Source organism: Leptodactylus fuscus, chromosome 5 (assembly GCF_031893055.1).
Source record: "Leptodactylus fuscus isolate aLepFus1 chromosome 5, aLepFus1.hap2, whole genome shotgun sequence".
Classification (NCBI taxonomy): Eukaryota; Metazoa; Chordata; class Amphibia; order Anura; family Leptodactylidae; genus Leptodactylus; species Leptodactylus fuscus.
In genome coordinates this window covers 81,240,624-81,312,712 of record NC_134269.1, presented here as the reverse complement: position 1 = coordinate 81,312,712, position 72,089 = coordinate 81,240,624, and the positions used below count along the sequence as shown (strand labels likewise).

Genomic DNA, 72,089 nt, shown 5'->3' with positions numbered 1-72,089 from the left:
AGTTTAGTCACACCTATTTGTCATGCCATTATTTTTAATACTATTAGTCTAGTGAATGAGATTTGCCCTTAGTGGCCAAGGCTTCCAGTTCTCCTGCCAACCTAGACAGCCTTCATGTAACAATGACTGGCACGTTATACTTATGATAATGTATTGCTATATATAAAGAAATAATATGACTGAGATGTAGAACAGATATGGTTACCTTATTTGACCATACACCTTATTGCTGTATGCGCAATTTAACCTTTATGAATAATATTATAATTCATATGTACGCCAGTGCATCTGGTCATTATATCATTACATCATCTACTTATTACAAGGCTTTCCAGTACCTTCGTGTCTTAATAAACAACACATATTGATTATGAACTTCAGGGACTTTCCCTGTGGCGCAAGATAATTTTGGACTACTCATAGGAGTGTGCTTACTTGTACAAGAAATAATATCTCCAGATAAGTCTGCTTCAATAAGTACTTTAATTCCACATACTATAACAATTCTAGACATCTTTCCTTAGACCAAAGTCCAGTAAGTTTAACTTCCATTGTAGGTAAAGTTTTTGCAGGTTTTCTAAGGCCTTATTCACACAACGGTATTTCTTGGCCATTTGGTGCTAATGATCCATGAAAACATAGGACATGCTCTATTTTCTCATGGATGGGGCACTCACACTCAACATGCCCATTGATGTGAATGGTGCTATGAAAAAAAAAAAACCACTTATCCCACTTTTGATGTAAATTGGGCATGAAAAACATGCCCAGGTGTGTGAATATATACTATGACCAACAGGTCGTACAGTAGCCATGGTGGTTGCTAGTTTACAGCCAGAGGCGTAACATGAAGCTCCTTTACTCCAGTGAAAATCTGTACCAGGCCCCCCAACTATGTATATATCAATTATAGTACTGGTGTCTTCCAGTTACACCCCGGATTGCCGTTGGAAATCTTATCAGATGACATCCACCCCTGGATATTTTGTAGTAGGGCAGACTTTCTTCTGGGATCTGGTTTAAACCATAGCTGGGGACATCTACCATGCGGGATTCCTTCCTGTGAAGAGCGATACACTTTATTCTCACACAACCTGATATGCCAAGTCGCAATGGGACAATATCTGTGGGTCACAGTGAGAGCTACGGAACTCGGAAGTCTGCTCCACAACCCATGACTTGTGTCATGAAGTCATAATATGATACACTGACGTTCCTTGTCCACTACAGATGGCGGGCTGTCTAGGGCAGAACTCTTGTCATGGGAAACCACTCCATCAATGCAGCACACACAATGTGGTATATGGTGCAGATCTTGAGTCAGTGAGGAATACTTAGCTGATGCTGGAGTCTTCTGGTTGGCTGGAATACTACTTAGGCATTATTGAAAATAGTTGTCTTCGGGCCCTGATGACATATACAGCCTGCACTTAGTAAAGATAACAATTAAAAACAAACTTGATGCCTCTAGAAATGACTTACTAATTCAGTGCAGGATTATTATTATTTACTTTTAAAGCACCATTAAGTCCATGGTTCTGTACATTTGAGGGGTTACATACAAAATACACAAAATACATTGAACAAGTTGCAATACTAACAATGACCAACTGGAACAGTGGAATAGAGGGCCCGGCGAGCAAAGGCTTACAATCCATGAGGATACACTTAGTCAAAATTAATTCAGTTCAGAATAGCCAAGAATACATTATAATGTGGGGCATATAATGTTATGGTGACTGTAGCAACATACTATACTGTGTGGGGGCACAGAGAGAAATGGATGGGAATGGCTGGAGTCACCGCAGAGGTGTGTGAAGCTAAATTTGCCATGTCACATTAAGAGCGCCGCACATTCTATACCTCTTTCTGTCCTTCGAAAGGTACGTTATTGATGTACTTCTGTTATGTCTATATACACATATCCTTTATCTAGCTATAATTCTATAATTCTTTTATTAAATAATAAAAGAATTCCCCCTTCCTCTTTGCTTAACACACACTCAAGTCGGTTAGTTAGCATGTAGGCATTTTTTAATATCATTAATGTCTGTGTCTCTGTTAATTAATAGTTGGTTCTGTTTGTCATGGTTGGTACTGTAGAGGCAATCTAGCTGAATAGTAAGGGGCTGGGACGGCCGAGATTAATACCTCATAAGCTATGTATGGGTCCCTTGATTTATACTCTACCTCCACGGATAGTAGGGGAGGTACGTTCCCCACAGGCAGGGGGGAGGTGTTGTTATCTTTTCCCTACCCCTGTATATGGGGAACGATAGTTACCTGGCAACACAATGCTGGGGGACGGGCTGTTACCACCAACGCATGCGCATTACCGCGTTATAGCTCTATGACGGCTGGCCGGAATATGGTGCTAGTACGTATGTGCGAGACCAACGTGGGTCTCGCGGTAATAAAGCGAGTAGGAGATGCTTGCTGCAGTCGGACATATGACGTCATCCGGCGCCATACTGCAGGTGAGAAGCCAACCCTCCTGATGAAAAGGGAGGCGATAACAGGGCTATTTAATACCTGGGTCCACCAATGTCGAGTTGCCACTGCCATTATGTGAATGGAGATAGAAAGAGAATAGTGTCTATGTTTGATCCTTGCTTGTATGCACCACTGTGCTGAGCATATGGACCATTTCCTTTCCTGGAACAACTATGTCAGGGAGGCTTCATGTTCTAAATGTTAGTATTATTTAGGTCCCCTGAAGAGGGGTGTAGACACACCCTGAAATGCCGCGTAGGGACTGTAAGGATTACTTTCAGGTTCAGCTTGGGACTGCCCTTGTTAGGGCAGGAGCAATACGGGGTGAGGGACAGTGACCTAGGGACATCTAGGGTCTGTCGTGTTGCTGACATTAATGTTTACAGCACCTCACCTCCATCTACTGCGGTAAGACCGAACCTTTTTTACTTACCGACATACGGTGATACTTTGTGATGTCCTGTTGTCTATTTATTGGTATCATATTGACAACTCTGTACGACTATGAATCATTGTATATCATCTAATTACACATAGTTCTTTTCTTTGTGTCACATCCTTGTCCCCAACTGAACCATTGGGATCATTTGTTAGTTTTGCCTAGTGGCAGATTTGTCTTGGATATTTTTTATATAAGCTGACAGCATTTTTAGGGGTTCATAAATAAATGTTAAGTTTTATTGTTATTGCATCAGTGCTGATTTGATAATTCTATCTATCCATGCATCCATCTGTATATCCTTTGTTATCGTATATACTTATCCTGGTTATTCTTGTATGGTATGCCAGTCTATTTCTTTCTGATTCCTTTGAACTATATGTATTTTCCTGTTAAGGTGTATAAGTGTAACATCTCTGCCTGTTCGGGCCTCTGTGCCACCCTCTGCTCGTGTGCTGCGGCGCAGGAGGTGCGTGCAGTTTGATAATCTGCGTAAAGTTTTTAGTTGCACTGTGTGAACACGGCTCTAGTCCTTAATTGGATTTGCACCACACCCGTCTTCTGCCAAGGTTGCCTCTGTCCATTAAGTGGTTAATCTGGCCTTGCCCTTTGATTGACAGCCTGCCTTCCTGTGAACTCCATGGGCGGGTTCTTCCTCCCTATTTAGCCTTGGTTCCCATTCACACCAGTGCTTGTTATTGCCGTGCGCATACCTGCTCTTACTGTCCCTGTTTGCTTATACTATTATACTTGACCTTTGGCTCTTCTCATTGACTATTCTCTTGACTCCGATTCGGCACTGCATCGCTCTCCTGTTACCGAACCCTGGCTAGCTGACCTCCCTTTGTTGTTGTTCGTCTTGTCTGCGTTTTGTGTTTCACATATTCAGGGAGGGATTGTCCTCGTGGTTGTCGCCTATTACCTAGGATAGGGCCTGGCAATAGGAAGGGAAAGCGGGGGGCTTCAGCTTAGGGCTCACTGTCTCTTGTGCCCCTCCCAGGGTTTAACAGTTCTGGGAATTGCTGTCTTAGCAATTCCCTTACAATAAGTTTCTTGATTTGGTTCCCCATGTATTTATTATCTTTGTACCATATACTGTATGGGTACATACAGTCGCCCAAAAAGACATATTCAGGAAGACCCCTCCTAGTTTAAGTTGATATAAATATTCTTATGGTCTATTGTGTTAGTTGGCTTCATCTGGGACCATAAGGATGCCCAGCAACCTTTAGATGTCATCAAAAGAGATGGGTGTACGTTAGGGAATAAGTGGGCCCCCCTTTTTATCAAGTGAAACCACTATGCATCATTTATAACCTACAGATAAGAGTTATCTTTTTCATTTATTGAATACTTTTATTATATTCTTTGGCCATCTTAGAATTGACCTGTTATAAAACCTCCTTGCCTACAGATGGTATAGTAGGAGAGGTCAGGTCAAATCCAGGAAAGAACAGTATAAAGCAGAAGGGTGAGTAAATATTGGACTTGAGCTGTAAATTCTCCACAAAGAACATTCTGCTGTCCAGACATTCTGTGTTGAGCCAAGGCTGTGCGGAGACTGAGCCCTCTTTCATTCAGTCTTGTCCACCTTGCCACAGAGCTACTCTTCCCTAGATCTGACCCAACTATTTAGGTAGAGGACAGGCATATGTTCACATTGTAAGCTGTGGCACAGCTGCAATGGGTACTTTGTTTAAAGGATTCAGGGGCTGAGGTTGAGAGCACCAGATTTTAACAGGCACAACAGCCCACCAGTAATCTTCGTGATAGGCTACAACAGGGGAAACGATGGGTGGAGTTGTTCTAAGACAGTATCAATTATAGTCATAGTTCTAAAACATACTTCTCAGGCACATACCTGCCAGATCTCAGAATGTTCCAGACTAAACTTATCATTATAGTCAAGTTTGTGAGTAATAGCCTCAAGCATATGTTTACTAGGAATTAAATACAGTCATGAATTTCTATACAAGTCAATCGCACGACACTCAAGATAATGTTCAATATAAGGTTGGGAACACACACAGTGAAACCTCCATGGGTTACCTGTGTATTTCAGCCTTTGTAAGGTTGTAAGCCACAGCAGGACTGCAGAGAGAACAGCAGGTGAGTTAAAGGGGTTCTATCAGCAAAATTATGCTGATAGAGTCCCACATATGCGTGAATAGCCTTTAAAAAGGCTATTCAGGCACCGCTAAAGTTATATTAAACTACCCCCCCCCAGTTTTAAAATAAAACCCTAAAACAGAATATGATCAACTTACCCATCGTGCATGGTGGGCGGGCATTCAGGTCCGCCATCTTCTTCAGCCACGCCTCCTCTACCAGCAATGTCCTCGGATCCCGTCTAACTCGCGAACTGACATTGGTAAAAAAATGGCGTGGGCGCATGCACAGTAGCCGTAGTAGAAGCAGCATGCTACTGCGCATGCGCCCACGCCATTTTTTTTTATCAATGTCAGTTTGCGAGTTAGACAGGACCCGAGGACATCGCTGGTAGAGGAGGCGTGGCTGAAGACAGAGACAGTAGAGTCCTGTACAGGAAGAATATATGCCCTTTGTTATTCCATATCTTAGCTCAAAGAACCCCTCTTCTGTCTCTCTAACATTGTATTAGTAATTGTTACAAGAGGTGAAGAATCCAGCATCCACGTTAATAAAATTTGAAATTCTTTATTGTCTCAAAAATTTAAAAGGCATTCGTCCAACAGACCAGAGGTGATCCCCACCCCAACACACCGAGAGATAAGAAGTGACGTCGGCTGACGCGTTTCAGCACATGCGTGCTTTAGTCGGGCATATTTACTTGTATTTAAAATACAAGTAATTAAAATAGTATTTAAGATACTTGTCAGGTATTTGTATTTTGTAATTAAAATACTTTTTTTATTCAGTATTTTGTATTTGTAATTAAAATACTTTTAGGAAGTATTTTACGTATTTTAATTACTGTCTAAATTCAAAACAAATGTTGGAATTTAAATAACCCGCCTCACCGCACTTTAAAAAAAAAAAAAACAGCGCGAGTCATGTCATCACTCTCGTTTCTTGTGCAAGGTGCGACGAGAGGAGCAACGCAAGTCCGCCTTGTAGTGAAGCGTGATTTATTTTTAGTTTTTAGTCATCCCAATCGCGTAATCCATTCTGTAAAATTGCTTCAATAATGGAGGAAAATCATAATACCAGTGAAGGGGACGCAACTGACAATGATTCAGATCTCGAAGACCCACATCACCCTGCAATTTTGGACGGAACGTTTTTCAAAATTAACAAGACTAAATCCGAAGCGGCAGGGGCAGGACAAAAAGTGTCTGCTTACTACAAGGCCTGTCCAAACAAGTTAATTATAGGTCAAATAAACTCAACGTCCAATCTCCTTAAGCACTTAAAGGTAAGTTATTTAATTACATCATGGTTTGGTTTTTATTTTACAATCCCCAACCCCGAAGCAAATTTTTCCGACTACTACATATACTCGAGTATAAGCCGACCCCTAATTTTACCACAAAAAACTGGGAAAACTTATTGAATCGAGTATAAACCTAGGGGGGAAATGCAGCAGCTATTGGAAGATTTCAAAAATTAAAATGGCCGGAGTTTTTGGGTGCAGTAGACGCTGAGGAAGGGGAGGGGGTGTTTTGGTTGTTTGTCTCCCCCTTCCATGAGCTTGAGGACTGGGGGTTTTCCCCCACTTGGAACTCAGTTTGGCTGAATATAGAGTATCTGCAGTGCTCCTATTAACCCCTTTTCGACGGAATAGGAGCGCTGCAGACACCCTATATTCAGCCAGGCTGCAGTCAGGCTGAATTCCAAGTGGGGGGAAAAAACCCAGTTTCAGGGAAGGGGCAGTTAGACAACTTTTTTGTCCTGCTACGGTGTTTACCGTACAGGAAAAATATTTTATAGATTTGTAGAGCGGGCATTTTCAGAGACAGGGATACCTAATATGTATGTGTTTCACAGTATTAACAGTATTAGTTTTATATATGTTCTATAGAAAGGGGGTTATTTGAATTTTTAATACTTTATTTTTTTATTTATTTTTTACATTTATTAGACCCCCTAGGGGTCTTGAAACCCAGGGGGTCTGATCACTAATGCAATGAATTACAATGATAATGCATTGCAATAATCATCATTTCTTTTGTAGGCTGCATAGAGCAGCCTGCAAAAGAAAAGCACTGCCGGCCGGGGAGCCTTCACAGAAGCACTGAGGGGAATGCCAGGGATTCCCCCTCAGCGCTTCTGCCCTTGGCCAGCCGCAGTTCCCCTTCAGGTCCATCGGCCGAGGTCTTCCTTCGGGTCCGTTCTCAGCGCTCCTGCCGGCGGCAGGGGATCTCCCTTGGCGCTTCAGGTCCGCACTTGAGAGAACTGTCGCGCCCTCTCCCTCCTCTCTCCAGGGGCATGGCGGCGCCTGCTGCTTCTCCGCAAAGGTTCCCCTGGGAAGCTTCAAGTTCCACCCGTGGAGGGCACCTCCACTGTAACTCTTAGAGCGGAGATGCCGGAGCTCATGAGCTCTTTCCTCCGGCATTACCGCTGTAAGAGTTACAGGAGCAGAGCAGAGCAGCACCATTATAGCTACAGACCCGTCATCCAGACCCAGCATACAGACACCGGGGCGGGTGCCACGCCCACAGTATTACCACACTCCTGGTAGGAGCGTGGCAATGCTGTTCATTTCAAACTGCAGAAGTATTTTTATTATTATTATTGTTTATTTATATAGCACCATTAATTCCATGGTGCTTTACATTTGGGGGTTGCATACAGTACACAAAATATACAGGTAGATATAATACTAACAGTGACCAACTGGCATGGTGGGGTAGAGGGCCCTGCCCGCGAGGGCTTACAATCTATAGGCGAGGGCTTACAATCTATGGGACTTACGGTACTTCTGCTAGCAGGCCCGGAACGCTCTATCACACGCAGGGTGACGTGGCCACATAACCTCAGGCCCGCACCTGGCGTGTGTCTGTGTTTTGGGCCAGTGTTTACTTTTGCAGTTTGAAATGAACAGCATCGCCACTCTCCTGCTGGGTTCGGATGCTGGGTCTGTAACTATAATTTGCCGTAATGATTCGAGTATAAGCCAAAGCAGACTTTTTCAGCACAAAAACTGTGCTGAAAAACTCAGCTTATACTCGAGTATATATGGTAAATCAGTGCATTACCCTCATCAACTCCAGTCGAATGCTTATTTTCTCGAGCGGGCATAATTCTCTCACCGAGAAATTTTTCAAGTATTTTTACAATACTTTTGAAGTAGTATTTAGCATTTCTATTTAAAACACTTCAATCATAAGTATTTTGTATTTAAAATACTTTCCCAAAGTATTTTCCCGAACACTGATCGCGTCTCTAGTAAGATGGTTAGTATGAGACATGTAGTGCACACGGCAGCAACAGCAGGTGTTTGACTATATCCACCTCTCACACACAAAGCTGTGGATAGATCCTGATTGCAGGGAAAACAACAGGTAAAAATGAACATTGCTGCATACTCATCAGTCCCCTAAGCTATAGAGTCTGGGGGTAACCATCAAAAGATGTATTATCATAATGGTTAAACTTCCCCAGACCAATATTTAGTGTAGGGGTTTCTGACCTATATATGGCTGGTAATTAGAAGCCTAGTATAGAATCACACAAATTCGCTGATATACTCGTGGATGCCAGGTAGATAAGATAAGATAATCCTTTAATAGTCCCACATTGGGGAAATTTAAGCGTGTTACAGCAGCATAGTAATACAGATACAGGATAATACAGAGTAATATATTACAGACGTAGACACAGATAAGCTGAGAAGAGAAGATATACTAGGAGTCCATGGCAGCTAAGGAAAAACAGAAGAGAAAGAGGAAGACCTCATGGTCATCCTCATAATCATTAGTTCTCTGTGCGGAGTGCTCTTCGTTTGGTCTGATGTAGATTATACAGCCTGGTCGTGGTTGGAAGGAAGGACCTGCGATAGCGCTCCTTCTCACACTTGGGGTGAAGCAGACGGTTGCTTACAGTGCTGCCAAGTCCCATCAGGGTCCCATACATGGGGTGGGATTTGTTGTCCCGCATGGAGGTCACCACAGACAGTATCCTTCTGTCACCCACCACCTGTACTGGGTCCAAGGGGCTCCCAGGACAGAGCTGGCCCTCCTGATCAGCCTGTCAAGTCTATGTCTGTCCCCGGTTGATATACTGCTTCCCCAGCAGGCCACACCGAAAAAGATGGCTGAGGCAACCACAGAGTTGAAGAAGGCCCTAAGAAGTGTCCCCCGGACTCCGAAGGCCCTCAGCCTCCTGAGCAGGTAGAGTCTGCTGTGGCCCTTTCTGTGCAGCGCCTCCAGGTGATCAGCCCAGTCTAGTTTATTATTGAGGAGCACGCCCAGGTACTTATAGGTCCTGACTATCTCAATACATGTTCCTTGGATCTCCACCGGGGTCGGAGCACCTCTCCGTTTACTAAAGTCCACCACCATCTCCTTGGTCTTCCCAGCATTAATCCTGAGCTGGTTCTGCTGGCACCATTCAACAAAATCCCGGTTTAAGTCTCTGTATTCCCTATCGTCGCCATCAGTGATAAGGCCGACTATAGCAGAGTCATCGGAGTACTTCTGTAAGTAACAGCTGGATGAGTTGTGCCTGAAGTCAGCAGTGTACAGTGTGAAGAGGAATGGGGCAAGAACTGTACCTTGTGGTGCCCCCGTACTACAGATCACAGTGTCAGACACACAGTCCCGGGCTCTCACATACTGAGGGCGGTTTGTCAGGTAGTCTAGGATCCAGTTGGACAGGTGATGGTCCACACCACCAAGGTTCAGCTTCTCCCTCAGTAGCCCTGGCTGAATGGTGTTGAACGCACTGGAGAAATCAAAGAACATTATTCTCACAGTGTTCCCGGGTTTCTCCAGGTGAGACAGAGCTCTATGAAGAAGGTGGATGATGGCATCATCTACCCCAATGCCTGGCCGGTAGGCAAACTGGAGGGGGTCCAGAGCGGAGCTCACTAGGGGGCGTAGGTGTGTCAGGACCAGTCTCTCTAGGACCTTCATCAGGTGTGATGTCAGTGCTACAGGTCGGTAGTCATTGTAGCCCATCGGGTTGGGTTTCTTTGGGACTGGTACCACGCAAGATGTTTTCCACAGTTGAGGTACTACTCCCAGCTTCAGGCTCATATTGTACATGTGCGTTATAATACCACACAGCTGGTCACTGCACATTTTAAGAACTCTTGCGCTTATACCATCAGGTCCCCCCGCTTTGTTCGCTCTAATATTCTTCATTTCCTTACACACCTGAGACTCCTGCAGGATCAGATAGTCAGATTGCAGTTGACCGCAGTTTGGTGGGGGTTGGGTCTTGGTGTGTGAGGGGAGGGCGGTTGGCTGACATGCTGGTGGAGGGAGCATTTGCTTGGAGTCGAATCTATTGAAGAATAGATTAAGCTCGTTAAGCCACTTCCAGTCCCCTACTGTTCGGTGCCCTGTCTTTTCCTTGTGTCCTGAAATTGTCTTAAGGCTGTCCCACACCTAAGAGATTCTACCCTCCCCCATCTGTAGCTCCATCTTCTGCCTGTAGTTGGCTTTCCCTTCTCTAATGAATTGTCTTAGTTGTTTCTGCATCATCCCCAGGCCATCTTTGTCCCCAGACCTAAAAATTCTCTTTTTTTGCTTGAGGAGAGTTTTAATCTCAGAGTTAATCCATGGTTTGTTATTGGAGAAACACCTCACCTTCCTAGTTGGTACTGTGCTGTCCATGCAGAAATTAATGTAGTCCGTTATGCAATGTGTGAGTCCCTCAATGTCCTCTCTAAATGAGTCTTGAAACACTTCCCATAAAGTTATATCAAAGCAGTCCCTTAGAGACTCGACACTTCCCTCTGACCAAATCTTCACGGTACGGGTAACCGCCGGTTCTCTGCGCACCAGTGGAATGTATGTGGGTCGCAGATGTACCAGGTTGTGATCTGATCTGCCTAGGGGTGGTAGGGCAGATGAGTTATATGCATCCCTTACATTGGCAAAGAGCAAGTCCAGCGTCTTGTTGTCTCTTGTATGGCAGGTTACATACTGTGTGAAGCCTGGTAGAGTGGATGCTGAGACATGGTTGAAGTCTCCAGACACTAGGAGCAGGGCATGGGGGTGGGATGATTGCAGCTCACTCACAACAGCATGGAGGACTTCACAGGCAGTGTCAGCTTTAGCAGAGGGGGGGACATATGCAGCTAGTACGATAACATGTGATAGTTCCCTTGGCAGGTAAAAAGGTCTCATGCTCATGGCTAGCAGTTCAATATCCTTTCCACACAATTGTTTCTTAACCACAATATGTCCTGGATTACACCATCTCTCATTGACAAATATTGCAATCCCTCCGCCTATTCGCTTACCGCTCTCCAGTGTCCTGTCCGCCCGGAGAAGTTTGAAGCCCTCCACGGAGGCAAGTATGTCCGGAGTGATTTCAGTAAGCCAAGTCTCTGTAAACAGCATCATACTGCACTCACGAAACTCCTGTTGATGTCTGGTCAGTGCTGTCAGTTCATCCATCTTATTCACAATTGATCTCACATTCCCCATAATGATGGACGGGATCACATGCTTTTTGCATTTTTTTCCTTCGCGTCTCAGTATGCCGGCTCGTTTTCCACGTTTTCTAAGTTTCCTTATTAGTTCATGGGGGATGGTAAGAGCATGCTTGTCCTGTAGCTTGTCCTGCAGCATGCTTCTAAGGTGTAATAGTGTCTCCTTAGTGTAAACCAGTCTTCCTTGTCTGTGTGGAGGCATGCTTCAGACAAAAAGGCTCAAAAAGGATTTCTTTATAAGAGTTTCTGCAACAAATTCCAGCCCATGGTAAGTTCTTATACTAATACTCCTTATAGTAATAGAAAAAAGTGAAGAAAAAAGGACGGGATAGAGAAAGATCAGTTTAGTTTTCAACAGCTGTAAACACATGCAGCCACACACTAGGCAGGCGCATACCAAAACGCATGTAAGTGTAGCAGGTAAATATGGCAACTGTTCTCGTATAAGTATGACAAATATCCTCTACGCGTTACACGGTACCTGTACTGGTCCGCTCATCAGGAGGAAAAACTGTCTAGGCTAGAGTCGATAAACTAAAGCAGCTACAAGATTTTGTGGTCAGAACCGCAGTTCCCCTGCCCCTGATGGTGGAGCAGAGTACTTCGGATGTATACATTAACGCTATGATTTCAAAAATGCTTGCGTTGTTTTGTCAATTGTAAAATGTCAATTATACCTACAGAAACCGTTTTGAAGATGTGGGGTGCATGGGTGTACTGTGGGGGGGAGATGTGGGGTACATGGGTGTACCTAAAGAGAAATAGAGAAAAGTTGGGGTGGGCACTCACCAATCCAAAGTCGGAACAAGAACATAACGGTAACGCAGACAGTCTGACCTTTGCCGGACTAGAACATGTAAGAATGCCAGCTCGCGGGGGAGATAGATGCAGGTTACTGCTTCAGCGAGAAGCGAGATGGATTTTGAAAACAGGAGCGATGGGACCACTCGGTCTAAATGATAAGACAGACATGAGTGTGTTTCTATAATATGTATAAGTGTCACTCTTTCTGGTGTATGTATGTTTACAATAAGAGAGTTCTATCTTTGCCCTTGATTTTCCGTGCTTTGGTGAAATCACGTATGTCAGTCATTCACGTCATTCTTCCTGGTTTGAAGGGGAATATGGAGCTTAATGACCTTGGTCAGCACAGATTACAAACTTTGAAACAGAATGTGCGACATTTAAATCAGCACTTCTTAGTGTCCGTATAATTGACTAAAAAGAGCTAGTGGAATTCTATACCTTCACGTTTTGTAAATCTCTTATAACAGTCCCGTACTTATAATGGGACCTAAATCGCTGATTAGATAAGGTAAAGACATGTTTGTCAATTAAGACACATGATATATCAGAGCGAAGGTAATACTGGTAGGCGTTTTCTCCTATTAGCTTTCGCCACTAATGGGCGTGTCAAACGGACCTAGGATGTTTGCAGTTCGGATCATGGAGCCGGAGATAGACAAAATCATGTTTCCCAATGGCACACATAGGCGCTGTTTCTATTGGTTCCCGAGAGGAATGGGCGTGACTATAGAGTCCCCTCCTACTGGTCGGGATGTGAGGAATGGTTTCCATTCAGGTCCGACCATTCTTTGAAGCTTGAGCCTGGCTGCGGGTGATAGAATGATGTTAAATATGGGCATCAGTAGGCGTTTTTCCTATTGGCCCTTGAAAAGAATGGGCGTGACTACGAAGTCTCTTCCCATTGGTTATGCTTTGAAGAATGGTTTTCATTCAGGTCCGACCTGACATTAAGGCTTTAGCTTAGCCATAGATAACAGACAGGTCTATGTTTAATATGGGCACTAGTAGGCGTCCTTTCTATTGGCTCTTGAATAAATGGGCGTGACAAGTGAATGCCCTCCTATTGGCTACCTTGTGAACAGTGGTTTTCATTCAGGTCCGACCATAGCCCAGGAAGGGATTTACACCATATTTAACTATTAACGAGCTGGACATTAGAGAATGCTAAATTTAAATCTGATTGGTGTGTTGTGCTGACTGACATGTGTGTTTTTCATTTACACTAATTAATGAATTGTATTTAAGATCTGTTGAGTTAGATCTGTGGTATTGCATTCTTGGCTTGAGAAAGTGCCGGTACAGACGCGAAACAGCTGTTGCCATTTTTTGCCAATAATTTTTTTCTCCCTCCCTGTATAATTATTTTTATCTGCACTTAATAAAGGACTTTGTTTTTTACCAAAGAGAAGTATCATTTACCGACTTTGGATTGGTGAGTGCCCACCCCAACTTTTCTCTATTTCGTCTTTGAGAATCGTATGCTTGATAATAGGGGTTGTAGAGCACCACTTCTAGCGGCATGCAACTGGCAGACTTTACCAGTGAAGGGGAATAACGGAGGGAAAGAGGAATGACCCGAATTATAAGGACGATATATTTTATATAGCAGTGCCGTCCAAATTTTTTTCTTTGCACAAATTTTGTACCTAAAGAGAATTGGATGGAAATGGGTGGAGTCAATTTAGAAGTGGGTGGAGAAAAATTTGTGAACAGCACACCCGCATTTTGTCCTTCTTTCTGTCTTTTAAAAGTTGGAAGGTATGCATAGATACTGCTGAAGTGTGGCCTGGCAGTCCATAAACCTATCTAATCGAACTACAAGCCCATACTCAGGCCCAAGTAGCTTGGTGGTGAGGAGCGCACACGGTTACCCACTGCCATGGCACAGTGGTCTGTAGTTCTCTTACCGACCTGGCTCTGCTCTGTACAATCAACCAAGAAGTATGGACAGATGAGGGATTCCTTCAGATGAGCGTGCGGTACCACAAAGAGCTATCATTTGTTTCCTCAGTGGCATCTCTGGCAGCAAACTTCTCCCATCTCGTTTGATTCAAGTCACTGCATCAGCGCCACACCGCCACAGCTCCAAACACTCTTGAACACTCCTAGCCGTGGATGACTCTGGATTCCTCCTTTCAATGTCTTATCTCTCTCATCTTTCAGGTCTTACTCTCCAAGATGGCCACTGCACACTGAACTATGATGTCACTGGTACATCATTCACAGACAAAGTATAGTTTTTTCAATATGGCTTTAACAAACAGCGACCTCATGTGGTTGTATAACAGAATTTTAGTCCATATAGAACAGGAGAATTATATTCAGAAACAGGCACAATGCTCGCAATGAAGTGGGAAATGTCCCATCATATCAAATTTTCCCCGCTGTCTTTTTTGCAGCATTTTTTGAGTGTGGTTCACCGCATAGGGCCTTAGCTTAATACTTGTTATTTTTTACTATGCCCATATGTAGCACAATACCCCAGAATAATTTCATCTCTGTTGCATTTACAAGGATACATCTGGGCCACAATTAGATTTATGAAATCATCAGAGAAAAAGTAAATTTCTATGAATCCTTCATCTGAAGTTGGATTTGTGACCTACCCACAAAATCAGTAAGCTAAAGCTCATAGTTTTAAGGGAGTGGGGTCCACATTGGGTCATGAATTTCATATGTTGCCTCAACAATTGTTTTAGGGTGCCTCCTTTGACGAGAGGAAGCAGAAAAATAGGGAAATAGGGCATCTTCCTCTTCTCCCTTGCTGGCCATATCTCTGTCAGAGGACTTCTCTGCGGAATACAGTCTTTGGGACATTTTTTACACATGTATTGAAGCTTTATTGTAAATGTGGTGTTATGCTATGCTGCAACATGAGTTTATATGTAAAAATTCATTAACCAGAAAAAAAGCGTGATAGAAAACAATGTTAAATTTATCTATATAAAAAGTTATTTACCTATTTATCTAATGCAAAAAAAAAAAAATAGACTGCACTCCAAAAACATGAATCAAATGGTTGATTTATTCCAGTGCAAAATCTTCACCCATTTGGTTCCTTGATTTTTGGAGTGCTGTCTATTTATTGCATTACTTACCTGGGATCATATGCTGGATCTTTAGGATTTTCACCCACCAGCCGAGTCATCTATCTATCTATCTATCTATCTATCTATCTATCTATCTAGCAAATCTAACAGAAATTTAGATTATAACCAAAAAAAGATCATGTCCTAAAAACTACCTAGTCTTACTATACATGATATTTATATAGAGTTGCTCAGGAGACTACAGGAGAGAGAGAGAGGGATTCTACCTCCCCACCGGTGTGTCACTGAAGACAGTATTACGGAAGGACTATTCATTTGCTGCTGACTATAAGTACTGTGCTGTGTTCTGTAAAAGACTTCTGTGTAAACAGTTATAAACTGCAGGAGAGTGTCTCCAGAGTCTATTGACACTACACATGCGTTACCTTACAGAGGGAGGCTGTGGCACAAAAGGGGGCAGATTTATAGTCATAGTAGATGAGGTTGGATAAAGACATCAGTCCATCAAGTCCAACCTATAACCCTACAATCCCTATAGTGTATCCAGGGGAAGTAAAAAAACAAAACAAAACATGAGGCTCATATCAATTGCCCCAATTCAGGGAAAAAATTCCTTCCCGACTCCAATCTGGCAGTCAGTATAAAAACCCTGGATCATCGTGTCCTTAAAATCTAGAGTCCATAACCTGTTATAGAGGCATGATGGAAAGCTTATGTGCACAGAAATATGGTGAACAAGACTTTGTGGAGGTCTGGACCTGGATAGAGAAAAAAAAGGAAATGTAAATGCACAGATGGGACGCGGATGATGGTTGCACAAGGAGGGCTCAAGCTGAGTTTTTGTACCAGAGACTTTGAGCCTTTAGTTACACCCCTGGGTGCACAGTATGTTTTTTTTGCACCCTTCAGTAGTAATGTGTTTAAAGTTCTTTCTAGGTATTATTTTCTCTTTAGTTTGCTTATGGCATGAAAAATCATCACTTCTGTTTCACATCCATTAACAAATAATGAAAGTGATAATTGGAGGTTCAGGTTGGGTTAATTAGATAAGAGATGTATTTCTTTTGTTATAAAGGGCAATGATACAATACGTAAAGCGGAAGACCAGTTCAGAGCACACAGATGTGATGGATGGGACTCTAGAAGCGCACTGCTTCAAAATAAATCTTCTCTAATAGTGGCTGCTCCCTTAGCACATGAATATTAAAGAAAAGGTCAAAAAGCATCTAACTGGGAAAACTTCATAAAGAAAAATAGGACATAATAGATCAACCTAACATTTCCATTGTAAATATTAAAGGGTGCAGCATCTCCGAATAAATGGTCACATAATCACTGCTAAAATTGTTTGAAAATGAAAAAAAATGTTTTAATTTCCTCTAAATATGGATATTAAATAGACACATTTTAAGATCAAATCAAATGCACAATCTTCTATACAAATGAGTTCATGAAAGTTCTGCTTTGAGGTTTAGCTTTTAGGCTAGCGTCACACAGGCATATTTGGTCCATGAACAGAACACAGATCTGGCCTTGAAATATCCTACTCACCTATAATGCTAAGAGTCCCTGCCTTCCTATGGGATGACTCTCCTGTACAATAATCATGTTTTCAGTATGGGACAGTTTTCCTGCAGGGACTCATAGCGCCATAGAGACTGTGATGCTTGACGTTCATGTCCGGGCTCAGTATTTTGATTGGGGAAACATGGTATTTCACGGACTAGTTAAGACTGTGTGAACCAGGTCAAAAAGGGAGTCTATGACCACCATAGCAGATGATTGGTTTAGAAGCAATTTTAGTGCTGGTGGTAGATTACCATTAATGAAGAAAAAAGATCATCAATGGTGTATAAAGTTGGGCTCCAACATGTAAAGTATGACTCCTGTAATGCAGCCATGCCATAATATAGTAGCAATATAATGATGCCATGAACAACCCATTATAACACCATATAATGCCCAAATAATATCCAGTATCTCAATAATTGTTCCCTAAAGAATTCACATAATACAGCTAAACCTTCCTACCTATAGTAATACTATAAATAAATTCTCACATACTGTAATACTACTGTACACCACTAAATGATGGTGGCTTTTAGATGCTTCATTTGATTCCTATTCTAGGGGAACCCTTCAGAATTGATGTCCTGATTGGGTCAACATTGGTGTATTCCAAGGAAGCGCTCTGTAGCCAACTTGCCACAGCCGTTGCTGAGTAGACTCCTGCCAGCCACATGTCTGACCAAGAGGCCTCTCTCCGCTCGCAGAGGAGTCACTGCTCCACCACCTCGGACAGTGCTATTGCTACAGGAAACAGCAAGTAAAGTAATTTTAATGTGATAAACCAGATGATTTTTCATCTACAGTGCCAATCTGATGCAGAGGAGCCTAATGATAGGCATCAGCACCACCTGCAAAACCACTCAGTCATACCTGAATTGTGCCCTTACTCCTGCAGATGATCCCTCATCCCATTGACTTCTGGGGCAGCGGATTAAGCCAGTGGCGGAAGCTGGCCTAGTTTTTTGTGGGTATAATATCCTGTCTAGCCTCCAGTCCACTGTGAGAGCAGGTATTTAGCATCACTGGTGGTGTCATCACACCAAAGCAGACAAAGTTATTCACTAAGATTGTGGAAAAACTCACATTTTTGAAAATTAATCAGTCATGGACATTAGCTCAGGTTAGTAGACATATGCCTAGTATATATGAATTGCTTGCTGATGACCCTATTTAACAGACAAAGAGCCTGAACCTAGCCAAGGGGGTGTGAGTCTCGGGGTGGAGAGAAGGGTGAGGATAGGTAGTATACATATATGTTTGCCTGGTTCAAAGGATATTTTCCTGCTGTGAATATTTGCACTTAGTAGTTGTATATTTTAATTTATTGCATTGCTATTATGTGTTTTTTTTTTTTTGTATGTGTGTGTTGGTTGTATTGTATATATTAAACTTTAAAATTTCAATAAAAAGAAATTGCAAAGAAATTCAAGTGGAAACTAGCTAAAAACTCACAAATTCAATGGATGCAAGAATCGTAATGGTGATATCAAAGAAGAGGTCCTATCTTAATAAGTAACTTGGTCTCTTAAGATGTTTTTGATTGAAATAGCTTTTGATTTCAGTGAATGAAACCTCTTAAAATGACCTTTTTCAGTTCATTACAAACTATAAAATGTTTAGCAACTCTGTTGTGCATAATAATGGATTTTGATTTATTAATTTGTGAAGAAAATGTTATCATTATGAGGTTTGTCTAATATAAATTGATCTATACTCTAATGGTTAAAGATTTGAACTTTATATTGACTTGTCATTTATATAGATTTGCTTAATAATGTGGAACAGTGTAATTCTACCCCATTCTAAAAAAATTTCATCTTTCCACCTTGGCATTTAGAATATGGGGAGAAAGAAACAAATATGTCTTCTGTGGGAAGTGATTAAATGGTAAATGATTCCTTTAGGAAACTTATACACAATTGATGCGAGTGGCCTGTGCATTTGTTTACTTGGGAATCTTCCAGCTATGTAACTTCCACACTAACCGCTCTCACCTTACTCCCCTCCCCTTCCTCTCTTCCTCCCATACACCCTCTCTCTGTCTCTCTAGCTAAGCTGCCCACTACTAGCCCTTCTCTACTTACTCAACCTAACCCCCAGCCCCATTATATACTTACTAGAGATGAGCAAGTATATTCGATCGAATACCTCCCCTGCATAGTTTTTGGTGGAAAAAAAAAGCGCCAGGGTAGTTGGGAGGGGAATCGAATGTTTACCGCGTGGTATTCGACCGAGTAAACCAATAACTATGCAAAGCAAGGTATTTGATCGAATACTACTCACTCATCTCTAATACTTACCTATCTTCCTTCCAGCCTTCCTCCTGCGGGAAGGCCCCTCCTTCTTTTCTGATTCTGCCGGCGCGTGCTACTATTCCAGTGCTGCTCTGCTGTGCTCTGCAGCAAACCACCTCTACTGTGCAGGCATGGGAGCTGCGCAGTAGAAGTAGATTATCGGCTGCAGAGCACAGAGCAGCGCTGGGACTGTAGCGCATGCCGGCAGAATCAGAAAAGAAGGAGGGGCCTTCCCGCAGGAGGAAGGCTGGAAGGAAGATAGGTAAATATGATGGAGTGGATGGGGGGGGGGGGGGGAGTTAGTAATGATATTCCGTTTCCGGAAATGGATCGTCACCGGACAACCAGCAAATGTGGGGTGGTCACATGCCCGCCCCAGGGATATGGGTAAATATACATTTTTGATAAAATTATGTTATTTAGTAAGTAGGCAGAGGGAGGGTGTTTAGATTAGTGTGGGGATTAGTTTTTATCCTGGACAAACACTTTAATTGAAGCGTTTGCATCTGAAAATTATTAGACTGGTAGAAACACACACACATATATATATATATATATATATATATATATATATATATATATATATGCGCACACACTATATTGTTACTGTAAAATATTCTGATATAAATCAGTCAGGGTACCAGAGCGCAGCATACAATGCTTTTCTTTTCAGCTGTGCATAAAAGGACTATGAAAAGGATAGTCTGTTCTGTTTCTGTAAAAAAAAGTTCTGGCACATGTGAATATAACCTTGTGATTCCATGCATGAGCTGTATGTGGTGCCAACAATGGAATCCAGAACCATCATGTGAGATCAGTAAAGCCTTTCTCAAGCCTTTCTATCCCATGTTTTGTCAATGCATGGCTTATGCATAGAGACATTATGCCGAACTATATAGTGCCTGCAGCTTCTTCTATTTCCAGTTTTGCAGCTGTAGTCATATATTTTGCATTAGACCATTAGACTCATCTATATTGCTCTCGACATCTGTGCAGCTCTTCACTGAAGCAGGGAAAGTACACCTCAACCTCATTGTATACGCGCTGAGGTCCCGCACATTCTCACTGAAGCTGAGGCAGGACATCCTGAGAGTACAGAACATGGGAAAGCATAAGGGGATAATAGTGGCCTCACACAATGCTAGGTTTCAGCCAAGGACAATTACAGAGAAGAACCATTTGCAATGGCCTATAGCAGACTTCTGTCTGCCAAATAAAGTTCCAACTCAATTAAAATATTTTCCGTTCATTGGTCGAAAATATCAGTGTATGGCACAATGGGAAGAATTTGGGCAATTATTTGCCATTTTGCACAGACTTAGCATTTATTAAGATTATAATTTTCTATTCCACCAGAGGGCAGCAAATGCATTAATAAGAGTAGCCAGGAAGTCACTGGCTTTATATGAATAGTGTAAACTTATTTTAACTGTTCATCATATTCTCAGGAAAAAGTAAACCATATTTGTTGTAGAATTGGAAGAAGTTGTCAAAGGACAGAGGAGCAGGTTACCCACTAAATGATAAAGCTTTTACAGAATGCACCTATCTAGTAGAAGTCTCTAGGTTACCATTTAGTGTACAAAGTGGTATTTGGTTATGTTTAAAGTTGTAGCTCAGCTATCTAATACACTGCTTTATCTTTCTGTTTGTTAGATAAAGCCGAATATGTCTCCTCAGTGTTTAAAGCTTATTGCCTAGGTACCAGACCACCTCCCTAATCTTGCTCTAGATATCGGGGTGATGGCTCAGTCCCTGTTCCCAGACACCTATATTATTTTTTCTTTCTGCTTATTTAAAAGGAGTTGTCCCATCACAAGGATCCTATCTATACTGCTTGTTAATGTGGATGTAAGACTTTTCCTAAATACACTGCTTCAGCAAAACTGCTTTGTTTGTCCACTATCTTACTTTATTCAATTCATTGTTGACACAGCCCTTGATTTATCTGCTCAAAAGTCAAATGATGTATCTGCTGCTCTCAGGGGGGAGGGAGGAAGGGCTAAGTGCAGGGAGCGAGCCTGTGTATCTAGCTATTCCTGTGTCTGCACCACGTGACCTAGCTTCCTGCTATCAGATAGAGGAGAGGAGCTGCTTTCATTTCTGAACTCGTCTTCTGTTCTCCTAGTTATCAGGCTAGCTAATTCAATTGTGTTCATTAAGGCAGAGACAGGCAGTCTCTGTATGTAACACAGAATGAAGTTGCTCCTGCCTGTACTTCATAGTCCAATATTGTGCATATAGTGTTGTTTGAGGACCTTTGATGACATCACAGGCCCTTCAGCCGCCCCATAGGATCACACTATGCGGTGGGCGGAGCTACACGTTAATTGGGGGGGCGGTGCTAAACGGCAGGTTGCACGTGAAACACCGCCCACCAAATGACGCAAGAAACCAGGAATAAGATTTTACAGCAGTGAAGACTGGTGAGTATGCGATGTGGGAATACCCCTTTAAAGCTGCTGAGCCCTAATTTGGACTAGAACCGTTTCTTCATCAGTTTCTCTGTTATCCAGAGTATATCCAGACATAATAGTGCAATGCATACTGTTCATCATACGCTGTTGGCTCCAGGAAGTGGAGGAATAGGACATAAGAGACCCTGAGATGGGAATACCCCTTTAAGTTCCTGTATTGTAGATGAAGTACACTGACAAGCAAAACAGTAATAATATTTTGAACTTTTGACTTTCTCCATATCTCACCATCCAATACAGCTTGGAACATGAGACTGCCATCATCTTGTAGAAAATCATCTTGGTTATCTCATGCATAAATTTGACTTCCAACTATTTAGCATACGATTAGTATTGCAGATTCTTGTCATGTATCTGCATTATTACTGTTTTTCTCCTAAAAATCTAAATTTTTATTATTTTGTAAATCCACCTTTGTCTCTCAGCCTTGCGCAAATCCTTCTGGGAAAAAATATGCAAATCTGTTTTCCAAGATGTAAATAGGAAAACAATGCCTCTGTTTGCTGCCCTCTAGGGGCAGCCCCCTTAAACATCATGCCTGACTTTTTCAACAAGCCTTAATGCTATGATGCTGGATTTAGCCAAATCAGTATCCCAGCTGTGGACAGCGCTGTTTCGATCTGGTTGGATCTTCTCAGCACGACAGAGATGAAAGTCTTCTAGACCAGGTTCTGAATTCTTCTGGGCATGCTCTCAATCAGATTCAAGCATGACAGAAATCCGATCCCAGGTTTCTTCCTAATATTGGTGGATACTGGTTGACTCACTTTGGTATGAATACAGCGTTTTCTTAAACTGTACCTGCAAGTGTTCAAATAGGTTGAGGTCTGAGGACTGTGGGGGCCAATCCAGAACCTCACTAGCATTGTCATTGAATCATTTTGATAATCTCAATGTACGCTTCAGTTGTTGTCCTGCTGACACTCTAATGTCGTCCTTATCATACACATAGTACTCGAGTATATGAAGTAACTCCTCTTCTGGGATACTCACACATAGCTCAGCATTGAGACCGCCATTGACCCTGGTTAAGTATCCAACACCTTTGGCTGTGAAGCAAACCCTTATCATCAGGCTTCCTCCACCAAACTGGACAGTTCCTTCAAATTCTTCGATCATTTAGCTCCCTTTCCTTTGTTTCATCCAGATCCATTTTCACCCATCAGAACCAAGTTTACTAACTTTCATCTCATTGCTCCAAACCACCCATTTTCAATCTTCTATAATCCACCTTCTGTACTTGTTTTTTTTTTTTGCAAACTCAAGCCGACGCTTTGTTAGGATTCAGATGCAAGGCCACAATAACAAGGTATAAATGTACTAGTCTTCAGGAGTGCAGCAGCAGAAATGGGCTGACAACTGCGAGCAGTAGAAAATGCTACCTAAATGTAACATACATCTGCAAGGAAAGACCAGCCCCAGATGCCTTCATTAGAGCTCCTTGCAAGAAGAGATGGACTTAGGCTGAATCTGAAGATTGGAGTTGTCACTAAAACAGATAAGTGTACTACAAATAAGTGCACAGTAACAGAAACCAAACACCAAATCCACACACTACTCACAGGATCAGAGATCGCAGAATGGTGGTCTAATCAAGGGTCAGAAGCTGAAGAGGGCAACAAGTATCCAAATCATGAGACGAAGTCAAGTCTGGAAAACAAGCCAAAGTCAAATCCAATTGGGAACGCTACAACAAAATCACAAGACAGAGAGAAATCCAAGAACGTATCCAAAGGTCCGTATAGGTGTAGAATGCATGGAGTTGCAAACTAAAACTAGCAAATTGAGCTCAGCACATGACTCATGAGAGCCTGGACTCATATAGGTCTCCTCAACTGCTAACTGGACCAAGCCAGGAAGCCTCTGAAAGTGCAAAAGCTTCCCAGGCTGGCATGGTAACGTCAGAGGTGCAGCAGCTGGAGAGAGAATCCTGACACGCTTCTTTATGTGCTTGCATAGATGTCTGTGATCTCACTATTATGAAGCATGTGAGCCACCTCCAATACTGTGTTTGTCACACCAGAACTGATAGACCTTGTGATGAGCTGACTTGTTTACTCCGATATTTTGCCTTGATGTCCACCTCTTGGCTTTTGACGCAGTTAGGCAATTTTCTTGGCCGAGAGGCCGCTATCGATAACATGGATGATACTGTTTCGGTTTTCTTGAGAAATCTTCTTGATGGCTGTTCCTTTATTTCAACCAGTGACCTAATAACACACTTTAGGCCCGTTCACACGAAGTAAACATGCGTGTATTTTGGCAAAATACACGTGTAAAAATAAGACTCCCATTGACATTTTACACGTGTATTTTGACGTGTATTTTGACACGTTTAAAAAAAAATGTCATTGAAGTCAATGGGAGTCATAGGGAGCCTGCACATAGAGTTTGCGCTCGCTCATTCTGAACGTAAAACTCAGAGTGAGCGACGTAAAAAAACAGATCCCATTGACTTGAATGGGTGCCAGCATACACGCGCTCCCCATTGAAATCAATGGGAGGCTTTTTTACCTATTACTTTCAATGTGATACGCGTGTATGCCGGCACCCATTCAAGTCAATGGGATCTGTTTTTTTACATCGCTCACTCTGAATGAGTTTTACGTTCAGAATGAGCGAGCGTAAACTCCGTGTGCAGGCTCCCTTATTTTTACACGTGTATTTTGCCAAAATACACGTGGGTTTACTCCGTGTGAACAGGCTCTTAGCTGTTAGGGAACGTGTGAACAGGTTATAATTTGTATTATACAAGAATAAATATGATTTTTCCACCGCCAATAGCAAAACAGTAACAATACAGTTACATGACCATAATCTGCTAAATAGTTACAAGTCACATTTATGTATGAGCTTGCCAAAATTAGGGCTAGTTCACACGTGAGTATAAGGGGAGGTTTTTGACAGCGGATTTCGCGTCCAAAACCTCCCCTTATAATGGTGGTCTATGGAGACCGCCGGGCTTCTGTTCTCCGCTAGCGGCGAGCTGCTGCTAGCGGAGAAAAGAAAGGACATGTCCTTTCTTCAGGCGGAGGCCGCGCAGGCTCAGCCGCGCGGCTTCCGCCCCCGGCAGCTCCATTCTATGTCGGCTCATTCATTTGAGCCGACAGCAGAGGGTTAAGCCGCGACAGCGATGGTCGCGGCGGGCGGGTTTTGACAAGAGAGAGACGCGGCTCTCTATATATACAATATTATATAGTGTATATGACATCAGCACTGCAAGGTTCCACCTGCAACTGACTATTAGCTGAGAGGATGGCAGGTGGCACCAGAATGTCACAGTCACTCACAAGTACTGTGTCTCTTCTGTGTTTTTACTGTGCAATACATGTGGTAACATTTATGTTTGTCTCAGACTAATAACCATTAGAGATGAGCGAACACTAAAATGTCCGAGGTTCGAAATCCGATTCAAACAGCCGCACACTGTTCGAACGGATTTCGAACCCCATTATAGTCTATGGGGGGAAATGCTCGTTTCAGGGGTAGGCAAAATTCGATAACATTATACTTACCAAGTCCACGAGTGACGGTCGGGCTGGATTCCCCTTGAAGTCTTCTCCCGGCGCAGCGCCCCCGCGGCATCTTCTGGCTGGAATTCACTCTGCCTAGGCATCGGGGCCTAGGCAGAGCCGACTGCGCATGTGCGGTTGGCTCTGCCCGGCGCCTGAGCAGAGCTGACTGCGCATGCGCGGGCATGCCCGCGCATGCGCAGTTGGCTCTGCCTAGGCAGAGTGAATTCCAGCCGGAAGACGCCACGGGGACGCTGCACGGAGAAGACTTCTAAAGGTAAGAGAAGAACCAGCGTTGATTGGCAGAATGTATAGCATTCTGCCAATCAATGCTGGTTCTGCATCGAACCTTAAACTTTGAACAGCTAGTAGTGTTCGATCGAGTACGAGTATTTCGAATACCGTAGTATTCAATCAAACACCTACTCGATCGAACACTACTCGCTCATCTCTAATAACCATTTATTTGGTTTTGTTAAAAACACAACTGTTTGTAATATTTGGGTTGAATCTGGCTCGTGATGAATCAGTTTGCCCTTCTCTCATAGTGACATCGATATTTACAACAAAAACATCCAAAATTCCTTAAAAATATCTTTAATAACACTTCTACAGGAACAGCAGTGACATGAATCTTATAGTTGTCACATATGTTAAATAATAGATTTCATAATATGTTAGTGCAGTTAGTTTTCACATGCACAAATTTTTTGCTTGCTTAATCTCAATAGAAATATTTAAAAATGTGTAATCAAATTTCTAACAATTGCTATGTAAAATAGATACATAGATGATCATATGTGGTCATCAAATATCTGTGCACCTATGGCTTCATAGAATAAGAAGACCAATGATTCCAGTGTCAGGCATCTAGTAACAATCTAGTTGTCAGCATGTAAAATCTATACAGTAGTCTGCATGGGTTATTTCCAGGAGTTTTCTTGTACATGTCACTTCCTGAAGAACAAAGTCTTACTGTGCAGTTCATTAGACATGAGTTATAAGACGTATTTCCACCCACAGCAGGAAGCCTCCCTGAGTGCAGACACTGGGACAGTTAATACAATAAAGATGGCTATCCATGTGTCTATCCAGCAAGTGCTGCTCAGAGAACATTCTGCAGAATGTGTCTAGAAATATTCAATAATGATTTATGAATGTGTGCAAATATTCAAAGTATGTCAGAAACTAAAATCTAGCAGATGAGGTTGTACAGTAGTAAAGCTGGCCATACATCCTAGACAGCTGTCGATCAAACGGCTATCACTCCAGACCCCACCTAAACCCGCAAGCTTGGCATTCTATTAGCCGTTGCCTTCCCCATATTGTGGATATATCATTACAAATAAGAAAATATATATCAATATACTGTTGTTTGTAGGATGCAATTGTGGTATTTTTGCTGCTAATGATTCAACTGTTTAGAGGAATAGGGATAATTTGCTTTTGTGCAAAAACCACTTTCAGATCTATGAGGCTGGGGGTCACACGCACTCTATGATCAAAGCTGGTTAGATTCTGTGAAATTTCTGGAGGCAATCTGGTTGTAATATACAGAAGCAGCACTATGGATGAAATTTTACATGTCTAATCCACATGGTTAAGCTAAAGTCTGCAGTGGCTACAGGTTTTACACCTGCATTATATCTATTATTTCTGCAGGTTTCACCATCCATTAGCTGAAACCTGTAGGGACCCACAGAAAAAGACTGCAGGTGAGCCAAAACAAATGTTGTGTGGTTTTTGCAATGCCAACATGCCTAGGAACACACTGCAGCAAGTTCATCTCTTGTAACCCTGACCTTAAAGCCTACATGTTTTCTTACATATACTAATCCAGTTTAGTGTATAAGGCCTGCTTCACATCTGTGTTTGGTATTCTTTTTGGGGGCTCTGCTTGGGGATCCCCCAAAAGTAATACTGATCGCATTAAAAAACAGTTAGCTAAGAAACCACTCAGACCCCATAGTCTATAATGGGGTCCATGTGTTTTTCGCGTGTTGTCAGCACAAGTCATGCAGAGTGAAAAGAACTGCAAGTAGCACTTTTCTCTCTGCATTATTTGTGCAGATACTGCGCAGAAAACACACGGACCCCATTATAGTCTATGGGCTCCATGTGGTTTCTTAGCTCACCGCCTTTTAATGCCTTTGGTAATACGTTCAGTGGATCCCCAAGCAGAGTCCTCAAAAGGAATACCGAACACAGATGTGAACAAGGCCTAAGAGGTAAGTATAAGAGGTGAGTTAAAAGGTGATCCCTGTAAGAGAACGAGAAGTAGATTCAGATTCATCATAATTAAACAGGAGCCGAAAGTAAGCTATCAGACTGTTGAAATACAATCCAGGTCCTCCATACGCAAATTCATCTGTCATGGAGTTCTTAGGTATGTGCAATGAGTTCCTCCATTCTATGTAGGAGGAATACCTCAGTAAACCATTTCTCAATGGTGAGTAAGGATTGGCTCCTCCAGTGCCAAAGAAGAACATTCTTCACAGTCTGTTGCAGAAAACTAGCAAGTGACCTTTTATATTTGGAAGCATGGAAATAAGTAGGATATTTGGTGTGTGTGAAAGGAAAATGCTGGTCATTTTGCAATGAAGTAAGGACCTGGGACCAAAAGTCATGTATTAGTAAAGAACTTCACCATATATGTGTCATCACCCCACTTTCAAGTCCACACCTCAAGCAGATATCAGGGATATTTGGGAAACAGTGGGAGATCATTTTAAAGAAGTTGTCCTGTGCTTTATGTACAAAAATCTTCACCCCAAGTGTGAGAAGGAGCGCTATCACATGTCTTGAACTACAGAAAAAATATAAATACTCTTTTGTTATGTAGAAGCATGTTTTTGGGTCAATTGTTAAATTTTAGTGCAACAATTCATTAGTGCATGTTAACTATGTAATTCATGGTAAGAGTCAAGCAGAGATGCATAGCTGTTAATCTGTAAACCACAAGGGGGCAGCATAAAGCTGGAGCACAGCTCTTTAATGTATTTAAGAGTATGTATGCACTGATTCCTATAAAACACTAATACCTGGATTGCAGGGACTGCAATACTTACTATATATCACTGATTTACAGCCAGATACATGAGTAAGGAAAGGGCTTTTTATTTATAGAATGATTAAAGCCATGATCAGATACATTACTGGGAAAACCTGTTCTTATTATGTCACACTTGTCCTTCCATAATTTAGCCAAAGAACCCACTCCATTGCAAAAATGCCTGAAAACTACTATGACTGAAATAGGTCTAACATTATATCCTGCTGTTGAACCTACTGTAAATTATAACACTATTATAGACTAGACTCGCACATGGCGTTTCTGCTTTTCTCTATAAAATGACCAGAATTTTTTTAAAAATTTTGCAAATACCATTGAATTCACATGAATCAAAAAAATCAGAACCTGCAGAACAAAAGTTGAGTCTTCCCTACTTTTTGTATTTATATATATTAATGAGCTTCCGTTCCTCACAGCACGCTCACAGCATGCTCCCATTGAAATGAATGGAAGCGGCCGGCACGCGGGGTGTTAAGTGGCCGCCGGCAAAGTCTGCGTGCCAGGTGCTTCCATTCATTTCTATGGGAGCGTGCTGTTCGGATCGGCTGATCCGAACAGTGTTCGCTCATCTCTATTTATTATGCTTACTTGTATGGCACCATAATATTCCGCAGCACTTTGCAGATGTTGTAACAATTACTGTCCCATATAGGGCTCGCAATGTACATTCCCTATCAGTTTGTCTTTGGAGTGTGGGAGGAAACCAGAGCACCTGGAGGAAACCTACGTAAACTTGTTGCAAGACATCAGAGCTAATCATTAAGCCTCCATGCTGCCCATATTTATTTAGCTGGTTACAAAACTTTAGCAGCAACAAAATGGCGCAAAAAAACAGGCAGAGTTTTGTCTTGGTGTGATAGCCAAGTACAATGTACACTCACCGGTCACTTTATTAGGTACACCTGTCCAACTGCTCGTTAACACTTAATTTCTAATCAGCCAATCACATGGCGGCAACTCAGTGCATTTAGGTATGTAGACATTGTCAAGAAAATCTCCTGCAGTTCAAACCGAGCATCAGTATGGGGAAGAAAGGTGATTTGAGTGCCTTTGAACGTGGCATGGTTGTTGGTGCCAGAAGGGCTGGTCTGAGTATTTCAGAAACTGCTGATCTACTGGGATTTTCACGCACAACCATCTCTAGGATTTACAGAGAATGGTCCGAAAAAGAAAAAACATCCAGTGAGTGGCAGTTCTGTGGGCGGAAATGCGTTGTTGATGCCAGAGGTCAGAGGAGAATGGCCAGACTGGTTCGAGCTGATAGAAAGGCAACAGTGACTCAAATAGCCACCCGTTACAACCAAGGTAGCCAGAAGAGTGTGCATCTCTGAATGCACAGTACGTCGAACTTTGAGGCAGATGGGCTACAGCAGCAGAAGACCACACCGGGTGCCACTCCTTTCAGCTAAGAACAGGAAACTGAGGCTACAATTTGCACAAGCTCATCGAAATTGGACAATTGAAGATTGGAAAAACGTTGCCTGGTCTGATGAGTCTCGATTTCTGCTGCGACATTCGGATGGTAGGGTCAGAATTTGGCGTCAACAACATGAAAGCACGGATCCATCCTGCCTTGTATCAACTGTTCAGGCTGGTGGTGGTGGTGTCATGGTGTGGGGAATATTTTCTTGGCACTCTTTGGGCCCCTTGGTAGCAATTGAGCATCGTTGCAACGCCAAAGCCTACCTGAGTATTGTTGCTGACCATGTCCATCCCTTTATGACCACAATGTATCCAACATCTGATGGCTACTTTCAGCAGGATAATGCGCCATGTCATAAAGCTGGAATCATCTCAGACTGGTTTCTTGAACATGACAATGAGTTCACTGTACTCCAATGGCCTCCACAGTCACCAGATCTCAATCCAATAGAGCATCTTTGGGATGTGGTGGAACGGGAGATTCGCATCATGGATGTGCAGCCGACAAATCTGCGGCAACTGTGTGATGCCATCATGTCAATATGGACCAAAATCTCTGAGGAATGCTTCCAGCACCCTGTTGAATCTATGCCACAAAGAATTGAGGCAGTTCTGAAGGCAAAAGGGGGTCCAAACCGTTACTAGCATGGTGTACCTAATAAAGTGGCCGGTGAGTGTATATAATAAACATCTCCTTCACCAGCATTTCCCCACACATACTTACTGTGCCCACTGACTATCATTCTTAAAGATTGTCTAGTGTATGTTTGGTAGACATTTGCCAACATTAGCCAAGAATATCTTCAATAGGCATAGGAAATACATTTTGCCTTTTTGTTATCCCTCTAGTTAAATTCACTCTTGACTTTGGCTCAAAAAATTGCAGCAAAATCTGTAACAAAAAAAAACTGTGTTTCCGCAACGTGGGACCTTAGTCAATTACTCAGTTGGTGACATAACAGTGGGTTAGCTGCCTCAAATTCACCAGTGGTGCTGTGCACTGTAGGCCTTGAACCAACATAATTTCAGTTACTGCAGGGGGTTTCACCTATGAATTTTATCCATGACAATGCCAAGTTTAAAAGCTACTGGGTGTCTGCAGAGAAATCTGTAGGAGGGACATGTCAAAATCTGCATCAAATTCGGTGCCAAATTTCTATGTGTAAACATACCCTAAGGGTCCATTCACACGGAGGAAAATGGTGAGGAATTTGGTGTGGAATTTCAGCGCTGAAAAAAAAAAAAAAGTCTCCCATTGACTTCAATGGGTTCCTTTTTCCGCTAGCAAATAAAGGAACCCATTGAAGTCAATAGGAGGCTTTTTTTCTGTGCCTACCAGACAGAAAGTGGCATTGGCAACAGAAAGAGGAAGAAAAGGGCAGAATTTTTGGTGCAAATCTAGTGTGTACCAAAAATTGTGCCTTTTCTTTTGCCGATTTAGTTTAATATATGTGCCCCTACGTGTATGTCAGACGGAACATCACACAATTTTAGGCTAAGCCCCCAGGTAGCGAGCTGCAGCTAAAAAGCACTGCGGAAAAGACAGCAGCGGAAAAGCATTGTGTTTTTTTCTGCAGCATTTTTCACAGACTGCAGACTTTCTACTTCTATTATAGCTATATGGAAAACGCCAGCATTACCATGGGTATAATTGACATGCTGCGGCTTACAAAAACCATGATATGCCAATACATATTTACAGTGTAACATTTATATTGTGGAATATGACTGTAGATCTAGATTATACCTGCCATAGTTCATCCACACTTTTCTGTAAAATAACCTTTTTTACATTGATCATACACAGGACAAGAAAGACAAGACCCCCTTTTATTGTTAGCCCCTTCTCGCTGGTGGCATTTTTCAATTTTTGTTTTTGACTCCCTGCCTTCCAAATAACTTTTTTATTTTTCAGTTCGTAGAGCCATATGAGGGCTTAATGCTTGCAGGACAAATTCTGCTTCATAACGGTACTTTCTGTGCAGTGTACTGGAAACCTGAATAAATATTCAGAATGGGGTGGAATTGGGGAAAACGTACATTCGTGCAACTCTTTTTATGGCATTCACTGTGCAGCTAAAATGATATGTCACTTGTATTCTATGTTCCAGTACAATTCCAGGGATACCAAATTTCTATATTTTTATTTAGATTTTAATTCTTTAACAAAAATGCAAAACTTTGTAAAAAAAAAAACAAACATTTTTTTCTTAAAGTTGCCATATTCTGACACCCGGAACTTTTTTTTTATATTTCCGTGTATGGGGCTATATATGGTGTCTTTTTTACGGGGCCAGGTTAATTTTTTTATATATCCTTTTGGGGAATGTCTATTCCTTTGATCACTTTATAGTCAAATTTATATCAAAACAGTGAAAAAACGATGGTTGAGAACTTTTATTTTTTTTTCCTGCATTCACTGTAAGGGTAAAATATTTCTGTATGTTTTTAACAGTAATTTTTTAGTTTTCTATGTATTCTAGGAAAAGAGAAAAATTGAAGGTTTATTTTTTTTTTTTAATTTTTAAAACTTTTTAAATGTATTTGTTTACTTTTTCATTAGCCCCTCCAGAGGGTTTGACCAGCCTCAATAGTAATATTACTATGATAACCCTGGGAGCATTCATAAGGCTCTAAACCAGGGGTAGGGAACGTATGGCTCTCCAGTTGTTGCAAAACTACAACTCCCAGAATGCATACTTGCTATGCTGTTCTTGGAACACCCATGGAAGTGAATGGAGCATGTTGGGAGTTGTAGTTTCACAGCAGCTGGAGAGCCAAAGGTTCCCTACCCCTACTCTAAACTGTCATGAGACAAGGTCTGCTCCTGCAATCTCGCTGCGCTGGACCTTGCCTGCAATCGAGGGAATTTTTTTACTTTGGGGGTGGGGGGCACACCATAGTGCATTAGCTTCAGGTCTCCACTGTACATTACAGCAGAGATCCAGTAGCTATAGCGGTGGCAGCCGCCATCTTTAAAGATCTGGCATGTTGGGAAGAGGCTAAAAAATACAAAATGTCAAAGGTTCTTTGTAGTCAGCCCTGATTTAGATTTATTATGCCAGTAGGCAGATGTTATTACAGTGGCAAATAAGCCCCACATGTCTCATTATAGAGCTCCTGTATTATGTATAACTTCTGAATCGGATTTACATGCAGCTGTTTTCACAATATATCTTGTAGTTTCCATACCTGTATCATACTAGATAACAAGCATAAGTCAGTAAGATGATATTTAATGCAATAAAATCCCAAACTCCCGCACTTCAATATACCTAGCCGAAGACATTGCTTTCTAAGACTTCAGTTATCAAACAGCGGACACCTGACGGACATTGCGGCATTATATAAATTATATCTTTGTAAACACCAAACAGACAGTAACAGTCAGCGGAGGAAAATTTTCCTGCAGCGCTTTAGTGCGGCGTTTCTGGCCTAGGGCCCCATGTTGCAGAAAAACAGCTTTTTTGTTGTAGATTTTGCAGCAGTTTTTTGAATCAAAGCTAGGAGTGGATTGAGAAGAAGGGAGAAGTATAAGTAACCACAGTAAAATCTGCAACAATAAAAGCTGCGTTTCTGCAACGTGGGGCCTCACATGGCAGAAATGCTGTGGCAAAAACCATGGTGTTTTTTAAGCACTGCAAAGTTAATGGGATTTTAACGAATCCCACCCACACATTGAAGAAAAATAAGAACAGCTGAAATGCTGCAATTTCCAAAATCGTTGCAGCACGTCAATCATAGCATGCCAGTTATACCTATAGAAACACTGATGGTTTCCCTATTGGTGTAGTGGAAGCAGAAAGTTCATAAAGGAAACCGCTGCAGATTTTCTATGAAAAAAACACTGAGAATGCAATGCGTTTCTGGTGCCGTTTTCCCTTCAGCACTTTTTTTGCTGCAGTCTGCTCCCACGTTGCGGAAACACAGCGTTCTACAGTACCTGAAAAGTGGATGAGATTCTAGCTACTCCCATCCACACATCGCAGAAAAAAAAAATTGCAGTATGTCAATTATACATTGACATGAAGCCCCTATTATACGTATCCATTTTCTGGATCGGTATATTAGGGGCAGAAACTACACAGAGGAAAACTTGGGGAAATGCAATGAAAAACGTTGCGAGAAAAAAACGCAATGCTTTACCACCACATTTTTTTTCCCCAATAAAAAGCATCTAAAAACTGTTGTGAAAACACATTCTGCTTTTTCCACAGCTTCTTTACTCTTTTTCTTTCCTATTAAATATATAGAAAAAGCATTCGCTGTTCTGCAGCTGAAATTAACACGTTGCCTTTTTTCAAATGCAGCTTTTCTGCGGCTCTTTTTTCCCCACAATGTATGGATGAGAGTAACCATACACAATGTGACTTTTTGGCTGCTGTGGAAAAAAGTGCTGCGTTATGCATCAATTTCACTGTCTAAATGGGGTCTATTTATATGTCCAAAATTTAGACAAAATATAGGTCATGTTCTATTTTTCTCCATTTTCACGAATCCTTTGTAACAGGCTTCACAGTCCTTTTTACACACAGTCATGTGATTATAATCATAGGACATGTCCTATTTTCACCAATCCCTCAAGAGTCAAATCTATGAGGGATCCTTGAACACGGATATCCTACAGGTGCAAAACAGGCGTGAAGATTTTCTTACCATAGTCGTGTGACAGTAGGCTCAGGCCACACCGTGCAGAAATCCAACGTTTTTGACTGTTGCAGAAAAAATATATAAATTTTAAGCACCAGGAAGAAAACACTGCATTTCCCGAAATCTGTGCATTTTTGAAATATAAAGCATGGCAATATTACCTGCAGAAACAATGTGTTTTTTCCATATGCCTATATGGGGTGGAGAAGGCAATTTTTTTTTTTTTTTTTTTTAAGCATTTTTGGCTGAGTTTTTCTCTGCAACATTTTTTGATCTGCATTTCGCTACATGTGCTCTTAACCTAAAATGGCATATGCAAAAGCACTCTTTATGGCATATCATGGGGAGCGGAATCTAGAAACACAGTCATAGGCATAAGAACATTTACATAATTGATGTTATACATTATAGCAGTGAAAAGTCATGTAATGTGCTACATGATCGTAATGCAGATAAATATGTTGAAATGACATGCTGGGGATTGTAGTTCTCCAATTTGCTCCTATACCTGGAGTGATAGCTTCTGAAGTGTTCCTTGGTCAGCGCTGCTCCTGTTTAGCAGATTATATCTAATTGTCTTCTAGATACTAATATGTGCAAAGAGCTCATGGACTCTGACACTTGTTCCTGATTGTCTACACCCTTTTGGCTTTCTGTAGAAGATTTGGACACAACACTAAGGTGCTAATTATGTCTTAATTATTGCAAAGTAATCCCCCTGCAAGATCTTCCAAATTTCCCTGCTTGATAGCTTGTGTGCAGGTCCTCGGGCTGGCCAGAGACTGTGGAGGTGTTGGAAGAGCCCACATCACACTCTCTAGCACTGAATGTGTTAACAGAAGGGAAGTCCTATTGACTGCTGATGTGACTCAATAGGCTTGTGTTGAGTGGCTTATGTAAATAGACGTTTGTAATTATATCATCATAGGATGAACCAGCCCCCCTGCTTCTCCCCCTGTGTCCAATAAGAAAAGACCCTGCTTGACACCTGCCTATATACAGAGGAAAGGAGCAAGTATCCAGAACACTCATCTTTCCTCCACCACAAACAAATATTAGGTCAGTTGAAAAGATCCAGAGAGGAAGAGGGGGGTTAACCAAAAGCCTCATTTACCAGCATCCAGCTATGACTTCCAGTAAAATAGAGATGCCTGGAGAAGTGAAGACAGACCCTGCAGCTCTGATGGCCTCCTTACATCTTCTGCCTTCACCCACCACAAACCTAGAGGTCAAGCACACCAAGGTAAGGTGACCTTCTGCTGGGTCACTTGTGAAGTGTCTGGATCTTTTCCTCAACACACAGACCCAGCTTCACTTAGGCTCTGAACCTTGCTATTCCTTCTTACTGACTACATTCCTCTGTGCAGCTGGGTCACTACAACTTTCCTGGACAATCCTAGAAAGTAACCTGTAACTTGAGCATTTCTTTCAGCTGCTTGTATTTCTTTCATGACTTTTCTGCTATCCATAATACTACTGGGAGGGATGAAGACTTCTAGTAACCGAACTCTGACCATGTTGTTGTGTAATAGATGACTCCAGAGAGCCCTGCTCCTCAGCTGTGTATTAGTAGCTAGTCTGTTAGCTAGCTCCTATTCACACATTGCTTTATACCTATCTGCAAGCTGAGCCTTCTAACTATGCTGAGCTAGATTGTGTATTCTATAACTGCTTATACAGTGAACCTTCTCTAGAAGACCACCCTCCTATCCAGACAACACTTTGACAGTAACTTTTTTTCATATTAACATATACTGTTCTATTGCAAAAGGGTGACGGGGGAGAAATATACTAGTATATAGTTGTACACTGTTTCCATTATATATTTCCGTTAACAATGAAGATCCTGTGCATTTGGCTTACATTTAAAACCTATATATCCTCTTGTTTTTAAGCTGTTGTGATACCAAAAGTCCCAGCATTCTGTGGATGTCTGAATCTCTTAAAGCTTTGTGGTGGTAATTTTTATTAGCACTTTGAGAGCCCCCTAGCATGCCTTGTAAGCTTCTGACTGTCATGGTATCCTGGGATTTGTAGTTTCACAACAGCCGAAAAGTCACACGTTGCAGAACACTGGATTGTAAATATTAAAGCTCTGTGTGTAAAAATAAGTAACCCTTTGATATCAAACACAAACCCGTGTAGCAAGCATCTTACAACCTGGAAGCACGTGTGTTTTTATTCTAGATTTGCTTTACTAACTGTATCATTAATGTCTAAGCACAAACATCAAAATTTTAGTTTTAGTTTTTGTTGCTACTTTATTAGCCCGACTGTCCTAACATATCATTTGTTGAAGAATTTTTATTTGAGCCATGCAGGTGGTGGAAAATAACTAAGTGTAGCCAGGTTTTCGCCAGAATAGCCTTCAAGGTCCTGAGACAGTGACCTAATCTTGTCCTTCATTTTAAGTGTATTGAAGGATATTTGAACAAAATATTAAATCCTGTACTGTGAGAACCAATAATGCACTAATTTTTTTTTTTTTTTTTTTTTTTTCACTAAAAAAAAAAATTAGATGACTGATAAAACGAGTCCCCTACTAAATGTAATTTTTGTAGTCTTAGATGAGTTTGTTTTTGGCATGAAATATTTATCCTTATTACACACCAATGTAATACTTTCAGCTAGAACATGAACTAAATGTCTGTACGGAGGTGTGCAATGTTGTTCTCATAAATATCATAATGAATTTTTAATCGAGAAATTTATTGTACAGAAGGTTGAAAAAATATCATTTTATAGAACACCACACTGCTTTAGAGGAGCGATGATAGGGTTATTGTGTTATGCTTTACAATATGTTACTAAAAGCGGTAAAACATACTGTATATGTGTACAACTTTATCCTGTTATCTAGGGACTATACACTACACATTACACTATACTACTACTATAAAAAATAAGACTTCAATAACAGACATGCTCATGAAATTTTTCCATAGCCTATTTGGATAGATTGAAATGTGTTGTGTGATACAACAGGTGAATGACTTCCTATAGTCTAGAGGAGAGGGCAGTCTACGTTTAATGGCATGGCGTTATTTTGTTAATGGAAAATATTATATGGTGTAACAAGCTTTCAATTCCCTTTAAGATTTGAGTCTTATGTATTTTGGATGTTTTATTTTCTCTAACTTATTTTACAAGGGCTAGCTTTACAGAAAGTATTGGTCAAATACTTATATTTTTTTTAATGCCAAGTAAGTTGATGTGATATAAATTAAAACTTCAAGGAGTCAATTTAAGTGACCTTTAATTCAAGAAAATGGATTAAAAAAAAAAAAAAAAAAAAAAAACTGTCCAGGTCACTTGCTGTAAAATAGAATGGTCATAGGGGATTGCAGAAGCTATGGAGTCCATGTAGTGACACTTGACTTTAGCTGGCCTTTTGGTGAATTTACACTTTGATTAATGGTTGGTATTGGCGACACATATAGTACATGATAACTGCCCAGGATTGCATTAAATTAACCTTCACCAATGGATATTTATTGGTGCACTTTACAAAGAATGTTATGTGGCTGTGAGGGGTAGCGGTAATTAATCCCGCTATTCATGCCCCTACATGCTGATAGGCATTTCTACCATCTGGGTGAAAAATGGCCTAGATTAATGCTACAATGGCGGTTTTAACTCTTCAGTAATTATGCGTCATTGTATTTGTAACTCTGAACATAATTCTGTCACATAAACAGCAGGGGGACCAGCTTGGATTTTATAGGGGTTTTATCGGACTGCTTAGATTCTCTATTTGTATTAGGAAAACAAGCAGGTTTTAGCATGAGCAAGCAACTTTTTTTTTTTTTTTTCTCTCCATATGAACTGCGTGCTGAATACATGTATTCAATGCATAGTTAACAGACTTGTTGCAGAAATTCCTGTACCTGAAAATCTGTCCTAGTTACCTGGTCATTTCTGCAACATGTATATTTTATTTATTGAAAGTCTCACTTAGATGAATTGAACGTCCCAGGGAAAAAAAAAAATCTGCCACATATGAATTTACCCTTTAAGATGACTTTCTAATATAGCTGTGTCAGAGTAATACAGTAATGGCTGAAAATAATTGTCTAGTTCAGACAAAATGATTCGCATCCATTTGTCAGTTCATGTAAACTTGGTCGTATGCCAGGGCCTAGGAATGTTTTCAATTACGATGGTTATTTGTGCAGCTTAGTTTAATGTAAATTAATCTGTGCTTAATTAAGACACTTCCACCAAGAACAACAAACCTATAAAATACTATCACGAATTAAGTGTTCGCAATAGACTATCCCCTTATCTGTACTGCTATGTGAATTGGTGATGGCTGACATGATTTGCATAATGCAGAAGTATATAGCTGTCATACAATTCCTTGGTATGGCACACAAGATCCTCCTAGGTCTTCCTAGAAAACAACCCAAGACATGGATGCAGCAAGTTTAAAATGTAAAACATTCCCTATATACCTCACTAGCAGCCGCAGGAATCCCAGTGAAAATCTACCTAAGCAAGGACTCTAAAAGGTAGGAACACTAGACCACTATCTATCTCATTTGTATAGGACTTTGTTACTTATTCTGTAACTTTTCTCCTTCTCTTCTTGGGTTAAGGCATGTCTGTCTAGCCCCTGACCACACCATGAGGTGAATTGGCGTTGGTGCATGTTAAAGCTATATTCCAATAGTCCTGGTCCTCCGTTCTATTCTATGTTTGCAGAGGCTGAGCTGGAAGTATAGTGCCAACAACCACAGTGGGTATCGATAATGTGGATATCTATAAGGCTAGGTTCACATCTGTGCTCAGGTTTCCATCAGGGGGTCTGATGGGGGGGTGGGAGAGAATTGCCTTCGGAGACCTGTGGACCCCATAGACTATAATGGGGTCTGTGTGGTTTCCACCTAAAGAGGGTGAAGAAAAGCGCTGCTTTCAGAGAGCAACAGAATCCACATACAGAGTACAAGTGCAGATGTGAGCAAAACCACCTCCCCCTAAAAATCTTCACTCTTCTTTAATGTTATAATTAACTGAAAAGTGAAGGTTTCCTGTTGGGTCCCACTAATTACTTTAGTGGACCAAATAAGAGGTCTGTCCATCACTCTACTGGCTCGTATACACTCTCACCCCTTCAGATAAAGCCACCAATGTCTGGCTCAGTGTCTTGTGTGTGTGTGTGTGTGTGTGTGGAAGGAGTTCCTGACTAACATATCAAGGAGAAGTTCTGGACATGTTAAACTTTCAGTATCCAATTCTTTTGTGCTGAGGAGATAAGCTGCCGCCAGAAGTGTCTGGCAGTGTTTTTCTCTTCTATACACACTAACAAATGCCATGTTTGCCCAACTGAATGTGAGGGAGTTGGGAGTCTTGCTGATGGCTGAAAGTGCTATTGAAGGCATTTGGGCGCCTTTATTACGCAGGATCGTATATTACATCCTTTAAAAACTTTTTTTTTTTTTTTTTTTTTTCCTGTGAATTTCATTAAATTTGTTCCATAGCTGGTAAGTCCTAATTTCAACTATCTGCATCCTTAGGATGCAGATAAAGTTGAAAACAATGGTGACGCACAGAGCTATCTGCTTGTGCCCCACCATTCAGATGTCTGCCGCAGGGAGATGCAATGAGCATGGTGTCGGACATCACTACAGGCAGCTCTGCAGTAAAAGGACAAAAACTGTATCTGCCCTCCACTTTGGTGAGCCCTGCTGCAAGTGTGTTAAGTCAATGTGTTTAAAATGGGTCTGGTTCCTCCAACTTCATTGTTTGAGACATATTCATGTAATGTGTATGGCATGCTTAAGGAATTCTTGTTCTCATCTTGACATTAAATCAGGCTTTGTGTAGCTCTAGTACAGAAAATAGTATGAGGAAAGTGGTGCTTACGGTATCTACTTGTCCATTGGATACCAAGGGGATTTTTTTTTTTTTTTTTTTCCTCTAGTTTTTGTCTCAACTAGTGAAAGAATTTTCAACTGAAAACCTATGTTTTTACAAAAAAAAATCAAATCTGCAATGAGGCTTGTTATACCATTGGGTTTACACAATGCAACCTTTGCTCTTAACTTTTTTTTTTTTTTTAACATAATTGGGTGGAAAAAATTTGACAATATTCCTGTAAGTAGTTTAAGTATTTGAACCCATGGCTTAAAGAAACGAGCAAAAAAACCTTCCCTTCTTGTGTACTGTCATTTGCAGCTTGCAACAAACTTATTCCAAATTTTACACCAGGTCTTCTCCGTTGAAATAAGAAATCTTGACCATCTCTGCCATGTCTAGCTGGATATGACTGTTCTGCAAGCTGTCTTGTAGTTGAACTCCTTACTGTTTCCTTCTGTCTTTCAAAATTGCAGCTCAACAAGAATACATGAGAAAGTAAATTGGCAATTCCATACCTTTTTCTGTTTGCAACTTCCATTCATTTGGGATTTTATCTTGTCCTTTAGTGTGCGTTTACAACCTTGTCTGTTTCAATTAGACCAAAAAAAAAATCCTACATGCAGTACTCTTCTGTCCGTTTGAAAAGTTTTTTTGTCCCCCCCCCCCCCCATTGAGGTCTATAATTGACAGTAACTGATGGCTATCAGTTACTGTCCATTATGATGGTTTTTTATTTTTTTAAAAATGGACCCCTTTGGAGTAGACTCCAACAGTAGTGTGAACCCTACCTAAGATGCAGTTAGTTCTGATGCCACAAGATAGCTTTGTTTCAAGGACTTGACATTCCACATTGTTGTCCCCTATAGGGGACTCAGTATTGACTACTGTACGGCTAGTTATTTGGAGACTGCATGGTGGCTCAGTGGTTGGAACCATTGGCTTGCAGCACTCGAATCCAGCCCAGGAAATCTGCATGGAGTGTACATCTTCTCCCTGTGTCTGTTTCCTCTGGGTATTCAGGCTTATCACCATATTCCAAAGCAATACTGACAAGGAATTTAGATATTGTATACTGTACTTGGAACAGCTGAGTGACAAGATCTGTAAAGAGCTGCGGAATATGTTGGCAATATATAAATAAGTTGTGAATAAAAAAAAAAAAAAAAAAAAAAAAAAAAACTTTATGCTCAAATGTAACCGTAAAATGTCTGCCCCCCCCCCCACCTCCATACCAGCCAGAACCTGATTTTTGTCTCTACAAATCAATTTATCTGCATTCCTGCAAAATATAATTATTCCATAGCATATTAACAGGAAGCCTGCAGTTTGTGAAGCGGCAAGGGATGTATGCTTCCTGTAAGGTATACACAGGTGCCTACTATCTGTGCACAGCAATGGATTTTATATGCCTCTTAAATGGTGTACAGTTTTTCATAAAACCAAAACACAATGTTGCTAAGGGGCAAACGGATGTGACTTATTTCTGAGATCTTTTTGTGGATGACATTTCTGTAATCTTTCATTAGAATTTTACCTTCTGAAACCTGGGAAGAGTACAAATTCACACAAGCATTGTTTGGTTAAAAAAAAATAAAAAATTAGAAATGTTTATTTGCAGGTTTGCATCTGCTTGATGCAGCCCGTTGACTCACTTTAAACTAAAGGGAAAGTGTGTTTCCTGGTAACAAATAATTGTTGTGAGTTTTAAAAAATTTTTCAGGTATTAATGCCTAAAAATTATTCAATTCCAACCCTTGTCAATAAGCCTAAGGGGCCATTCACATGGAGGAAAATGGTGAGGAAATTTGTGTGGCATTTCAGCGCTGAAAAAAAGCCTTCCATTGACTTCACTGGGTTCTTTTTATGCTAGCAGAAAAAGGAACCCATTGAAGTCAATGGGAGGTGTTTTTTCTTTTTTTTTCTGAAATTCCTCACCATTTTCTTCGTGTGATTGGACCCTAAAATGCTTTGTCTCCTGGAGATGGACATTGGGCAGAGGGATGTAATGGCCTATTGTGACTGGAGGGTTCTGGGTCTTATCTACAAACTTATTACAATCCTAAACTTCTACAAAAAAAAGCTTTATAAAAAGTAAACACAAAATTTGAGTCCCCCAGGGATGCGTAGCATTTTCCAGTCATACTGTAGAGGATGGAAAGTCTAGCTAATCCCATTCTCCCCCCCCCTTCCCCCACAGTGCAGTAAAATATGCACACCCTGAGACTTCCAAAACCGTTGCCGTTTTGGAAATTGGTCAGTGATTCCCTATAGGTATAACTTGGCTTTCTGTGAAAAGTGCTGCTGGAAAAAAGCTGTGTTGGCGCTGCAGTTTTTCCTGCAGCAAACACCATAGGCTGAAGTTCCACATTTCAGTACTGTAAAATGGATCGCTTTTGCAAAGTGGATGAGATTCTGGTCTATCCCATCCACACATTGCAGGGGAGAAAGAAGAATAAAATTGTGGTGGAGAAGCTGCATTTGCAAAGACTCTTGCGTCTTTGAAAATGTCAGCATGTCCATTATACCCATAGAATTGCTGGCGTTTTCTGTAAAGGTATAATAGCGGCAGAAAGTCCACGGAGGAAAACAATGAAAAACACTATGCGGGGGGGGGGGGGGGGGGGGAATACAATGCATAATTTCCGCAATGCTTAGTGAGCTTCATTGATGCTTCTATATGAAACTCATCCAGAATACCATAGTCGTGTATATATCATAGCAAACTGGAACAGGACAATGGAGTTGGAGTCTTACAAGCCAGTTTATTATATAAATATATAAAATCTAGTTAAGATCTGGAAATTGGAAGTAACATGCACCTGGGGAGGCTGTCTATACATCATAACATCACAGAACAATATCAAATGAAGAGCGTAAATCATCATTATTCCTATGGCACATCATTTTACAACTGCTCTTAAAAAAGGAAATTGGACCTTACATTGCCACCACCTGTTGATGTGTTTTAAATGAATGGTGTATGTGGCCTACACTGAAAGTTTTATGTGAGGTGTTCACTGATTTAAGTTATTACTGAAGCATGGGGGAGTTTTAATGGCTTTTTCTTTTTCTTCCAAATTGCTATTTCTCCATCAGAACTATCTGCGGATGGTTCTCTAAGAAAGGCCTCTACGCCTCCCGAAGACCTGCCGTAGTTAATCAATTACTTTTATTTTTCTTTAAATATGTGTACTTAATGCTGAATTGAGCTGTAAAAACACCAAGGCTGATTTATGGTAAAAAGTCTGCCTTCATTAACGCTGAATCCAGGGGAATGGCAATAGTGGATGGCTTTTGCTATTGAATTTGAACAATGGCCTCTTGGGGTTCTGTGCAGTGATTTACATGGAAACAAGCCATGCCTTGCTAAGGGTTTTCATTTCTTTGTCATGTGGCCCTCAGTGATGGCTATATATACTCTCCAGATAGGATGATTTCATGTCATAGTTTATCTGATTTACACACTGCCCTTAGACCACACTCTATAAATTAGAAAGTGCGGTGGTGGGGAAACTAATTTAAGCTTTGCAGGGATTCCTTGTGTTTTCTTGCAATGTGTCATCACCTGTCCACTACATGGCATTTTTATGAAGTGACCATAATGAAAGTCAGATTAAATGCACAGGGTATATACATTTAACCGACGACCATCCGACTCTGCATAGCTGGAAGATCTCTCTATATGTATATAAAAGCCCCAAGTGAATGCAAATTTATTGCACAAAGAATGTGGGCTTGGTGGTATGAATGTGTGCAGGCTGGTACTACCTGACACAGAACACTTAAGACTTTCAAAAGTGAGTTATTTAAAGTGTAAGGTTTTTTGCTTGTAAATCCAACAGCTGGTGCTTTTCAAGACTTGAACCAGTTCCAGAATCTTAGCAGAAGGTACTTTACACACACTGGAGTAAATGGTAGAAGTTTTACAGCCAATTTAAATGTGATCAACTTGTGTTAATAGTCAGAATGTTACTAACTTGTGCTTTGTACAAAACAGAAAAGTAGAACGGTAGCATCATGCATTGTCACATGGCTACGATGATTTTGTAGCATACTATGTACATGTCTGTATAAGAATTAATAGTATTGCACACTCTCTTCCAGAAGCCTGATCTAGTATAGGCTGTCTGTTCTTGATGCTGAGGTGCATTATATAGAATTATACTATTCTTTTACACAGAACAGTCAGGATGACATACTTTCTCATCCTATGTTCAAATGGGGAAGCTGAAATTACTCGATAGGTTCATGTTAAGGCGCAGCGTAGCAGACTGCAGCACAAAAGCACAGTGTTAGCAACCTCATTAGATGAAGTTCAGGAGATCAGGACAGCACGGAGAAAGTCATACAGGGCAAGATAGTAACCCAAAGCTCAAAGTGGGATCCAGAAGAAGCCAAAGCGTGTTCACAGGAGGTCACGTGGTAGCAGGAGGGAGAGGCAGAAGCATAGTCGGAAGCGCCAGGTTATACACAGGGGGTTTGCGGTGTAGCCAAAATGGGACCCAGATAGGGGAGGTCAAGAGAAATCCAAAGGTAATGCACAGGAGGTCAGGAAGATTGCCAAGTCAGGAGTTCAGGAAGGGGTTGTCTGAAGCAAGCCAGGCTCGTACACTTACAGGAGGCAGGGAACAACTGATGTGGAGCTGATGCCGCATAAACGAATAACCAGTGGTGGGCCAGAATGAGGCCTAAACCTCTGTACCTCCCTGACCCCAGAAGCGCGGGTCCCATAACTAGAGGGAAACCCAAACCTCCACAGTCTCAAACAGAGGCTCCAGACCTCCCCCAGTCAGGACCAGGCATGCCATTGTGGCACTGGACACAGAACAGACCAGGAGCCTCTATGCAGCACAGCGGAGGCCCCGTTCCGCCCTAACACACAGAAAAACCTTGGCAGAAACGCATTCTCATTCTCCCCACAACACTATTCACAACGTCTGCAGAGTTCTCCGTTCTAAACTTTCTGCTTCAATTATACCTATAGGGAAACTGCCAGCATTTCTGTACAACTGACATGCTGCAATTTTCCAAAAACTCAACTATTTCAAATCAGCAGATATCTTCCTGCAATATGTAGATGGGATTCCCTGTTTGTTTGTGTTTGTTTTTTTTTTTTTTTTGTTTTGTTTTTTTATTTTACCATGGCATTTACGCTATGGCCAAATAGTGATATTTTTTTTTTTTTTTTTTTTTTTAACATGGGGCCCACTTGACCCTCGCACCAAGATAAAATGTACATCAAGGATACCTTCAAAAACTGGACTGCATGGGATTACTTTAATGTACATATTTCTAATGTGTTATTTGTGTATATAAACCAGTCTTGCCCTTGTTAATAAAGTCTGACTACCAGGCTTTAATGGCATTCATGGTCTAGTCTACAACTCTACATCGGATCACATCATAATTCTTCCATATTGTTTCTATCTTTTAGATATTTATAAACAATGAATGGCAGACTTCAGAAAGTGGAAAGGTGTTTGCTGTCTACAATCCGGCTACTGGAGAGCAGATATGTGAAGTTCAAGAAGCTGAGAAGGTAACTTCAAAAATTAGATTTTTTTTTTTTTTTTTTTTTTTTGGATAATATTACTCATGAGAAATTAGTCCAACATAGGTTTAGACTCTTACCAACCCTTGAAATAAAATCCAATGCTAAGTGGTGCTAGTCATTGTAATGTTCTCCTTGAAGGTTGATGTGGACAAAGCGGTAAGAGCTGCACGCTTGGCTTTTTCCTGGGGATCTGTATGGAGAAGAATGGACGCATCAGAAAGGGGGAGACTCTTGGATAAACTTGCTGACTTGGTAGAGAGAGAGCGAGCTACCCTTGCTGTAAGTAAACAATATATTCCATCACATATTTAATAAAGCCAATGGTAGTTTTTTTTTTTTTTTTTTTTTTTTTTTTCCCCTCCCCCTTCTATCGTACATAAGTTATACACTCTATACTGAAATGTGCATCTACATTTTAGCACAGGCCTTGAGTTGATGGTCATAATATACATAGAACAGTGAGGATTTGGTGTTGCTGGCATCTCATTCAGTTAAATGTGCTTCATAGGAGTTTGGTATGTGTAGTAATAAAGATGGTGTGTGTGGTTTTTTTTTTTTTTTTGTTTTTTTTTTTTTTGTTTTTTTCTCTTTGGAAAGTGAAGCATATTTTGCATGAGTCACACACTTGCTATGTCTGAATAAATTTGTATCTACACTAAGCGTACCTGGTTTGGAAAGGGTTAATGCTATTTACCTGTATTTGGATTAAGCAGTTTTTAATTCAAAAGTATATAAACACTTGTGCCCCCTGCCTGCTTACACAGATGAGTGGAAATTTTTTTTTTTTTTTTTTTTTGCGCCCCCCCCCCCCCCAAAAAAAAAAAAAAAAAAAACAATAAGAAAACCACATGGGTAGTATTTTATATTATTGAGTTTTCTATATACATGTGCCAAGAAGCGTTCTCCTGCTATACCACTTGTTACTGTAACACTCTTTGCAAACCAAATACTTCTAGAGTATATAACCACAGGACTAACATCACTCTTGGCATAACTTTATATAAAACAAGGTGGCAGCTTTTAATATTTGACTCTACTATTTGCTCATTAATTTAGAGAGCTCATTTAGAATCCTACAGTTCCAGTAAGTGTTATTTTTCTAACTTTTATTGTCTTACACAGAAGTCTAATGTACTTCAGCTTTAGAATTGCTGGCTTATAGTTAAGTGTTGACCTTTCCATTTGCTTTTTCAGACACTTGAATCCTTAAATAGTGGCAAGCCCTTTCTACAGTCGTTTTATGTGGATCTGCAAGGCGTGATTAAAACATTCCGGTACTACGCTGGGTGGGCTGACAAAATCCACGGCATGACCATTCCAGCAGGTAGGCCATGGCTCTTCTGCAAATGTTGAAATTGGAATTAACACTTGTGACTACCTAATGTTAATGGAATTTAACCTCTCGTGCAAAAAAAAAAAACAACAACAAAAAACCCCCCATCTCCACATCAAATGTATGGAATTTATTCTAAAGTCAATATATAATTCTTATGATTGAGTTGAATATCTGAATAAATTTAACAGGACTTGTGTGTACACAAAGTGACAAAAATAAGTGACACAACAATAGAAAAACTATGATGGATATATAGATATTTTTGTTGCAGACTTTGCTTTGGTTTTTGATCCAGTGTCAGGAGTGGCTTGAAAAGGAATGGGAAATATAAAGGAAGCTCTTTGACACTTCCCTTCTGTTAAACCTTCTCCTGACTCTCGCTTGCAAAAATCTGTAAGACTCTGTACCTCCATGTGGAGCCTTAGCCTTAAATTTTTATTTTTTCCCCTTGAACTGTAGCTTTTTTTTTTTTTTTTTTTTTTAAATGTAGTACAGTTCAACAAATGGGACCCTTGCTGTTCAGCTTCTTAAAGAGCCTGACACTTGTATGAGCTCCACTTCATCTTATGTTAGTGATGCCGCAGCTTAGACCTAATAAAATTAATGGGACTGAGCTGCAATACAAACACAACAATTATATGATGTATGCCACTGTTTGGGGGTTTCAGATGTTGGACCTGATATTCATGACCCAGGGTCAGGTGAACAATATGAGTCCTGGAAAGGACCCCTGGAAACATTTTTATCTATCTCTATTCTTCTCTCCTCCCCTCTCAGTGTATTGAAAGCACAATATAAACTCCTTGCTTTAATAAATCAATGCCAAACTTCAGTTTCAAAGGGGATATGAAGAGAATTGTCTGATAGCTGGGGGTCTGAACAATGAGACCTGAAGGCTCCCCTGAATATCTTAGTCACATGACTCTCGATATCAGACAACCTATGCACCAAATTAAGTGTTTTGAGGGCAAACCCCTTAAGTTCTAGCTATGTTACCTGCAATATATTGTGGAGCAACAAATCTGTTTATCTGTTGCAGATGGGGACTACTTTACATTTACAAGACACGAACCCATTGGCGTATGTGGACAGATCATCCCAGTGAGTATTGCGGCGATTCTAGTTTCATTTGGTTAGCTTTACATTCACTCAAGTTGCAACTGTTTCTTTATATTTTGGAGGAGCAAGAAAACCTCTCGTTTGTATTTGCTGGCATATTTCTATTCCTCTTTCTAAATCTGCACATTTCAGCAGGTTAATGGACATTTAACTATATAACGTCATAAATTGGTCCCAAGCATTCTTGCTGTAGAATTGAAACAAGAATATTTTATAAGTTATATTGCGCTATAAAGCGAAAATATAGAAAACTCTTAAGATTCTGAATATGTACTGTTGGAAATATTTAGAGAATAGTATGGGATGGGAGTTTTATCATACAACTACATTGTTTTATGAAATACGAGGTCGGGCAGAACAATTACTTTAACAAATATAATCAGAAACATGTTCTAGTGTATGGGAATGACTATAGCATGAAACCAGTGGAACATTTAAACCCAATACATTTTCCCTTCTAACACACCCATGGAAAATTCTTGTGGCAGGCACATTGTATGGCTGTAATCTAAAAGGGATCTAGTACACTAGCTTTTATGGGAAACTCTTCCTAAATGTGGTAGTTTCCTGTAAATGCTATCTTCCATGCATCATGTTTGCTTTGAGGTCAGTGTATGGAGACTTGATGGTCCATATCTCTAACAGAATGAAGTTTGGAATAGTTGATTCTGACCACCTCTACAGTTACTTTCCTTGAATTCTTATCCTTCTGTAACTAATAGCGATACAGAAACAGTAGGCAGAGGAATTCCTTACCCCGATCAGGATAAATCGGGGTTCTACAGTTGGTATTCTCCAATAAGCTCTATAGTGGGTACAGATTACTTCATGTAACTGCAACTGACACACTAGCCTCAGTTACAGGGGGTTCAGAAGTAATGTCAGTAAATTATTTCACTTGGGTTGTTCAAGGCTCAACTACTTTCTGCAGATTTAGCTGAGGAGTCTACAGTTGGGTAATTGAAGCATGTCTGTGATAATCACATGTCCATCCGAAGAGAACATGGAAATAAGAGGCAGCGTAGATAGACTATGTTGTCGTGTGTGTGGTGTGTTTTTGTTTTTTTTTTGTTTTTTTTTTAAATCTATCTTTTGCTTCTTAAATGGTAGGATGCCCACTAATCAATGGTGCATCTGCTCCACTCGCTGCTATAAAACCACTTGGCTTGCAACTCAACTTGCACAAGTAAGGGACCCCCTAGTCCCATGAATGAAGACTGGAGCATTGCTTTTGCTCTAATGGGTGATACGTTGTAAGACTGTTCTATCCCTTTTATGGAGGTTGTGGAAAGTCCATCTCTTATTTCAGCTCTCTGCATCCTTGGTATCAGGCCACTCATTCTGAGTTAGTTGGAATTTCTTCTCTAGAACACACACACACACACACACACACACACACACACACACACACACACACACACACACACACACACTTCCCATGTTTTGCCAGTGCAGTTAGCCTTGGTGTCTGATATGTCAATTAGGCTCTCGACTGTCAAGTGGGGGTTCTTGATAGCATCCATTCTCCACCCCCCCCCCCACCCCCAAAGCCCCTTTGTTTCAACTGCTCAGCATAGATTAGTAATGGCTTTTAAGCTGGATGTGTCAAAATTCGTAATAAACCTAGCTTAACTCGGGTGGTTTGTCAAATCTAGAAATATTCATAACTTTGATATATGTATTTGTAACTTTGCTCTAGTAAAGTGATATTTTTGATTTATATTATATATTTCTGGCCCATCACGCTGTATAGGACCCCCCCTCCTTTCTGGCCCATCACACAGTGACTCCATTTTCTGCCCCCACAGAAGATCACTAACCCCATCCTAATTATGGCCCTCACACAGTTTGACACCTTTTATACACCCCACACACAGGGGGATTTCCCCCCCCCCCCCTCACTCGCCTGTCCTCGCTCCAGACTCTACACTGTTGCCTCCAGAGTGTGCTGTTGCTGACACTGAAGGATGGTGGGACACTGTACATAGGGAGATATACTAGAATTATTTTCAGATAAAATTTATGCTCCCTTTTAGAACCATACTTTGTCAAATTTATTAACAAATGTAATTCCTGCTCTACACAGTTGAAGGTTATTTATACAACGCAAATGAAGAATAGGAATGGACAATTAATTAAAAAAACAAAAAAAACAATGGATTACCTAAATTTTATTCCAGAAGGGGCTCTTCACAACAAATATTCCAGATTCTGTAGAAAAAGTTGTCAATTTCCCTTGAGTCAGCAGTAGTACTTGGCAGAGTTCTTCATGTACTTAATGCTTTCACATGATATCAACAGTTAAGGCTTGTGAAACCTTGGCCAGAAAGTCTGAATACAAGCAGCATCCATTTGATGAACTTTTCTTTTTCCAAATAGTTTAATATATGGTTTGAACGTTTCAAGCAATTTTCTCATTACACCAAAGTAGGATCATTGTATATCTAGGGAGCAATTTTGAAAGAGGGTGGTGGGGGGAAGACTCTACTCAGTCTTATCAGATAAATCCATGCAGGCCAAGGTTGAATTTGCTTTGACTAGTTGTGGAGGGGGGGTGGGGTTGGAGGGAAAGCCGCTTGCTACCCTTCGACTTTTGGCAATATGTGAATACTGGAAGGTTGTGGGCTCAATATTAGTGAGTATGTATCTTAGTGCCAAAAAAGTGTGACAATGGTGTACATGCCCATCAAGTTCCTGACTCTGAAGATAAAAGTAAACCACATGGTTATACACCTTAAACAAATGTTAACTGAAGTAAAGATGAATATCAGTTTGGTGTATCTTACTGAAGACTTGGTGCATGAGCTGCACAAAGGGAAACCTAGAAATTTTGCGTCAATCTATCCCCTTTGAAACCTTGTCAACTTTAGCCCAAAGATGACCTAACGTAAACTTGAGCAAATGTTTAGTGTAAAGGAGAAACCATGCAACACTAGGTGTCAGTGGCACAAACCTCTAGGGCGCCCCACAGCGCTTTTTGCAGAATTCACGTAGGCTTCCTCTGCAGACTTTCTGCTTCAGGTATACCTATAGGGAGACTGCTAGTGTTTCCATAGGTATAGGTGACATGCTGCAGTTTCCATGTGTTCGCTGTGTGTATTTTACTGCACTGTAGGATGGGATATACTATAATCCCATCCGCTACGCTGACTGCAAATTTCCACCCCTAAAATACCCCATGTGAAGTCAGCCTAAGACTCTTCAGCACAATTGGGTAAGTCTGGTATGCTGCATATGCAATTGTGTAGCAAGAACCTGAAACAACTTAGAAATTGTCAAGTTAATTTCTCTAAATATTTTGTTTGGTCATGAGAAAATTAGTTACTGAAGTGCCGCCTAACACTCCTACAGGTATTATAAGGTACAAGCTGTAAGAAGTTTCACCCTGTTGTTAAACTGAATTTACTATACCTGCCTTTTCTTGCATAAATGTAATTTTTGGGTTTTATTCTCATCCTACCACCTGTGGTCTCCTGCAGTGGAACTTTCCTCTTCTGATGTTCGCATGGAAGGTTGCACCAGCTCTGTGCTGTGGGAACACTGTGGTCATTAAACCAGCTGAGCAGACTCCCCTTACTGCGCTCTACATGGGTGCCCTGATCAAGGAGGTAATATGATGTGCTAAATAATATGCTTTTTGCAGATACTTAAATTTAACAACCTGAAATTAAGTTTATGCAGACTATTCACACACCCTCTGTATTTTACTAGGCTGGGTTTCCACCAGGAGTTGTTAATATTTTACCAGGATTTGGTCCAACTGCAGGCGCAGCAATAACTTCTCATCCTGGCATAGATAAAATTGCATTCACTGGCTCTACAGAGGTATGTAGATTTTTATACATAAGAATTTGGCTGTTACTAGTGTTTCAATGATTTCACAGCATTTGAGGTATTGTGTGAATCTTCACAACTCTATGCCAATCTACAAGTAGCCCTTTAGTCAGTGCAAGGAAACTCCATAAATGGTGGCAGAGTCTTATCACTCTTGTACAAGGGCCCAAGCAAAAGAACCCACCAACTAAACTTATTAGGTATCTATATATACTGGTGACATGGGTCACAATGTCAGCGTGAGTTTTCTCCAGGTACACTGGCTTCTTCCCAAACCAAAAATCTACTGATGGGGAATTTGAACAATATGACTTTGTAAAAGCACCGTAATATTAAAAAAAAAAAAAAAAAAAAACCACTGCGTTCCTCAGAATTGTGAATACTATTGACTAAAAGTTGGGATGCTGACAGGTACTCAAAAAATAGCTCTCCAGCCACATGAAAACTTGTATTATAATCGTATGGGGGTTTGTTGCTGACTGTACATTTGGGGCCCAGGACTCTGTGCTATGCATTTTTGATTTGGCAGGGAAGGGGGGATATTAAATGTAACTATTTTGGGAGAGGGTATCAAATTCAAAAGACTTTATACTTTGTACAATTGGGCACTTTCACTAGTAAGCTTTGTAATAAGGAAGTGGCAAGCAACACAAATACAAGGTGGCATCTTAAGATTCTAAGTAACAGGTGTGTGTGTGTGTATATAATAAATTATATATATATATATATATATATATATATATATATATATATATATATATATATATATATATTTATATCTAGATTGACACAGACTTTTCCATATTCCAGATTTCCAGCAACAGTGGTGAACCTTATCAAATCTTAAATACACCTAGAGCAATAACAGTCTGTAAACATAGGGGCTTTACTTTCAATTAATGAAGAAAATCTTTCCAGGAAGGTAACACACACACACACACACACACACACACACACACACACACACACTATACTGACATTTTTATACATTTACTGGGGGACTGTTGCATTAAAACCACAGCTTGTAAACTTTAAAATTGGCAATTCCTTTATGTACTCGGTTTTTGGAAACTTGGTACTATTGCTCCGTAAACTAATAGGCCAAAAGGCAGATTGATTCAGCTTTAACTACTTGAGACTTAGGTTATTCTTGTGACGTCCACTTATTCTAATAGGGTGCGACCATTTTAATCCAGTAAGGGTGAAAGTAAGAAGTGGATTCTCATGGAAAACTTGTCTCTTCCATTCTGTAAACAAACCAGTTAGATCTACGGGTCACCTTAAGGCCTTCCATATAGTCAACTGACACTTTCAGAAACCATGTTGGAGGTGTAAGGCTTACCTTGCTCCCTTTACCATTCACACGTGCATGCATATAGCACATTGAAATGTTTACAACTGCTGGTCAGTCTATAGGTCAATAGTGATTACAGAAGGTATTAGTGGCAATAGCAAGGGGGTGGGTGGTTTGTCGTTTTGTTTTTTTGAGGATTGCCGATAAGACACAAATTGTTTTGTGAACACTTCTTAAAACCATGCTTTGTTCTGTTATACTTGGCAATGTGCTTTCATTGTACAAACTATGATCTCATCATTACACAAAAGATACAAGTGAAGCCATCAAAGTGCTCTACAGGAGTACTGCAAGTGCTTAATGCCAAACAAATGTTTGTAGCAAACAGCTGTATTACTGCTGACTATAATTTACTCCACAGGGTTCCCTTCTCATTTTAAGTGAGATTAATGTCATGTATGGTATATACAGAACATCCGACCTCTGCCTAAATAATGAGTTTCTAACTTGGTTTTGCAGTGTTTTTTTGATAACAAATGAGGCAGGAGCAGCGGATGGTTTTTACGGGGCTAGGACATTGGCTGTATCAACTCTAAACATTATTGCAACGTCTAGTGGATTTATTGTTGCAGATTCTAATATTTCTTACTTTGTAAACCATATGCACAAATACTGTTTAAACCAAGTCTAGTCTGACTTATGTCTGGTTTAAGATAAACAGTGTTTGGACATCCAGCTTTGTGGGATCACAAGCTGGGGGGCTGCAGATTGTCAAAACTTCCTTTAGACCTTCTAAAGCTTTTAGCTTTGGTTTGCTTTTCCAATGATTGTTCAACCCTCTCAAACTTCATTATGTGCACAGATTTAATATACTTCTGTATCTTACCTTGGCTTATACTATTTAGTAATAACTTGTAATAAAGTCTCTAGAGTTGCCATAAATCTATTCTTTATTAAAGGAAAGTTAAAAATTAAAATCCAGGATATCATAGATTTTCTTAAACCATTTAATTTTCATATTATTGGGCTTGGAAATGACTTCAGTGCAGTTTTGTACAAGTACACATTAATCTCTGCCCTGAACTAGAAGTAGGGCTATATGGATCTAGTGAAACTTCATATACTGTGCCTTTACTTTTACAGTTTGACATAAACCAGGAAATGTAAGGGGATAAAGTTACCAATAACGTATGCTGTGGATTATAACTAAATAAAACAAGTCTAAAATGTGACCTGCAACATGTATTTACTACTGGGTCTACCATACACTTTCAGTAGGTGTCACCAAAGAAATTTGTTCTAACTATTTCTCCTGGCCACCTCCTACAACTAAATGTTGGGTTTTGCTGGACATATGCATGTTTTCAGTGGTTGGATGGAGACCTGTTATCAAAAGATCAGGCATGTTGAATTTCAGCACATCAAATGATTGGGATTGGGCATGCTGAACAAACACTCGTCAAGCACTTCATAAAGTTCAGATGGTTGGAAGTTGATGTGCAGTCTGTTCACATTAAGTATAATAGGCTTAGTCAGATCCTCTAGTCCCATGGGGGATAGCTCATTGCCAAAAGTGCTGCCAACTACTTTAAATGCCCCCCACCTGGCCACCTGCATAGAAAATATATGTTCGAAGATAAAGCTGTTGGCAGAAGATCAGGGAACTTGGCCCACAAGTATACATTCAAGATGGCAAAATTGGCTGCCAATGTTCATAATCTGTTTTCTCATAGGTTGGAAAGCTGGTTCAAGAAGCTGCTGGGAAAAGCAACCTTAAGAAAGTAACTCTTGAACTGGGTGGGAAAAGTCCCAACATCATATTTGCAGATGCAGATTGTAAGTCTATTTTACCTGATGTATTTAAATGTAAATTGAGAATTGATTGCCATTAGAATGTATGAAAACTCTCATCTCTTGCAGTGGACTATGCTGTAGAACAGGCACATCAAGGGGTCTTCTTCAACCAAGGACAGTGCTGTACTGCAGGCTCACGGACATTTGTGGAAGACTCTATTTATGATGAGTTTGTTCGGAGGAGTGTTGAACGGGCAAAAAGGAGAATAGTTGGGAGTCCTTTTGATCCAACTACAGAACAAGGCCCACAGGTATTACTAATCTGGATAACTGACTGTAGCCTCCATTGTTAAATTGCTGTCTTTAGCGACCCTTTCCTTGGCACAAATCTAAAGCCTTGCCATATGTGGTGGCCTGTGGGTGCACTTCATCAAAGCTATAATTTTTATTTTCAGACTGATAAGAAGCAATATAATAAAATCCTGGACATGATTCAGAGTGGTGTTACTGAAGGTGCTAAACTGGAATGTGGTGGCAAACCTCTAGGAAGGAAAGGATTCTTCATAGAACCAACTGTCTTTTCTAACGTGACAGATGACATGAGGATTGCAAAAGAGGAGGTAAGATCTGTGAACAATGAGCTTTTTGTTAAAATACTTTTACTTCCGATAGACTTAGAGTTGTCTAAGGCTGAAAAATTAATTTTTTTTTTTTGGGGGGGGCAAAAATGAGCGTGTGGCAGTATTGCCCTTTGTTAGACACCAGGTCATAATGTTGAAATCTGTCATGAGTAGTGCGCATGTGTGTAATCTTATGCAACAATTTTCTATTGCAGATATTTGGACCAGTACAACAAATACTAAGGTTTAAAACCATGGAAGAAGTGATAGAGCGAGCCAATAATTCTGACTTTGGTCTGGTTGCAGCCGTATTTACAAATGATATTAACAAGGCTCTTACAGTGTCATCAGCAATGCAAGCTGGAACTGTGTGGTAAGAACATGCCTGTAAACTTTAAAATAAAAACTATATCAAACAGGGGAGCGACTGCATGAGTGGTATGGGACCCTGCTGCTGGGCCTCTTTTAAATAGCAGCCTGCCCAGGGGAGTGAATTAAAATGGCAAACGTGTACACTCCTCACCTGGGACTTGACAGTTCCTAGTATCCTTTTAACAGCTCTTCTGGCCTTTGACTGAGGTCTTGTGCCCCAGCAGTAATTGCTGGGACCTATGATTGGACCCCAGCAGTCATGGGCACTGGCGGTGACCTCTAAGGCATGTGAACCTCACAGAGATTTGCTAAAACAGCTAAAGTGGAACTCTTAGGAGCATTTTTATACTATTTGGAGTAACTGTGGAGCATATTAGACTCTGTGGACCCATTTACTGTTTACATTGTACCCAATCTGTTTTATAGCAGATGTGATGTTACTGGCTGTAACTATATGGACTCTATAAAACCGATCCTGCATGATGTAACTAGTGAGGAGGTCAAGGTAGTTGCAAAGCCCCACAGTCTCTTCAAACACTGGTCAGCAGGGGCCCTGGTTGTTAGAACACTTTCCCACTGATCTTTTAGATTTTGAACTGCTAGGACCTTGTGGCTCAGATCTTTACCAGAACACACAGCTCTTAGTATCTCCATTCCATACTGGGTATTCCACTGATCTCTCCATATTCTTAACTACTAGAAATGAGCGAACACTGTTCGGATCAGCCGTTCCGAACAGCACGCTCCCATAGAAATGAATAGAAGCACCTGGCACGGCGACCAGCAAAGTGTACGTCACAGGTGCTTCCATTCATTTCTATTGGAGCGTGCTGTTCGGAACGGCTGATCCGAACAGTGTTCGCTCATCTCTAATAACTACAGTTATCAGTACTCTAGTTGTATCCCTTTCAAATATCTAAGATTCTGCTGCAGCACCCATAACTGTTACGATCAAAAGTACACTGTAGGGAGATGGCCCCGATGCAAACTTTTACTGGGTCCAACGTGTTTAGTTACACCACTCTTAATGCATTAAAACTCTGTCCATATACTTTAGCATTTAGCTTTTTGTCCAATAAACCTTCTAAAATTGTGCATAGCCCTATTGACACTACCTGACCTAGAGCTTTGTAGGATCTTGATCTGTAATGCCTTGTGTAAAGGTGCTTTAGTACATGTAAGTTGGGGGTCTCCAAGTATTTCTGACAACCTGCATCAACTTTATTAACTTGAACTTGTTTCAGCCCCTTGTCTTGTAATTTGCTGGCATTTTTTGCCTTTGGGCTTTTTTGGTTTTTGTATTGGGCTTTGAGTTTATGAAATATTTATTGGCAATTAATCCTAATTAAAGGCTGCATGACATCAGTTTTTGCTTATTAACGGCAATGAAGTTTTGTAGCCCAAGGTGCTTTTTAAAGTGAACCCAAAACTTGAATCTAACAAATTCACCGTATATATTGAATTTGCTAAACTGAACTGCTGCTCTCAAAATCTGGGGTTCTGAAGCTGTGATGAAATGGGAATTTATATCCTTACGTTAGGGAACTGTGTTTCACCATCTATCTTGTTTCTTGCTTGCAGGATAAATTGCTACAATGCCTTAAATGCACAGAGTCCTTTTGGAGGATACAAAATGTCTGGAAATGGGAGGGAAATGTAAGTTGTGTTTTTGTTTTTTTTGTTTTTGTTCCCCCCCCCCCCTTCTAATGCAAGTTTATCGTGCCATAGGGAAAAAAAAAAAAAAAAAAAACCCTTAATATAGTTATAGGAACTGTGCTAATTTGGGATGTGCACTAGTCTGAACTGGGGCAAAGAGCAAGCCGTTTAGAACAATGAAGAGTGAAAGGGTACACACTATGGATTTTATAGAAACTATTTGAAATCCTCTTCTTTTAAACCATATTGTCCAACTTGGTGACGCTATAGGTGTGCAGCAAGTATGTAGAATTAACTTTACTCCTTTTGACAAAGGAACCGTAGTTGTCACACTTGGAGGTGTTCACACTTGTGCCTGAGTCTGTCTTATTCCCCAGGGAAACTGTAGGAGATGGCTTCCTGGTGGTCAGTTTTAAAAACCCATTCAAATGTTTTAAAACTGACCGCCAGGTAGCTGTTCCCTGTACAGTTTTCCTAAGGAATAGGATGGAGACTCGGTGGGTGGACACGGGCACAAGTGTGAACACTCCCCTTTTAAATAGACCTTCACCAGATATACAAGAAGCCAACAAAAGAATTTATGTAGCTTTCTCAAAGATCTAGAAAAATGTAACTTTGCATCTGTACGAAATGGTGAGGATGGCATTGTGAAACTACCCAAGTGGCTCTATTCTATAACCTATAGATGGAAATGCCAGCCCTGCATTGGTAACAGGATATGGAGGGGACATACAGGAAACTTAATTGAAAGTAGTGTGATGTAATCTAACGTGCCACGCATTCACACGTATCAGAGTGAAGTGAATGGGATCTGTTTTGAGCACTCACAATGTGTGCCGGCTCACGCGCGCTACACATTGAAATCAATGGGAGGCTTTTTAACCCATTGTTTCAATGTGTAGCGCCCTTAAGCCGGCACACATTGAAGTAAATGGGATCTGTTTTGAGCACTCACACTGATACGTGTCTGAATGCATGGCACGTTACTCCGTGGGAATGGAGCTTAAGATGACCTTGGCATCAGCCTTAAAACACTGATTACATGCCTCAAGTAAAAACTAAACTACAATGGCAGATTGCCATCAAATTGATACATTTCATTAAATATATTTTGTTGTAGGGGAGAATATGGACTACGGGAGTACACAGAAGCAAAAACAGTGACCATAAAGATTCCACAGAAGAATTCCTAAGAATAAATGAGACTGAGCAACATAGAAATCTGCAGATGATCATTGCTTGGAAGCATTTAAGTATTGGCGATTCTCAACCTCCATTTTAGTCAATACCAGTTAATTAAGATGTATTTGGACTTGGCTCTTTGTGGATGTCTGGCCTGCTGCCAGCTCTTAAGTCCCCAGACCACTACTCAGGAATAGAATGCATTACTCAATGACCTATTTATGCAATTTCTGTACCTACCAACACAACAACCTAGAAAGAATTATTAATTTTAGGGCTTCCCGACACTCTCAAATACTAAGATTATGGATTTTATACTTGCAAGACTATTCTGAGGTCTTCCCCTGTCTTATCTGTTGAAGTACTGAAGTTTCCAGTATTACTGACCCTACAAGCAAATGGCTTGCATGTTGTAAATTTGGACACAGACGGAGGGGTTTTTTGTTAGTTGTGTTTTTTGTTTTTTTTAACTCTTCCAGGCTTTTCAAAAAACATAAAATTTCCCCATATTACTGAAAATAAGTGGACGTTGAGCCAAATAATATCCCATTTATAACAATTTCCTGCACAAGATCCAATGTTTTTAAATTGAATTTTAATTGTAAGATTTTATTACTGATGATGGCCCTTAAGATGAGGGCGTGGGAGGGAGCAAAAACCTTCCCTATTAGTTCCTGATCTTCATTACTATGAATGTTGTATGTTCAGCCTCACAATCCAAATGATATATTAAAGCTTCCATTACTGACTTTATGGCTCAATAAAATAGACACTAGATAAATCAATTTTTTTTTTTTTTTTCTCCTTTTGGACATTTTTAAATGTTTACATGAAAAGGTTAGTAAAAGCCGGAAGAGTTCTGACTCTTAAGTGTGTCCATTTTTTTTTATATCCTTGTAGGAGTTCCTAAAGCTAGAATCCATTATATTATGTTTTTAATGCCGCCTTTTAAGTAACACTGTTTTGTGGGTTGGTGGGCTAAAGACTTAGCTTGTACAGATTTTAATTTGAAATTGGAGCAGGTTAAATGATCTGTCATTGCTGGTTTCTGCAGTAGCTATTGTCTGCTTATATACTGCATGTATGTGTGTATATATCTATATACTTGCTCATATTGTAATCTGCTTAACATTACTGTGAACATTCTCTCACCCTGGTAACAGCATGCATTGTGGTTGCTATGACCTTGTATTTGTTTCTAAAACCAAGTATATCTAGACAAAGACCAAAAGTCATAGTGATAAACATTTCTGGACTTTATGTATACTAGATCCTTGCAGACAAGCTGCATATATATGTTTTATTGACTGAAACAAATGGATGTGTACTCTATGCCTTGGCAAAACTCCCGTATCTTGCCATAATCCTATACTGTAGTAATCCCTTAGTTCATGTAAATGAATGAATTCCATATTCCCATTAACCATAGAAGCCTAACATCTGCTGATCTTTCCCTTTGACAATGTATAAGTGACTGTACTGTAAAGTTGGCTATGCACTTGGGATTTCAGATGAACCTTCTTATACGAATGACTTGACCACTCTTGCACGCTAACTGTGGTCGATGACTTGTATGGCAACACCATACAATAAGCCAGGGCTACAGTGCAACTCTTTTTTTTAAAAAAAAAATAAATAAATAAATAAAAAATTACATTCTTTGGAACTATTGAGCTACAGCTGCTCTTCAAATGGATACAATGAGTTGTACCGATTCTTGTAGCTGCAGCTATAACTCTATGGTTAAAATGAATCTGTAGTCCTACAAAGTCTGTGTAGCCCTCGCTTTAAAATAACTAATACTTTTGTTGGGTCTGTGAGTCTCCATTAATGGGATGCAGGTCTATTGCCCAGCTTGGACAACTTTGCAACTACAGAACCAGAAGTGAAAAAGTTGGGTCTGCCATGTTGGCTTTTTGACAAGATCTGGCTTCAGTTTGCGTCACATTTCTTACTCCCAAAAAAGGTACAGATGGTCAATCTAAATCTGTCTCCAACTATCCAGAATCTCTAGTGTATGACCAGCTTCGAATACCAACTAAATGTCTAAATTTACAGCATATATCTGAAAATGTACACAAGTTTTATCTGACAAATGGCGTAAAACAGTGACGCAACTGTATTCCCTACCCTTGAAAGAATTTTATTTAAAATGGTCTCCTCCCTATACATGTTTTATGGTACAACTGTAGTGCCAATGGCATCCACAATTTTAACTGGAAATAGGTGTTTTTGTTTTTATTCTTTCTGCTGTAATGAAATGTATAATTCTATTGACCAGTGCCACTGATATTTATAGAAGGTTTGGGTTCATGTATTGAAGCCACAGTGAGTACTAATCTGTTTAATATTTAAAGCAGCATTGATGTGTGGCTCCAGCTCAATATCAACTTGCATGTTTTAGGACTCATGTACATACAGCTGTTTTGAAATGTAAAGGAATTTAATATTTTCTATTCTTTTGTTTTCATTAAAATTTAAATTTTCAAGTGGTGGTCGCGTATTTAAATGATCTAAGTGAACATTGACTACAAGTTTTGAATGTAGGACTAAAGTCTAACTTGCAATTTTTCATGAATTCCTGCTGTATATTTGTGGGAAGTCAATGGTTCCACATTTCTGCAAAACTTGGGGATTCCTTAATTTAGAAGGAAAGAAAAATAGTGTCTTCCCTTATACACCATGAAAAGCGTTAACGATTTCTCATATTTCTAGGGTTTTCAAGGAAAGTCTAACTTAGATTGAATTGCAAATTGGCTTAGAATGTGAAAGGAGGTAGTTTTCTGGTGACATTTGAGAAAGGACCTGGGGCAGCTGGCCATGTTCTTCTGCTTAATCTAACTACAAGCATGTCAGACTGCAAATGAAGGAAGGGATGTATGGAGAAGAGTGAGCCTACCAGTTTAGCACTTAATCTGTTTGGGGGGGGGAGGGGTGAGTATACTCGGTGATCGGTAAGAATATACTTGGCTGATTCTATTATGCTTGTCTTATTTAGCTATTAGTGTACCAAAAATAATGCCATGAACGTAAAAGCAATCTTCCAATTAAAATTTATGCTGCTCCTGCATTGATGAAGTCTGAATCTCTCACAAAAGGCATAAATCGGGTTGTAAGAGATGGTTAATTCTCTCCAGACCCTTAAAGGGGGAGAAAATCCTAGTAAGTGCTTAAATCACACTGGCTTATCTGACTCCTCCAGTGATTGCTTTCTAGAGGATGAGGGTAAAATGCTTTCACTCTGCCACTATGGAAGAAAATGTAGAGAGAATTGAGATCAATCTGACACTGTTTTTAGGCCCAAAAAGTAAAAAAAAATTTGTTCACAAAGCATTAATGCGGAAGTTAGAAAAGAACCCAGATAGGAAACTTTTTTTTTTTTTTTTTTTTTTTTTTTTTTTTGTTCCGCTGCCAGAACAACTGCCCTGTCCGATTATGTTCACAGGGCTCTGTGGAGAAGCAGAGGGGGTAGAAACTATGACCTCCCTTCAGGTGACTTCTTGTTTAGCCCTCTTCTAGATGACCTATTAGAAGACATCAGGGGTTTCCCCTGCTCCATACAGACCAAAGTAGTCCTTTCAGTTCAATCAGTCTTAAGAATCTAGATAACAATGTCCAGGATCACAGAACCTGGATTCTACAAGAAAATTCCAGGCGCACCTACTAGTCCAAACCAGGGGGGAGGGGTCTCTCTTCAGTTCAGGAAATTACTTAAATAATTGAAAGGCTGTATTTTGCATTCAAGGAATTTTCAAGAGACCTTTCTACCCACTTGACTTCTAAAGGACTCTATAATAAACAGGCTATGTAATCAGAAATGAAAGCTTTAGCACAACTGGTCTTTCTCCCTCGTAAACAAAAACCAGTGACTCCTTTAGTTATAAATCTGAGAATTGTGTGGTGTGTTTTTTTTTTTTTTTTTTTTTTTTTTTTTAAAAATATATATATATATATATATATATATATATATATATATATATATATATATATATATATATTATACTTTTCCCTCTCTAAATATGGAAATTGTCAACGCCACCTTCAAATATCTTGCCAAATTTAGGTTATGGCCACCATTGATCTAGAAGATGCATATTTTGCATGCACCCTTATACTCCTCAATAGTCTTTTAAGATCAGCTGCTTATATGTAAAGCTTCTCAGCCATTTCTAATACAAAGCTCTACCCTTCAGGATTTCTCAAGCGCCAACAAAGGTGGTGACAGAAATGATGTCCCTTCCAAGAACTGTCTAGTTCTAGGTATAATGAGAATCTTCAGTTCCAAAGTTCTTCCTACCTGTTCTCAAACAAACTTATCAGATCAAAATCAAGTAAATTGTTTGGATGTCATAAGTCATCTAAACTCAAGTCAAATCAAGGACTCTATAAAGAAACCTTTATAGAGCAGAAGTTATTGTTTCTGTGACACTCTTCTTCCTCCTCTGGTGAAGATACAGACAGAATCTCTCCAGAGGTATCCAGGATCTGTTCCCAGTGACTAATATTACAACCAATGGGAGCCCTTGAGGTTTGGGGAAGCTCATGCTTCCTAAAGGGTTGGTGGTATGCAAAGACTTCAGCTTTATCATTACACTAAAGAGCTTTGTGGGTTCAGATATCTGCCTTAATTTCTTTCCTAGACTGCAGGTTAGATGAACACATGGGTCAATTTCCTAAGCTGCCCCCCACCTCCTCAGCAGCAGATGTCAACCATTAGTCCCTCCTTGGGATCTTAATCTCAATGTCAGCTCTAGCAGAACCACCCTTTGAAAGAGACCTAAAAGGAAATACTCTAGGGGTTCAATGACCATTTTGCTGGCTGTTGGGGAGCTTCATGCTCTTTTTACTCGATAGGGTAGTCATGAGGATTTTTAGTTCCCCCCCCCCCCAAAAAAAAAAAAAAAAAAAAAAGCCTAAGGTTGTCTTATTTCCATAAGAACAAGACGATATCCAATATCTGGGGCCTAATAAAGGGAAAACTGTGTCCAAGGCCATAAACTGTAGATGGATTAGGCAGGCCATTCATCTTGTCTTTACAAGTCAACAGGTGTTCTGTCTCTTCAATGCCCACTCTACCAGATTTGTGGTGGCTTCTTTGGCAGAGAGAGCGGACACTCCCTAGATCAAATTTGCAGGGAAGCTACCTGAAATTCACCATATACTTTCCTTCGGCACCAACTCGATCTAGTTTCTGAGTTGGCTTTCAGAAAAAAGGTTCTTCTGCCGATAGTCCCCTCCTCTTAATATTTCTAGTTTATATCTCCAGGAGGGTTAACCTCAGCATTCACCAAAGTCAAAATTACATTACCAATATTCTGTAGCCTTAATAAGAATGGTACTGCACATGTTACCTGTCTACTGAAGCAGTTGGTCTGCGCAGGATCAGTTCTCACACCATACAGTCATGCACAAGAAAGAGGTATAACAGTTTGCTGAAGACAAGCAGACTAAAGAGATGGATTACTGGAACTATGTCCTGTGGTTTGATGAAAACCAAGATAAATGTATTTGGTTCACATGGTATCAACCAGGTGAAGAGAACAAAGACAAGTGTATCTAGTGAACTCCATGCCCAAGAGGATTAAGCCAGTGCTGGAAAATAATGGTGGCCACACAAAATATTGACACTTGGGGCACAATTTGTCCATTTCTACTTAGGGGTGTACTTACTTTGATGCCAGGGAATTAGACATTATTGGCAGATTTTTTTGAGTGATTTTGATGGCACAATACAGTTACACTGTTATACAAGCTGTACCCTGAATACTATGTTAGGATTTTTACTTTAGAATTTAGTGTTATCCCATGAAAATGTATAACGAAATAATTACAAAAATGTACTCCTTTTTGTGACAAACTGTATATTACACCTCCCTACCCACCTATTCATTGCTAAATGTACTACTATAGAAATGCCTATTTGGAGAAAATAAAATGCCTGTCTGATATCCTGAGTAGTAACCTACAGGTCCCACCTATTCAAGGCAAAACACAGGGGTCCATTAAGAAAGTAATTTACTAAAAAACATATCAAAATCTCAACATATCACTGAAAAGAGGCCATACTAACTGACACAAGGCTAAACCATCACTTTATTGCAGAATAAAGCCGGAACCTGGGATTCTTTTGGTGGTCTCACAGATACAAAATACTGATGAACAACCACTCAAATCATCCATGAGGAATAATGGAGGCCTAGCATTACAAATGCACACAAATTAAAACGGCCATACACATGAGAGAAAGTTGGACAAAATGTCTAGTTTTAGCCATTTTGGTTGACAATGGCTTGTGATGGCTGACCACAAACCTCTGTCTGCCATAAATGATGCAGGTTCAAAACGTTTGGCAGTGGATGAGCTGAAATGGTATATGACATGAATGGCTGGGTTTGGCTGATCGTTTGTCATTTTGTGCAGACATGGAACTTTTTTTTTTAACTAATGAAATGATGGTGGGATCGCCTTGAGACATCCATGGACATGTGAGGCGAAATGACCTTAAATTTAAAAAAAAAATAAAAATAAAAATAGTCTTTACAGCCTTCCTGATCTAATGGTATGAGTATAACCAATAGGCAAGTGCTGAGAACTATGTGTAATTCTAACGTTATAGAATCCTTATTTGTGATTGTCCTAAATCTACACTCACACGTATACATAAGCTTCTTTTTGAAGACCTCAGAGTTGCTTGGGACTAGGCATTTTGATACTGCATATTTGTAACAAAGAGTGAGACAACGTTTGAGATTTCACATGCAGCATATTTTGCTACAAAAATGTATGTATGCAAATAAATTTTAGTTATGTTGAATGGAACTTTCAGAAATTACTATGGCTTCTTACGGCACGCGGGGAGGTCAAAATTCAACGCATGTGCAAATCTGCTCTGCCAGCGGGCCTCAGGCAGAGTTGACTTCACATGCGGGCAGCCATTTTTTTGTGGCTGCTTACGCAAGCATGCGCAGTATGCTCCTGTAGTTCTATGGCTGTCTGGATGGGAAATCGGCTCTTCCCGAGGCCCCCTAGCAGAGCCGACTTGTGCATGCGTTGAATTTTGACCCCCAGCGTGCTGGAAGAAGATGCGTGAAGAGGTTGTTGCTGAAGAAGATGGAGGCGGCCCCCGGAGAGAGTTCTCTCGCAGCATTGGGATTTCAAGCGAACGGCGGCGTGGAGAAGACATCGAAACGTAGGAGAAGAATAGCCTTTCTTAAGGCTATTCCGACGTGTTAGTGAGAAAAAAATGAGTTTGAATGATAAGATCCTTTTAAAAACACAGAACAGGTACAAATATTTCTATTTTACCTAATCTGCATGCCATCTCCTCTCCTAAATTTTGGCTCACAATCACTGAACAAAATAACTCCCCAAACACTGCCGTGTGAAAGAAGCCTAAATTTGTAAATCAGCGTTTTCTGACACGATACCTAATGTGTATGTGTTTCACAGTCATTTTTTACTTTTATGTCTTATGTATTCTAGGGAAAAGGCTATGATTTGATTTTTTTTTTTTCCTATATTTTTTTTTTTCATTCATGCGAATGAATACCTGGCAAGACGGAGAGCCTTCAATAAGTTCCCAGCTGTCATGGCAATGAAGTACTGGCCCCAGATCTCATTCCTACCCAAAATGTCAGTGGCCTTAAAGGGACCTTAATACTCTCAATCAGCACCAGGTCTCTGCCGTATAATTCAGCAGTGATCTGGTGGGTATGATGGCTGCTTCTGAGCAGCTGCCATAATTAATCATTTAAAGGGAAACTTGGAGGAACCTCTGCAATATAACTGTATACACTCCTATACCTACTTCTAGTTTTTTTGTTTGATGTAGGTTTGTGTAGGCCAAAAGCAGGAGTAGTTTAGGATAAAGGAGTAATACCTGTTCTTTATATGTTCTCCATTTTTATGATCCACTTCTGAGTTGGGACTCAAAACTACATCAGGAAATCCTTATTTTATTAAAAATTGATTATTAATTATTTGGTTACTTGTTATCAGCCAAGGATGGCTCTTACAAGGAAAACAAGCAATAATGAATAATATTTTATTTATTAATATATTTTAAATGTAAGCGTTGACCTGAAAGCAGCCGTAGCTGCATCATGTGTCTTCACCTTACGTCCGGTATCACACTAAGCCCCCTTGCACATGACCGTATGAATGGTCAGTGTGCTATCCGGGAAATTCCCTAATAGTACACTGACCCATTCATTTCTATGGGCTCGTATATATAACCATGAATTACACAGTCGCGTGTGCAGGCCAGAAAATATGGAACAGGTGTTATTCCTGTCCGATTTTGTGGCCCTGCTGCCACAGCTCCTATTCATTGAATGAAAGGGGCCACTGAAGCAGGACCAGTGTGGCCCGTGCTCCACCCGTGCCGTTCATTCATGGCCACCAGTTATCACACTGTTGTGTGCAGTCAGCTTAATTGAGTCTCAGGCATGAGAATTGGTCCCTGTATGAGCTGAATTTACTGGCCTGTACAATATTCTTGGAGATGGACTCCTAGTATTCTAGTTCTCTGTGGTGCTAGGAGTTACTGTCTCTCCATTACATATTATATAGGGCAGTATGCAGCAGAGAGAAAGGAACCGTCTCCCAGTCAATGTGGCTCCCACATGGACCGAGACTTGCTTACTATGAAACCAGCCTAAGTCTTCTAATTTCTTGAAACTGCATTAACTCTCTTTAGCTATTGCTGAATGTAGATCCTATCGATTTGTCCACCAGGATACTGTAAAGGGTATGATTAGTGCTGGCACTGGATGCCCCATTAGATGGGTTTCTTTAGTAGAAAAAAAATATTTTCTGTACCACTAAAAGCATTTTCCATCTTTAGATATTGAGTATTTCATAATAAATATTTTAGTTCTAAACCGTTGCCAGGAAATTAGTGGTGGCATAAAGTATATTCAGCACATTGTTAAAATGTTTGTTTAACCTTAAAGGAAAACCACTTTAATGGCAGATTTTCTTTCCATGTTACGTCTAGATGTGACCTTTTCCTATTTTGAATGTGATTGAAGTGTTTGAACATATTTTTATCATAAGACCTTTTACTTTGCTTTGGTCTGTGTAACTTATTGGCAAATATAATCTATCATTGTTATTTTGCCAAAAACAAACGGTAAGCTTACAACAGAAAACAGATGAACTTTTGAAGAAAGAGTCTCCTCCACTGGAAGATTGTTCTATATGCTGCCATGTATCTGTCCCAAATACTGTATACACTGTTATTATGGACATGAAGGAAATTATTGGATGTTGAATGTCGAACGGCCGAACCCCATTATAGTCTATGGGGTCCTTGGGTAACCGCTGTTTGAGCGGTCCGGTTCGCCATTGTTTGGGTTCCCTGGTGGATCTGAACAATAGAGACCCGTATGTAGATGTGAACTTAGCCTTACTCTAGTGATCCTTCAAGTAGACACTGATAAGTAGCAAAGATAATAGCAAGGGAAAGGCACTCACCTATTAGATCATGTGCAGGGTGTATTTACATATTCAGGTTTTTGATGCATTTTTTTTTTTAACCCTTTCTCACTGTAGGCATTTTTTGATTTTCATTTTTGACTTTGCTCTTCCAAACGCATAACTTTTTTTATTTTTCCCATTCACAGAGACATATGAGGGCGTAATATTTGCAGGACAAACTGTACGTCATAATGGTACCATCCCACACAATGTGCTGGGAAACTGGAAAATATTCAAAAATGTGTGTGTGGGGGGGGGGGGGGGGGGGGCGGGAATTGGACAAAAACTGTGTTTGTGTGACTTTCTTCTAGCTTTATCTTTACGGTGCTCACTGTATAGCCAAAATGGGGATATGTATGGGGATGGATAAGGCTTTTTTTTTTTTTTTTTTTTTTCAGGGCCAGATTTTTTAGGTTTTTTATAACAAGTAGTTTTTAAAATATTTTATTAACCCCCCAAGGGGCTTGATCATGCAGTCTTCTGATTCATGTCCCATAGACTGCTGTACAACCGTACTGCAGTGAATGTGACTTTTGCTATATAGCTGTTGAGGCAGGTTATAGACCAGCATCAATAACTATATTCCTATAACATTCCTGGGAGCTTTTATTAGGCTCCCGGCTATCATAGAAACAGGACAACACCTGCAATGGCATAGGGCTGGGAAGCTTTTTGAAAAGATTCTGAAAACCTTTACAAATAAAAATGCCCTTTACCATGGAGAAGAGAAGAAAAAAGCAGTAGTTAAGGAATTAAGGACCAGCTGACATGGACACAGACAGTATGATGTCTCATTTCCCAACCCAACTACGGCTTGTCTGAACTGACTTCACAGCAGCATAGTGATTTATTATGCTATAAATTTCCAGAACACGTCTGATCTACTGTTCCAAATTCACCACACCATATTTCATTGAAGGGGTATTCCACTAATAAAACATTATCGCTATCCACTACATGGTATAACTTCCAGCATTCAACTATCATCAATCTAGCAGCCTATCTCCTATCCAGTGTATAGGGAATAATGTCTTACCAGAATATCCACATATCTTACCAGGGTCCACATCTAGTTCTGTGTGGCTGCATTAAATGGTCAAACCTGGTGAATTGCACTGTATGAATGATGCCAAACCTTACAATAAAGCTGCTTTCCTTGTATAGGTTTTGCTGCACTTTTTTGAGCCAAAGACAGAAGGGAGAAGTAGAAGTGATTCCTATATACAGTTAGGGCCAGAAATATTTGGACAGTGACACAAGTTTTGTTATTTTAGCTGTTTACTAAAACATGTTCAGAAATACAATTATATATATAATATGGGCTGAAAGAGCACACTCCCTGCTGCAATATGAGAGTTTCCACATCCAAATCGGAGAAAGGGTTTAGGAATCATATCTCTGTAATGCATAGCCTCCTTTTTTTCAAGGGACCAAAAGTAATTGGACAATGGACTCTAAGGGCTGCAATTAACGCTGAAGGCGTCTCCCTCGTAAACCTGTAATCAATGAAGTAGTTAAAAGGTCTGGGGTTGATTCCAGGTGTGTGGTTTTGCATTTGGAAGCTGTTGCTGTGACCAGACAACATGCGGTTAAAGGAACTCTCAATTGATGTGAAGCAGAACATCCTGAGGCTGAAAAAAAAGAAAAAATCCATCAGAGAGATAGCAGACATGCTTGGAGTAGCAAAATCAACAGTCGGCTACATTCTAAGAAAAAAGGAATTGACTGGTGAGCTTGGGAACTCAAAAAGGCCTGGGCGTCCACGGATGACAACAGTGGTGGATGATCGCCGCATACTTTCTTTGGTCAAGAAGAACCCGTTCACAACATCAACTGAAGTCCAGAACACTCTCAGTGAAGTAGGTGTATCTGTCTCTAAGTCAACAGTAAAGAGAAGACTCCATGAAAGTAAATACAAAGGGTTCACATCTAGATGCAAACCATTCATCAATTCCAAAAATAGACAGGCCAGAGTTAAATTTGCTGAAAAACACCTCAAGAAGCCAACTCAGTTCTGGAAAAGTATTCTATGGACAGATGAGACAAAGATCAACCTGTACCAGAATGATGGGAAGAAAAAAGTTTGGAGAAGAAAGGGAACGGCACATGATCTAAGGCACACCACATCCTCTGTAAAACATGGTGGAGGCAACGTGATGGCATGGGCATGCATGGCTTTCAATGGCACTGGGTCACTTGTGTTTATTGATGACATAACAGCAGACAAGAGTAGCCGGATGAATTCTGAAGTGTACCGGGATATACTTTCAGCCCAGATTCAGCCAAATGCTGCCAAGTTGATCGGACGGCGCTTCATAGTACAGATGGACAATGACCCCAAGCATACAGCCAAAGCTACCCAGGAGTTCATGAGTGCAAAAAAGTGGAACATTCTGCAATGGCCAAGTCAATCACCAGATCTTAACCCAATTGAGCATGCATTTCACTTGCTCAAATCCAGACTTAAGGCGGAAAGACCCACAAACAAGCAAGACCTGAAGGCTGCGGCTGTAAAGGCCTGGCAAAGCATTAAGAAGGAGGAAACCCAGCGTTTGGTGATGTCCATGGGTTCCAGACTTAAGGCAGTGATTGCCTCCAAAGGATTCGCAACAAAATATTGAAAAAAAAAAATATTTTGTTTGGGTTATGTTTATTTGTCCAATTACTTTTGAACTCCTAAAATGTGGAGTGTTTGTAAAGAAATGTGTACAATTCCTACATTTTCTATCAGATATTTTTGTTCAACCCTTCAAACTAAACGTTACAATCTGCACTTGAATTCTATTGTAGAGGTTTCATTTCAAAACCAATGTGGTGGCATGCAGAGCCCAACTCGCGAAAATTGTGTCACTGTCCAAATATTTCTGGCCCTAACTGTATTTCCCAGTCCTTTGGAAGCCACTCTAGGCTTTGGCTCAAAAGAAAGCAGGTATTCTGTAATAGTTGGCTACAGCTTGAGATCTCGCTCATAAATCTGCTTTTAGTGGGCGCGCGTTATCCATGTTAAATATGGCCGGCATGCAATCCTTCTTCATGTGCTGTCTGGAGTTGATATTTTTTTATCTTCATTCTTTTTTCTTCTCACAAAAAGTATTCTATGTGTGTCAATGTCTCGGACATGTGAAAAATAGATAACACACAGATGGCGAAGGTTTTTCACAGACCCATAGACCTGCATTGCTGTAATGCATCCACATCAGGGACAAAACACATGTCTAAATTAATATGAAATCTGAATCTATTTATATACCATCCATGATAAATGTGGTTGTCAAATGAACATGTCAATAGAGTAGCTTGGACATCTCTGATCAGAGGAGTAACTTGAGGGGGTGCAGTCACACCAGGGCCCAGGAGCTTTAGGGGGCTCATTAGCACTGGCATCAGTATTGAGATTGCAGCTTCCATCTGGCTCATAAGCCAAGGAGACCCACAGATTACCCTAACCACACTAAGGCTGATTAAACCCCTTAGCACCCGTAATCATCACTATCAAGAATTCACCGTAGGGATCAGGTAGGGGGCCCCGAACTAAAGATTGCATCAGGGCTCACAAAACTTTAGTTACGCCACTGCCTCTGATCTTCATTGTGTGACAGTTCTGGCTCAGCATTATGGA

At 40.5% G+C, this 72,089-nt stretch overlaps 1 protein-coding gene across 1 annotated transcript; it reads left to right on the top strand.

Moving 5' to 3' along the window:
• The first annotated feature begins 35,396 nt into the window (after positions 1 to 35,396).
• ALDH1A2 (aldehyde dehydrogenase 1 family member A2) lies at positions 35,397 to 59,552 on the top strand. The gene is made up of 13 exons (XM_075273527.1): positions 35,397 to 35,613; positions 45,664 to 45,768; positions 45,922 to 46,062; positions 46,978 to 47,107; positions 48,159 to 48,220; positions 51,718 to 51,846; positions 51,950 to 52,063; positions 55,100 to 55,202; positions 55,287 to 55,471; positions 55,616 to 55,780; positions 55,996 to 56,153; positions 57,734 to 57,808; positions 58,929 to 59,552. The coding sequence occupies exons 1-13, from the start codon at positions 35,497 to 35,499 to the stop codon at positions 58,999 to 59,001; spliced, it is 1,557 nt and encodes a 518-aa protein (XP_075129628.1). The 5' UTR covers positions 35,397 to 35,496; the 3' UTR covers positions 59,002 to 59,552.
• The last annotated feature ends 12,537 nt before the right edge of the window (positions 59,553 to 72,089 follow it).

Bases quoted from the DNA above. Each gene is read 5' to 3' on its own strand.
- ALDH1A2 (XM_075273527.1), top strand. From the start codon at position 35,497: ATGACTTCCAGTAAAATAGAGATGCCTGGAGAAGTGAAGACAGACCCT. The intron at 35,614-45,663 runs GTAAGGTGACCT...TCTATCTTTTAG, and splicing joins TAGAGGTCAAGCACACCAAG to ATATTTATAAACAATGAATG. The intron at 57,809-58,928 runs GTAAGTTGTGTT...ATTTTGTTGTAG, and splicing joins TCTGGAAATGGGAGGGAAAT to GGGAGAATATGGACTACGGG.